Source organism: Pseudochaenichthys georgianus, chromosome 14 (assembly GCF_902827115.2).
Source record: "Pseudochaenichthys georgianus chromosome 14, fPseGeo1.2, whole genome shotgun sequence".
NCBI lineage: Eukaryota > Metazoa > Chordata > Actinopteri > Perciformes > Channichthyidae > Pseudochaenichthys > Pseudochaenichthys georgianus.
The window spans coordinates 33,832,517-33,904,605 of record NC_047516.1 but is presented as its reverse complement, the minus strand read 5'-3'; the positions used below and the strand labels follow the sequence as shown (position 1 = coordinate 33,904,605).

General features: G+C 42.0%; 1 protein-coding gene across 4 annotated transcripts; it reads left to right on the top strand.

Moving 5' to 3' along the window:
• Window positions 1–14,002: 14,002 nt before the first annotated feature.
• Window positions 14,003–65,610, top strand: usp25 (ubiquitin specific peptidase 25). Of its 4 annotated transcripts, none has more exons than XM_034098487.2 (26): window positions 14,003–14,247; window positions 23,300–23,377; window positions 24,694–24,838; window positions 27,213–27,336; window positions 28,676–28,838; window positions 29,957–30,043; window positions 30,882–31,019; window positions 32,468–32,544; window positions 32,692–32,765; window positions 41,816–41,967; window positions 42,824–42,951; window positions 43,039–43,134; window positions 43,980–44,144; window positions 45,315–45,553; window positions 45,639–45,709; window positions 45,811–46,039; window positions 47,667–47,921; window positions 49,695–49,834; window positions 54,438–54,611; window positions 56,236–56,331; window positions 57,507–57,685; window positions 59,320–59,398; window positions 59,559–59,638; window positions 60,363–60,486; window positions 63,698–63,890; window positions 64,813–65,610. In XM_034098487.2, exons 1-26 carry the CDS (start codon window positions 14,206–14,208, stop codon window positions 64,983–64,985), a joined length of 3,501 nt encoding a protein of 1,166 aa, XP_033954378.1. In that variant the 5' UTR covers window positions 14,003–14,205; the 3' UTR covers window positions 64,986–65,610. The 4 variants fall into 4 exon arrangements, with proteins under 4 accessions (XP_033954378.1, XP_033954377.1, XP_033954380.1 ...); XM_034098486.2 differs by having other exon boundaries at window positions 47,667–47,954; XM_034098489.2 differs by lacking the exons at window positions 54,438–54,611; window positions 56,236–56,331 and having other exon boundaries at window positions 14,004–14,247.
• The last annotated feature ends 6,479 nt before the right edge of the window (window positions 65,611–72,089 follow it).

Sequence of the window (72,089 nt, the reverse complement as noted above, 5' to 3'; positions counted from 1 at the left end):
ACCACGCCCCACAAAAGGCTTGTTCACATTAATCACGTCAATTTGCGTACACGTAATATGTAAGATTTTTTCAACGCTGCTGTGTGGACGGGCCGTACAGCACCGCGCGTTCATGACAGCATGGTACTGGATTGTTATGATGGATTTGATATTAACGAGGCGGCCGCGGCAGTTAGCAGCTAGCGGCTAGCTAGTAATTAATGCTAAGTTACACATCAATCGTTAGGTACTTTTATATTATGCTGATAACAGGATCTAGTGATAGCCAAGCAACAGAGCTTAATTTAGCATGATACTTGTGTGGATTGTACATGAAACCACTTGGTAATATATAAAAATGTATGTATTTGAAGCCTGTTATGATCAATTGTGAGTTCAATCTTATCTAAAAAGTAAAGCTGATGATGGATTACTACTGTGGTGGAGTTAAAATAACAATAGCCTATTTCTCTTTTAAATGTGATGGAGTAAAAGGATAGTAACTGTGACTATTCATGTTAAGTACCCCACAAGTAACAAAAACGTATAATACTTGAAGGAAAGGTGTACATTGTTTCCATAAATACCAATATCACACACTACAACACAGACTATAACACCCCTTTTTGTTAAATACCAACCATGTGTATATAATATATATTTTATTTATATGTATATGCCGCTAAAACTATATATATATATTAGGGCTGTCAAACGATTAATAATTTTAATCAGATTAATCACAGTTTAAAAATTAATTAATCATGATTAATCACCATTCGAACTATGTCCAAAATATGCCATTTATATTGTTGTGGGAATGGAAAGATAAATGAAAGAAGGCGGATATATCCATTTAACATACAGTATCTATGTTTATTATAACATTTTTCTGCATGTCAAAATGAAAGACAACCCACACACCTATCAATCATCAAACCGTGGGGTCTTAATTCATCACGTGTTGATTTCTATCAACGGGGGAGTACTTCAGGAAAGTCGACAGAGGGGGGGGCGCGCTAGTGGAGTACTTCGTGACCACAGAGTGTGAACGTTGTGATCAGCTGTTTTAGCGCAGTTCTCCAGTGAAGGAGGGAGTCTCCCTCCGCAGCCAGTTGGCGTAGTTTTGGCACAGTTCCGTTGTACAGACCGACGTTAACAGCAGCCCTGTATGTGCACACGGAGACCGACTCTGTCGTCCGGTGATCTAATCGCCTTCTGGAAAAGCTTCACAAGTACGTCGGTACGCAAATGCGCTTTGTGACACAAGTGACGGTACGCATTTCAGATTACGCACATAACCTGCGTACCAGTTATGTGCACAGTGCACCCCTTTACCAGAGCCATATTATTACTATTATATGGCTCTGCCCTGTACTACAGCAAAAGTATTCTCCGTCGGGACTTCCTGCAACAACACCACGCCGTTATCAAAGATGTTCTATTGAGAAGACGATCACTACGTGACAAAAGCTTTCAAAACCGTGGCTACTGAAATCAATCTTACTAACTGTTGTCTGTGTAATTTACTCCGCGCGAGTTGGCAGACTTTATTTTGCTTACTTTAACATCCTTTTTCATGGTGGGGCTAAGCCATTTCTTGGTATGGGTGTAGCCTACCCCAGCCATACCCTGGCGCTGCCACTGGTGGCACGTATGGGGCGGACCATTCTGCACATGCGTTAAATGCGTTAAATATTTTAACGCAATTAATTAAAAAAATGAATTACCGCCGTTAACACGATAATTTTGACAGCACTAATATATATATATAAATATACCAGGCTGCTAAATCCTCCAAACTGTTACAGTCAGAACACGTAACATGAACGTGCCGGGCAGCGCGGTCCCGTGGGTTTGATGCGCGTTCATAATGCCGAGGAAAATAACTCTCAGAATAACGTTATTAGCACATTTTACAACTTGAGGACCTAATGTTTTTAATAAGGGCTATACAAACGTTCATACTGGGTAGTTTATTTAGTTTAAAAAAAAAAATCCAACGAGTTACCGACCACTCTTTCCCAATGTAAGTCAATGGGAAAAAGTGTTTCCGGGCCCAGCAACCTAACGGAAGTGTAGTAGCCTACCGCCGTTTGGCCATAACGAATATTCTCATCAGAGTCCGGCGCACTTCCTGGGGGCTTGGATACACAGCCACTGAACTGATTACCCAAGATCCTCAGCTATGGTTTAAGCTCGCTGATTGGATGTTTTAGCCGCAATGCATGTAGGGATATGGTGTTAATGCAATATGAAATCCGAAAAACATTTCTGAGTTTAGGATGGCCGAAGACACTACACTACCCATAATCCCCAGCTATCGTTTAGTACTACTGTCCCCGTGATTCATCTGCAAGCTCTGGGATTGGATGTTGGAGTGGCAGTGCGCCAAGGTTACGCCGAGAGTCAAACAGCTGTTTGAAATGGAACGAAACCACGCCAGACTATCCAAAACTGGAATCGAACGCCCCCCCAGAACTACACATGCTGGCTATTGTGTTTCACAAAATGTTCTATGGGACGTCTCTACTGAACGTTTTCGTTTTTCCCACAATTAGAAGTTGCCAGTATTAAACACATTGGTGTTATCAAATGTAAAACATATAATTAATAGATGGGTGAAAATCGCTTGTGTCCATAATGCGCAGCATTAATATATACCCACATGACAGCTCATTGTTACTTTGTAATTCTACTCCACTACAATTCAGAGGTTAACCTGGTATTTTTACTCCACTACATTTATTTGAGTTACTTTGCAGATTCTGATTAATGATGTGAAATATAAACAACCCTTAAATCAGACTTTAGTTACACCTGAGTAAAATTCAGGGAAGGTGATTGTCAAGTGCCAACAATCAGGAGAGATATTTGATAGTTGGTGCTTGAGAAGACTAAACATTTATCTGCAATTGACATGAATGGAAACGAGTAATAAAGTATATTCATTACTCGTTATTCTCTACTAATAGTTAATTAAAGACTGTATAATGGCTATTTTGCACATCCCTTTCAAGATTTCAAGATTTTCTAAGGTTTATTGACATATCATATACACAACTACGGTGTAGTTATGCAATGAATGAAAAACTTGGGTCGCAGCTGAGGTTCCTCAACAGTGCATTACAAGACATCTATCAATATGTCTATTAAACTGTCATATTCTTCACATTTCTTATACTATCTACATACATAAGAGTATAATTCATATGTATAATATCAGTTAAAATATGTGCTTCAACATTGTTAACATTGCAGGAAAGCAATATATTAGACGTTAAGTACTTTGTCAGGCTTAATATTTATCTTTTGATACCCCAAAGCTTTTTTCTTATTTAAAAGAAGACCTTAATCTAAAGTATTATTTAATGTTTAAATAAAGGTTCATTCGTTTTTCTGTTTTGCACCTCCTCATATTAATATCTTTGTACATCCTGCACTAAACTGTTTTATTGTAGAGATCACTTATAGTGTCTTCTTGATTTTTTATATTCTATATTTCTATCATTGACCTTCTACTTTCCCCCTATGAAAGTATTCCATCAAATATAACACATAAAAACAATAATTCAATAACATGCTTTAACCACTAGGCGGTGCACACAAGGTACACACAGCCATAATAGCGTTGTATTATTAGTGTAGGACACTTATGTATGTACAACATCTGAAGATGTGTAGTTTTATTCATGCTTTCACATACTTTTGCAGCATTATTGCTATATTATTTCAGACTCAGTATTTACATTCTTATATTCAAAGAAAATCAGTATTATCTTTAAAAACTACAAGTCCTTTTATATCAGCTGTGCACCGTTATGGTGTAAATATAACCTATCTATGAATTAGATGAAATGTAAAAGTCAGCCGAATTAGTGTTGATACTGCAAGTGTGAAGAGAAATTGAAGATGTTGTTTAATTGTTGATATATTTATGATCCACGTCAAGTATTCAGTTTCGGCGGCATTTCTTCCAGTTTTTCCAAAGGTCTTCTCATCAGGGCTCTATAAAGAACCACGGCAGATCTGTAATATGTAATGCAGCCGAACCGTGTATTACAATGCATTTATGTGATGACTTTCAAAGAGAAAAGCAAGAACACTCGGAATACATTTTTTTTTTAAGTTTTTCAGATTTCATATCGTATTAACACCATATCCCTACATGCATTGCCGCTAAAACATCCAATCAGCAAGCTTAAACCATAGCTGAGGATCTTGGGTAATCAGTTCAGTGGCTGTTTCCGGTTATTTTTATTTTGAAATTCAGTTCCTGACGGATGCCAAAAAAGCCCGAAATTATGGAATTAAACAAATAAATAAAAACAAGGATGATCGTGTGTTATTGGTGAGTAAATAACAGTGTGCTATTTAGAAAAGAATAACAAATTTAGAAGGAAAAAAATATTCAAAAAAATACAGATTTCAGTATTCTGAGGCTCTGAGCCCCATTTCTTTTCCTCACAGACGACAAAAAAAGTCCGACATTATACGATTTAAAATAAAAACAATAATTGTGGCTTGATATTGAGCAGTGGCGAGCCGTCAGGGCCCTCTAGCCCGTAACAATTTAAATATGATTTTTTATATGTTTTTGTTGTTACATTTTTCATTCATTTTACCAAAATAACTTGATTTAATTGTATTTAAAATAATATTTCCAAAGAAATAAATCCTTCGAATCTGCCTGTTCAGTTTCTGTTGGAATGTGAAGGGTTAAATGCCGTCTCTGGGAGTTACTGTGAAGACGGGAGAGCTTGGTCCCTCTCTACATTCACAGAGGGCCAGCTATAGTAACTCAACGAGAGAGTAATGTCAAATGACAGTACAATTGACCAATCATATCTTCCCTCTAAATGGGCGGGCTTTATTTTCGCGGACTTTATGACAAGTTCCGCCCGCTGTGAGGTCTATGCAAGTGGTGCAGTGACGCGTCCTAAAACCCGGAAGTAAGCTGCGCTCGGATTCCCTCGACAGAAAGCAACGGAATTTCTCCATAGGATTTTGGAAAATAGCTCGAAATAAGGTCTGTGGAAAACGAACCTGTTAGATAAATGCACGTTGTGTTCAGCCGGATAATATCCACATGTATATCCTACTTTTACTATTTTTGAATCATAAATCTAATCGATAGATTTATGATCGATAGATTTATGATTAGCATAAATTCGTTCATGATGGCTCACTTCAGTGATAGTGATGACATCGTTGCGAAATTATTAACCGAGTCATTTTCAAGATTGAGCTACAATGATAAACTGGAGTGGCAAAGGATCAGCTGAATGACCCGCAACTAAGTGCTTCATCCAAAAGGAGGATGGACTTTGTGTTTCAGTGATTTGATCATCAAAGGTAGGCCTAAGTCATTTTCAATGTGGGCCTCCGTGCCGACTTCATTCATTTGTAATTGCTACTTGAAACACAGCTGACAGCTGCGGTAAAACTCGAGCGACTAGAGCGATGCGATAGGAGCGTTTAGAGTGAAGCGAATATTCGCATCGCGTCCGGTCTGAACGCAGCATTAAAGCGAGCTCCGCGCTGCACTGGAAACGCGCCATTACATCACCAGAAGTCCTAATTTAAGGGGTCATTTCTCCCAAAAAAATTGTTTTACTCACTCTATCAATAGCCCCACCAAAAATATTTTCCACCAGCCGCCACTGCCCCGGACCACTGTTTTGATTCCGCTGAAGTCTACGCTGAGACGTAATATCTCTTCTTTTTTTCGAGGGAAGGGGGGGGGGGGTCAGAGGGCCTACGTATAAAAGTCACGGCTCGCCACTGATATTGAGTAAGGAGATGTTTCTATGAACCCCACAGCTTCCGGTGTTCCAAGACTCGAATGGACAAAAAGACGTGCTGCAGGCACAAAGCATACTACCAATAGAAATACATTGCTTTTAAAATTGTTCTGTGTGACATGAAGAAAAGGGGGAAATCGTGTTGGTAAACATGAATCAATAGATTAAATGTCGTGACTATAACACGAAATGCCGTGAGACTGGGTTGATATATTGCTGCCATGCCTGCTTCCAACAAAATACAATAAAAATACTCCGTTAAAGTACAAGTGTTACGTTCCCAATTGGCTAGGCGGAACAAAAGGGAAACGACACGACCAGAGCAGTTCCTCATAGGACGGCCAGACCAGAAACGACTCGAGGTCGAAAGATGCCATACCTGGACGTACCGCCCACCCGTTTTACAAAGCTTACAGCCACAAAAAACACCTATAACCCCAGGAATTAATTTAAAGATCCCGGACGAGCCCCCACGTGTTACGTTCCGAATTGGCTAGGGGGAACAAAAGGGAAACGACACGACCAGAGTATAATTGGTATGTGTTACCAGCGGTTTATTTGTAACTGCAAGTAAGTAAAATGATATGCACAAACCAGCTTGGCCCAACAACGGGTCAAGCGGTTACTATCTAACACAACGGGTCTCCAAAATAGAGTTGCCCAGTACTATACAAAAGGAAAGAAAATCTCACTTCTAAAGTGGAAACAAAACAATAAGCAAAACCGGGGCTGTGGGAGAACACAGCTGGTGCGGGTCTACAGGTGCTAATCACCTGGATCTAAGTACGACACACACAAATGCTGGTCTACAGGTGCTAGTCACCTGGATCGAAGCAATATACACAAGAATGCTAAACACAAAGCTACTACAATACACTGCTACTCAGTGTAACTTACACAGAGCCCTATTAAACACACTGCTAGGCAGTCTAACGAATCACACAGTATTGCGGTAGTATAGCGAGAGGCTTGAGGCGTCTGTCCCATAATACAGAGCCTCCAGAATGATGTCCGTGCCCGGCCTTTGTACTCCTCCCCCGGATGACGTGGCAGAAGCGGGCGGGGATTGGATGACGTCCGTCCAATCACCGCGGATGTTGCGAGGTCAGTACGGCCAATAACAGCTGATGGACTGCACACCTCATTCACATATACACACAAGACAGAGTTAACAGCACAATGTGTAACAGCGGCTGTAACAACAAGTAACTCAAATAATTTACTTTGGTGCAATACTTGAGTAAATATACTTCATTACATTCCGTTACCTATAGCCAGTAGCATGGCTATAGCCTTGATCTAAAAATAATATGTACATGCTAATTATTTTATATATTACTTTTATTACCTTTTTAATAATTTCAGGATCTACATTTGAACAGTTCCAAACTCATCTTTGACCAACACAGGTTAAACACTTAACACAAAAAGAGTAGACAATAGTTTAGCAGTCAGTGGGGATTTACTTCAATTCTGGTTTGGGACATTAACTTTAGAAAAGTATAATAGATATGAATTATAATGTATAACCGAAGAGGACCGACGAGTAGAGGTGGTGTATGCGTGATATAATAAAATATAGAAACCTGAAAAAATTGTGTAAATCTTCACAAACAAAGAGATCTTGCCCAGATGCCCTAAATGCTGCCATGACAGGGTTATCGATTCAAATCAATGCTCATGTTGCATCAGTGTTGTTCATAATTAAATGACTTATATTATTGCTGCCATGCCTGCTTCCAATAAAAAACATGTACATCTGTTCCCTGACTAAAATCCTCTCATACGCTGTGTTCATATTTCTGTATCGCATAACATATATGATAGACGTCCATGTCTGCATTTGATATTAAATATGAGGATCAGCATCTCAAATCTCTGTGTGGCGATGCAATTTCCTCTGACTGCAGAACACACGGGGGCTTATCGTGCTATGAAGACCCGGACCTCATATGTGGCTCCATGCTTCAGTCTGGAGAAAAAGTGCTTTCATATCACTTTTTATGGTTTCATGCTTCATGACAGATAAATATCCTGTCGGAAAACTGAATCAGCAGTGTTGAAAGTAACCTTGGGGTCTGCGGCAGGATGACAGGGGCTGTTTGATTGAAATATTGATTGACTGGATATTTCTCCAGGAAATCGCTTCTAAAGATGTGATGGTTATCGTCAATGTGAAACTACCTAATGTTTTATTTTCCTATATATAAAACAGAGGTATACTTTAAAAATGTAATCCTTTATAATTACTACACTGAAAAATCTGAAACATTGACTTTAATTAAATGTATTCTGTCAACAGATTTCACATAACTGTATTATGTGAGTTGAAAGCAATAATATTAAGTTTAAATACAAAATATTAGGTTTAATTTAAGATTATTGCTTTCAACTAACCAATACAGTTGTGTGAAATTTGTTGACATAATACATTTAATTAAAGTATTAAAGTGTAGTTACTTTGAGCATAGAGATAACAGTAAGATGTTTTTTACTGAAGTGTTTCATGTAAGACAACAGAACAATGTAACCTTAAACAAGAAACCAAGATATTTAGTATAACAAATGTGACAATTAAGGCTCCACTTACAGTAATCTAGACCTAAACAGTGTTTTAGTTTGATCAAATCAGGTGTCAACCTACTGCATTAAAAAATATATTTAAAAAAAGAACAAGGAAGCAGCCTAAATCAAAACTAACATGGAAAATGCTGGCAGTACGTCCAAATATTGATCTTTGTTGATACATTTTTAACCTGCTCGTAATCCAATTTTCTTTTATTCAACAGTAATCTGATTACATCTTTCCTCAATGTAACTGTATGGGAATACAGTTTTTTTCGTATCCTGGTTACGTAATCCCGTTACATGTAATTCCCCTGTACAGTATATAAAATACCCTTATCATAAGGATGTGTAATTGGATATTAAGATTTACCAATTAAGTAGTTGCACTCTGGGTACCTTTAAAATAATGAAAGCTAATTATTTCATTATGCTTTGGGGAAGATCCTAACTGGTATTCCATAGAGGCTGAGCCAACTCATCTGAACATGAAGCCATTATGACACTCGCAGAATGATCACAGCTCCATCCCTTCAAGTGGCAGGACAATGGTCCGCTGCAGAGGGGGCGGAGGTAATGGATGATGCTTTGTCAGCCAGATTCAGAGACATGTAATTGCCGCAAGCCCTTAGTTAATAAAAAAGAAAATGGCCTCAGTCACATTAAGTGTATAGTGTCCATCTGCAGCCTTGGAGCCTGTCTCTGAAACCTGGGAGGGAAACGTCAAATCTGGGCGGAGCACAGAGAGGACGCATTTAAGTAAGTCATATTATATTTCTCTTTTTATTCAGGCAGTGTAATCAAGTAGATTGAATCAAGTACTGTACATGAGTATTTTTATACTACTTTTATTTCTCCTCTTCCACATTTGAAAGCCAATATTTCTTACCACGGATTAGGATTCACACAGTGGTGGAAAGTAACTACATTTACTCCAGTACTGTACCTAAGTACACATTTGAGGTACTTGTACTTTATCTGAGTATTTTCATTTTATACTGCTATTCTACTTCTACTGTACTACATTTTGGAATCCAAACTGGTACTTTTTATTCCACGACATTTATTTTAACTGTTGCATTTACTAGTTACCTTATACATATATATTTTGACAAACAATTAATTTAATTGGAACAGAAAATTATTTGGTAGAAATATTGTTAGGAAGTTTTTTGTTAAAAAATATAACAGTTCCAGATTCTGAAGACTTGATGCTTGTGCTTTCAAATATTTAAAAATAGTTTTTAAATGAGTAATTTTACTTCTAATACTTTAAAAACATTTTACTTCTAATACTTCAAGAAAATGTTTCTAATCGTACTTAAATACCTTTTACTTTTGATTTTACTACCATTCTGGATGCAGTACTTTTACTTTAAATTGAGCATTTTTAGAGTGTATTATTATTAATTGTACTCAAGTAAAGAATCTGAATACACTTTCCGACACTGGATACAGATTATAAGATCAAACCCAAATATAAATACACTAATAAAGGAACTATGACATTGAGGTTAGGACGTCCTGCAGCAGTATACACAGTAGTTAAACGAGCAGCTGTGATGAACACTTTGATGCATCTGTCGTCATGCAAACATATTTCGTTGATTTAAGATATATGATTCTGAAATTGGCCACAACACGTAACAAGCACTTTTACTTTTGGTAGTTTGAGTCTAAAAGGATGGCAGCACTTTTGTATTTTACTTGGTTAAGAATTTGAATGCATGACTTTTAGTTGTAACAGAGTATTTTACAGTTGTAACCTTTTCTAGTAAAGAGTACTTCTTTCCCATCTGCATTTAGGCTAAAGGTGTGCTCTACCTCGGGGCACCCCATCATTAAAAAGCTACACATCCACTGCAAATATTTTAAAAACATAACTGCTGCATCTGAATATACTTTATATGACCAAACTAGTTTATTTTACAATTGTTATTATCGCCGATTTCCTGAATTTACATTTAAGAACATATTCAAGTCCTTTCTTCTGTGTTGGATCAGTGAGACAGAGGGGGCAGGCCCGGTTCCAGAACAAAATGACTCAGGGTGCATCTGAATTTAGAGAGGGTGCAGTGGTAAAGTGCTATTTTTACAAGTGGGGGGTGGACCTAACACCTCACCTCCTCTAGGGGGGTCCTCACCTCCTTTAGGGGGGTCCGGGGGCATGCTCCCCCGGGAAGATTATTTTAAAAATATTGAAGTTAAAAGCATCAATCTGGTGAACTTTGAGAGCAAAATGAAGAGATCTATGGATCTATGTGCTCTTTGCTTGATTCATGCCTTCCCAGTCCCTTATGACGTACAAGAGCATGGCGCCAGTTGTTGTAGCCAGTTGTGGTGAAGGCATCTGACTTACTTGAACCGAAATGTCTACATGCATAGCAGAAGATGGCATCTTTTTCACATGAATATTCCAGCCAATCTCTGTTTTGAAACCATGAGCTGCAAAATGAGCGCCTTACCCCACTGTACAGGCGAGTTGGGTACTTTTTTTTAATATACCTGGGCAGGCTCTGTTTTGCCGAGCTCCTCTGAGGGGTGTTTGGGGCAACGAAGAAGGCTGCTCCGCCTCCGTGGGCAAGGCGGGCAAAGCCGGCGAGGCGGGCAAAGCCGGCGAGGCGGGCAAAGCCGGCGAGTCGGGCGGGAGGACTGACCACGACAGTGGCCGCGGGTAACGTAATGTCCCCATGATCTGAACTGTTATTACCTGCAGTAGATGCAGTGTTACTGCTGGCGATAAGGGCTGGTTGTTAACCATTTTCTGATGTCCATCACTGACTGCTGTGTCAGCACCTTGCAGATGACGAACGCGCAGCGGCACAGGTCACGCGCACCTGACATAATAACGTTACTTACCGTTTAAATTGACCAAATAAATGCAGCAGACAATGTTATTTAACCACATTTACATATTTTATTTCAACTAAATTCTTCTTATTATTATTATTATTACTAATTTGCCAAATATAACCATTCGTAAATGTAATATTTTTCACTTTTTATTTTTTTTCACTTTTCATTTCTCAACTGAGGGTGCAATGCACCCTTATGCAGCCCCGTAGAACCGGGCCTGAGAGGGGGGCATCATAAATGCTGATTCTCATTCAGCCCTCAGGCTCACTTTCAGGATCCATTTTGATCTTCAGCAAACAAGTCTGAGCTCTTTAAATCACATGATTCAGACCGCAGCAATTGATTCATCAACTTATTTTCTGATTGGTTTTCCTGACAGCTTCCCAGATCCTCTGACTGATCGCTCCACTTCCTGCCTGGAGGTCTGACTGTGGAGTGTGTGCTCTGACAGCAGGGTGTGTGTGACCTTCACACACTCTGCTGGTCAGTCAATACACTGCAAAGAGCATCTTTAAACAAGAACAAAATATTTGAGTAGATACAGATTTCAAACAAGAGCCAGTGTCTTGAGATAAATGAATTTAGTAAGATTTATTGGAATAAGAAATATATTTGGATTCTATAGAAAAGCGACACATTTGTCTTGAAATAAGCAGGGGAAAAAACACATAAGATTAATTTGCCAAATATAACCATTTGTACATTTCTTAATTGAAGAAAAAATATAATCAGAACTTTTATTTGTAGAATTAGAAAAAACATCTGGATGCTAGAAAAGTGGCAAATGTCTTGAAATAAGCAGATTCCAAGCACAGTTATAATCCAAATATACTCTAAACTATTTGAATTGAATATCAACATGCAATGTGCTGACATGTTGCACATCTCATTGATTTGAAGATCATTTACAATGACAAAAATTAGTACACATTTGTAAATAAACAGTAATTAGAAAGATAAACAATTAGCCTCGTAGGGCTCTGAGTCTTCTACATGTATTAAATATCGGTGAATGTGCAGTGGTGGAAATTGGAAACAGAATTTGTGATTAATAATGCTTCTTGTTTTACCATGTGGAATTATTTTAATGATTCATTTCCTTTTGCACATTCCTGATTCCATTGGAGGGTCTGTCATTATGCAACTGGCGCTCCAAAGGAAATGATGCCACCTGCTGGGGAAAGACTGAACTGCAGTGCAACATGGAACAGCTAATGATGAACTGATAAAAGAGAATGTATTGATGTTTACTGTATGCTTGTACATGTAGAGTCATATGGCTTTCAGCATGATTTTTCATTTAGAATCAGAAATCCTTGTTTCATTCAATCAATCAATCAATCAATCAATCAATCAATGTTTATTTATATAGCCCAATATCACAAATGTTACATTTGTTTCAGTGGTCTTCACAGTGTGTACAGAAAGAAAAAAATTGGAAAAGGGTATTACATTGTTACAGCAAAGGGGGCAGTGCAGATAATGACCAAAAATAATAATAAATAGGTAAGGACATGCTAATAAAACGAAAATAAGATAAGAACACAACCGTGGTAGAAAAGCAAAGCATGCGCATCATAAAAGTAAGTAAATATATACAAGTAATGATGTAAAAGCCAGTAATAACTGTGTTATATACAATACTTATCCCACTTATATTGGTAGTGCAGCATGTTATTTTCCTTGAGTTAAAAATATAATATACGAAAATAAAATAAAAAGATTATAACAACAACATTATAAAAGTAAATTAACCTTAATGACGTAGCAGTAATAATAACATATTATATTAGATAAGATATACTTACTACACCATTCATTATATTATCAAAGCAGAATGTTAACAGGCATTACACATGAGTTAAAGAATACAATACAATTCATATAGAATAAAACATAAAATGCAAATTATAAATATGTATATTATAAAACAGTGTTATTCTACAAGTGTTGCTACAGTAATAACTTGTGCAAAGCAGCTAGTAAAAAAAGAATCATTGTAAAATCATGTTTATTGCACATAAGAAGTGTTATTGCACAACAATGTGTTCCAGTTTGTTCTGTGGGAGCGTGAAACTCTGAACTTTATCTTGATGAAATCACTCTTCATATCATCCCTGCTGCTGTTGTTACTGAGTCACCCCCCCCCCCCATAACATCCCAAAGTTCTGACTTTAAGAGTAAATAAAAAAAATCCTTATAGATTTACTCCAGGTGTAACTACATTCTGATTTAAGAGTTGATTGTACTATGTCACATCATTAATCCAAATCCGTAAAGTCACTAAAGGTATTAAATAAATGAAGTGTAGTAAAAGTACACAATGTACCTCTGAATTGTAGTGGAGTAGAAGTACAAAGTAGCATGAAATTAAAAGACTCAAGTAAAATAAAATGTAGGTTTATTAATCCCAATTTGGGAACATGTTTTGTTGCAGCAGCATAAAACCAACAAGGCATTGCACATAATAACAAATTAAAATAGTAAGAAACGGACAACTCTAAAATATAAACATCTCAAAATAGAAATACAATAAACCATCATTTGAGAGTAAGACAAATATACAGATGACCGTGAAGATAGCAAATCTATAAACTGTCTGAGAAATAAAAACAATATTGAAGGGCCAATTTTCCACAATATAAGCAGGATATTATTTTTCATAAAGTGTGAATGGAATATTAGAAAAACGATTGAGCTGAATCTGAACTGGTTATTAAATAAATGCGGTCAACAATTGTATATCCATGAGCTCCACAAATCTGATCATGACGTAGTTGCCTAGAGCAGACGTGAGTAATCAATCCCAGAGCTCAGGCAGGGCAGAGCAATGTTTTCATTCCTCCTGACGACCTGCGCTATTCTCTATGGCGCCCGTGATGTCGCTGATTAAGGAGGGGACATCATAGCATCGTGTTTTTATTCGCTTCAGTCACAAGTATTCTCTGCGTTTTGCTACCCCTGGTTTGAATTTAATTATACATTTATTGCTGAATCCGCCATGACCGTGGAGCAGAATGTCCTTCAGCAGCATTCTCAGAAGGTAAGCTTCCAGAAGCTAACTTGGTAGCTAGCTTACTTTAGCCTAGCTGTGCAGCTATTTAGGTTTATGGCTCAGTTTTCCCACAGAGTTGGTCAGCAAACATCTCTGTTAGTTGAGTTAAAATATAATTGTTTTTTTAGTGGCCTAGGGCGGTTGTTGAGCAACTGTTTGTAAATTGCAACTGTTTATATTCAAGCTAGGCTTTCCGCTCCCTTAGCGTACGCCTTATCCAATGTTTTGCTGCCAGCCAACGTTAGCTAATGGTACCATTGAGCTAACGCTAACGTGAAGTTTAACATTAGCGCTGATGTGTAAATTGGGTAACTTTAACGATAACTTGCAGTTTATACATATTCATTCAGATGCTACTTCCCTTTTAACACTAGTATCATGGGCTAAGTGTTTCCTCAGGTGAAATAAACAAGGCCAACTGACAGGGACATATGTTATTATGTTAATGCCGTCAATTTAGCAGCATCCTTTCCACCAACGATGATGTTCAGTTTGGAGGAGTGGATACTCCGTGTTGTGTGCAGATATTTTTTAGGCTACAGTTCCTCTAATATCACAACTGATATCTTTGTTTACCAAGCACTGGCAGTGGAGCAGCAGTGTTTACGCTGGGCGGAGTGGCCAGATAGCAAGCTTGTGCGATGGTTCATAACTGAGGACTTATTAGGTTACATGTGATCATGCTCTCAGTTTACGAAAGGTCGAGGCCACTATGTTGCAAAGCTCTGGTGAGTCTGCCACTTGATGATGATGTTGCTCAAACGAACGTTAGGTTAGAACAACACATTTAACAATACAAATTCAATGCAAAATAGTTAGTCCGATATAAGCAGTCTGATTGGTTGGTGGCAGTCATGAGTTTAGGCAAAAAAGAAACCTAAAATAAGCAGTGTTACATAAATCTTAATATGCAGTCTGACCCTTTTGGGGCTGCAATGATAGGACATTAAATGTCATTTAGCTGACCCTTTTATCCAAAGCGACTTACTTAAATACCACTGACCATGTATACAGGACTCATTTAGGTATCTTGCCCAAAGACACCTAGCCATGTTGAATCTAAGGGACAAACAACTGACTGTGATTGGTAGATGCCCACTTAGTACCTGAGCCACAGCTGCTTGAAAATATATAAGCACAACTGTAAATGAGTTATATTTAATTCATAATTTACTGCAATTGTGCTATATAAGTAGGATAACATTAGGCCTATAGTCATTAAAGCTATGCCCCATTATTAGAGTGCTTCATGATAGCAGGGTGTGGTGCAGGTTTTCATGTAATGGCCTGCAGATGAATTTTCATTCCTTTCTGTACAATTTGTTTTATTTGCAACTCCTTCACATGCACGTACAAAGCAGCTGTGAAAACCTGATACATGGAGTTACGGGAATGCCCCTGCCTCTAACCTGCTGTAAAGACCCAAAGTAGTTCCTTGTACCATGCAGAGAAGTATGTGTTATTCAAGATGCCTCTTTATGGCCAATGTGACAAATAGCCATGCCAGACATGTCACATGGAGATGAGAAGTATGTGTTTGTGACTGTGTTGGTTTGTGTTTCTGTGTGTGTGCGTGTCTAAAGAACTGCCTTGTGACCTCACCACCCTCTGTGTCAACAAACCAGCATGCCGACAGTGATCAAAACACACTGTCATCTTAATATTTACCCATGCGTGAGTCATGTTATGTACAATTATGCACAGGGCTTGTTGACTTGTTGGCTTGAAGTTTTTTTTTTAAGAGCGTGGGAATATTTCATATCATAACCATATCATTTTATACCATGTTTTTCTGGTAATTCCACAAACAAGTAGCTCATATTACATAACCACAGGATAAAGCCTATTTTTGCCCTGTTTACTTTTTCCCTCTGACAACCAGCTTGAATTTTAGAGGTGGCATATCCAAATCTTCACACTATTATTGCTGGTGTTGAAAGCAACTAATGTGTTGAACCCAGTGTTTCCGCCAGACCAAGGCTGAGAGGGCGTCCACCCCGAGAGCGGGGGGGGGGATCATTTGGCTCGGCTCTCTTATGGCGCGTTTCCACTGCAGGCCTCGCTCGGTTTGGTTAGGCCTTATTAGGCCCGGCCAGGGCCGGACTGGGACAATAAGTCAGGCCGGGAATTATACACCCAGCCAGGCCACTACCAGTTTTTTGTGCCATTTTGCTGGATTTATTTGTCAATTTTTACAGCGTTGCTGCCCATAAATCTACTACCCAAAAATAAACATATGGACATGGGTTACTATTTTAAAAAATGTGCAAATCTATTTAGGAACCTATGTGAACATATTTTAAGTGGGGGTGGACCTCAAATCCTATAGGGGGGTCCGGGGGCATTCACCCCCGGTAAGACATTTTTTTAAATGTTGGACTTAAATGCATCAATCTGGTGCATTTTGAGGGGGAAATAAAGAGAGAGCCTACACCCACATGAAACAGAACTGTATACATTTAAATAATCATAAAATCATAAGAACATGGCCATAACCTATAACATCCCATATCCAATATGAAAAAACATTGAAACTTGTTTATTTATTTGTTTTTGGTTCATTTATAGTTGTGAGTGTGTCTGTGCTCCTGAACCAGCCTCACCTGTCTCCCTCCTCTCCCCCTGCTCCTCTTTGAGGCAGCAGCAAAGACTAGTTTTAGCTCTCAACAAGTTTTAATAGTTTATCTTACCTTTTTTCACCTAGTTAACGTTTTTTTTTTTATTATTCATGCATATTTTACTTATCACTCCCCCCTTAAATGGAAATATGTGTTTACATAAATGGTGACCAAACCGTTTGAGACCCACAGAGAACTTAGACTAAGTTAACTATCTAAACACTCAGAGAGTCCTTTACCTCACCTGAGTTGTAGTTATCAGTCTGACAGGAGAGGACTCTCCCCCCACCTTGTTGTTGAAACAGCTCCTTATATCCGTTAGCGCAGCTAGCTAGCACCAGATGCTAACAACAACAATACACGTAACCGGTGCGCGCGCTTTATCTCACTCGCTCGCGCCACACATAACACACACCCTCCCGAGCTTGAATGACACACAGAGACCAATTGAGTATGATCTGTATGAAAGTGGCCATGTCGGCAGGCCACATCGTGTAGACAGCCAGTCACCCTCTGTGAGGCAGAGTCAGACCCACATTTGCGCAGCGTTGCGTTCACAATACATATGTATAAAAAAATCCTCAGGCCAGCAGGCCACTTAACAGGCCAGGCAATCGGGAAACCTCCCGGTCCTCCCGATGGCCAGTCCGGGCCTGGGCCCAGCTCACTTTAATGCTGCGTTTCCATTACAGTTTAGGAACTGGGGCAGTTACTATAGTAACGCAGTGTAGGCGGAGCCGTGACGTCATCTTCAATGAGAGCCCCAGAAAAACAACACAGCCGTTAGCTCTTAGCACTCAGAGCTCACAGCTCCTCATATCTGTTCAGAAACTAGACAAAAGTTAAACAAGTACAAACCAAGTACAATACACACTACCGCCGCTTTCTGGTAAGGAGAGCTATTGCCACTCACGCATGCGCAGTGGGTACGTGCTACTTGACCGTTGACTGAAGTCTTTGTGGTGTGTTCCAGTGCGACTTTTTGGCCAAGATGCAAGAGACGTGAGGCGACACAACAATCGGACGTGTTCTTTGGTGTCAGTTTGGTGTGTCAGGGCCTTTACATGGATTTATGAACTGCCCCTAATTACTGCCCCTCTTCCAGAGACACACCGTCAAACACACTCATACCTGCATTGAAAAGTAACATTAAATAATAAATAAAAATAAATTACAATAAAATGACTGTTTTAATCTTCACATCTTCTAATCATGTCTATAATTTTGAGCACCAAATTATTGAAAAGTATCGATAAGAGTATCGAAAAATACCGGTATCGATAAAATCCTAACGATACCCATCCCTACTTGTCTGATGATGGTGTTGCTTTATGATATGTCATGTTCTTAAACTTGACTGGTTTCTATTGCCTTTATGTGGCGGCTGTAGCAACTTGGAGATGGATTGTTTAAGTCTTCCCCTACAGTTGAAGATGGAGATTGTTCTTACTGTGTCTTTTTTTAATTTACCTGGATGTTACTATATAGGAGTGTAAGTTAACCACTTGTCTCTATTGCCCCTTTCACACCAACGCGTTTTCAGCTCCGGCTCGGAGCTGGAGCCTGAAATGTGCCGGTTTTTCTTGTTCACACCGCAGCTCCGGAATCAGGTTCACTTCCAGCTCCAAAAAATTGTCGGTCTAGAGCAGGGGTCTCCAACACGTCGATCGCGAGCTACCGGTAGCTCGCGGGCAGCTTTTCAGTAGCTCGCCACTCGATTATCGATTATAGCGTAGTGACGGTGCTTCCTGATTTTTCGGCCGCGGCCGGACAATAAAGTGTTTTTATTTTAGAATTGTTTCTGTCACACAAATATAAAATTGGTCCGTGTTGCAGAGATCAAGGAGCAGATGTGACAGCGGCACAGCGACACCACACATGAAGCAGTCTGCTTTCTCCAGCAGCACCAGTCCAGAACCAACAGCAGAAGGACCAGCTCTGAATCAGGCCGCGTCGCTGCGGCTCAGAGACACGGGGAGGGATTTGTGCTTTTGAAAAACACTCGTTATCGTAATGTCAGGTTTTTGGTGGATTTAATCAAGTCTTGGATTGCAGAGTATGAATGTCCTCTTGCTATTTTCAGTTGATAAATACGTGTGTAAAGTTTGTGAAGGCAGGAGGAAAGCTTCCGCGATCACCGTCTCCTCTCCGTTCCTCCAAGCCCCGCCCCCTCCTGAAAAATAACTACTAATAAGAGTGACAGGCTGATAGTGACCCGATAGAAACTTTATTATTCACTTAATCACTGAGATATAATGAAGCTAACTTAGTCTCATACATTCATGGGATTCATGCAACAGTGAGACAGAGAATGTGAGTGTGCACCCACATGCAGTATTTTAGTTGTTATATGCTGTTGTAAATACTCCTGTTGTCTGCTGTGTTCAGACTCAAGTCCTGTGTGTGATGCCACATTCAGGACATTCAGTGTCCTTTCTTTAACAGAAGACCGTGGCTAGAAGCTGCAGCTTGACTGCAGAAGCATTAGCTTTTTGTTTTTGAGGATGGAAAAATGTCACACACAGATATAGGGAGGCTAGACCTATAGGCCTACAATTGATTAATTATGGTTTATAATTTAATGTCAAGACGAAGAAGAAGAAAATATGGATGCACTGTTCAGTGTCAATCCTGTGTAGATGGAGGTTATAATGTATAAATAATGTTCAGCTGAAGTCTCAGCAAAACTCACAACATTTCTGGAGCCTTGTAGACCCAGAAAACTATAAGAACATTCACCAAGCAGCACTGAACACGTCTGCTTTATTTGGCTCTACATGCCTTTGTGAAGCAGCTTTTTCTGACATGCATGTCATGAAATCTAAATACAGAACAAGACCGACTGATGAACATGAATGACTCTATTAGAGTGAACCTAAGTGGGTCCACTCCAGCAGACACCTGTATGGTGACTCCATGCAGCGCCAGTTCTCTCACTAACTGTAAAAAAGAGTGAATGCACTTATTTTACACACGTGCCATAAGATGCTTGCAAGGTGGTGATTAAGGCGATGTATTTACTATGTGGGCCATAATAACAAGTGAAAACATTGTATTTTGCTCTTGGACATTTATGTGAATCTTCAGTGAAGTACTTACTATGTTGTCCATATTAATATGTGAGAAATTGTCGTTTTCTTGGACCTTGATGTGAAGTTAAGATTTGTGATAAGCTTTAGGTTTTGCAATTTCACACTTTTGTGTATAGCTTAATTCAACTGATGAGTGCTATGTGAATAAATGTAAGCGATGCGATGCAAGTAGCTCTTGGCCACTTTCATTTTTTCGAAGTAGCTCTCAGGTGAAGAAAGGTTGGAGACCCCTGGTCTAGAGGCAACAGCTTCGGAGCTAAGAGGTGGAGTCACTTACGTCTCTCTTATGTCGAGGCGTGCAGGAAACTAAACCCACCTCCCCTGAACATGGGTCGACTGTCATGCCTGAAGCAGTAGTGCTTATAAACACACTTTATAAAGTCAGGCAACACTAACCAGGCTTCGTGTGATTCTGTTTATTTGTACCTTACTTTGACCATCCGTTCACTATTATTGATCATTGTGGAGAGAGGCAGACGTGTTGTTTTGTATTATAGCAACTATCGGGTGGAATCAATACATGGGCTGCACAGGTTGTCGTGTCCGACTATCACAAGTAGAATCATAATAAAAATACGCCGGTAAAATGTGCCTGTAGCAAACGGTTTATGCCACAATAGGATAGCAATAGCAAGTAGTCAGTTTAGCTTCGGTTGCTATGTTAACATCACCCAGTTTATACCAGAGAAACTTTCATAACAGCGTTGTGATGCCAAACAGCGTCAATTCAGACTGACACACATTCACTTAAAGAGCCTGTGACAGCATCCCAACAACTGTTGTGCAATGAAATATTGGGCTACTAGTAATCTCGAACCGTCAGTTTAAAAAAGAAAAAGCGATACCGTTCCGTTAAATATCAATAATTTCGAACATCGCGGGGAAATTCCTTCGACTCATTTTGAAGTTTTGGGGGAAGCCGGAAGTGACGTCAATGCGGGAACGCTTCGAGAGCCAAACACGGACAAAGTGTGTTGTCATGCGTAGAAATGGTGAATTACTGAGATTAGGCACGTTAATAACGTTTTAATGAAGTTGACTACAGTATATTCATATTTGTCAGTGCTTTCATGTCAATTCGGCAAACATAAATGATCGTGGTGAAGATGATGATTACATTAGGATTAAAAATCGGGAGTGAGAGCTGCTGAATTTCCTCCTGTCGGATGTGATATAAAAACAAATCGATTATTTTTGTGGTTGTAAACTCAAGTGGATGAAACTACATTTATTAGTGCTTTCATGTCAATTCGGCGAACATATGATACATTAAATGATCGTGAGGATGATGATTAAAAATCGTTTGTTTGAGCCGGTCTGCATTTCCTGATGAGAAAACAAACCGATGCTTTTTGTAGTTGTAGTACACCAACAACATGGATTAAACGTGTGTTTTTTTTTACCACAATGTTGGGGAAATTAATGGATAAAATGCACGGATTATTATTATTATTATTCCCACTCCGATCGGGACACTAGGTCCACCGTTTCCCCGCAGCGAGGCTCCTCCCGTTGACAGTTTACGTGGGCTGGGTGCAGTGGCGGACTGGCCATCGGGACGAATCCCGATGGGCCGGCACCGAAGTGGGCCGGTCGGATAAGTAACTAGCACATCCCCCATAGGCGGCGCGTGAGGCTCAGGTGTGAGAAGGCTAAATAACTTATTTTACCTGACGCTGCCCGCCTCCGGCGTCTATAGAAAAGAGATCAACTCAGTGTGCGGAGTTTAAATCTCTCAAGTCATATTACAGGATAAAGGAAATACAGTTTAAACTGCCGTATGCAGAGAAGACGCCGACGTGTCGCACTTATCATTCATATTACATCATCGATCATATAATATCATAATATATCATATATTTCCTTATCTGAGTCAGCTTCTCCAGCCTCATCTGGCCGTGCAACACTCACAGTGTCACAGACTGGATGCAGAAGTATTATTTAACACATTATGTTGACGAAACACTCGAGACAAATGTAATTAAAGTCAGATCCACTCGTGTCTTAGACGTGAACGCGCTCTCAGCTGGAGAGAGAAACCCTGGCTTGATTTACCGAGTTGATAACCAGCGTCGTAGGACCGCTTAGCGAGATCTCGTTTGTTAGTTTGTTGTTGTTAGTTTGTTTGTTACTCAAACATATCCAGGGTCTGTTGAACTGGCTTCGTAGTACAGGGCACAGGTGGCTAGCAGCGCTAATGTCAAAGACACAGACATTATACATTATGTTTGTATTTTACCAGGATGCAGTGACACAAATATGTACATATTTACATTTACTATCTACAGCACCCGCCGCCCCTGACATCCCCACTCCCCCCGTTGACAATTTACTAGCGGTACCGAAGTGGGCCGGTCGAGAGTCCCGGGATGATTTTTAGTCCCATTCCACCACTGGCTACATGACCATATGATCGCCCATATTGACGCACCTCATTCCTAAACTTCTAACAGATACAACATAAACCGATCCTTCAGCCTCATATGAGCTCTCAGACACGTTCAACATTAACCTGTCATCGCTGAGCTTGCTGCTGTGTGCGCCATCGTGCGTTTACATCTGACTGTATATATATAAAGGTTTACATGCAGATGCTGGGATCCTGAACGGTGCAGCTGGAGCTCTGTGCCCGCAATGACGTCACCCATCATTTGGCGGGACTTGAAGAATCCGCGAGAAGATCCAGAAAATTGTCAACATTGAAGGCAGATTAATGGTTATCAAAGTACAAATATCCAAAATCAGTTCAGTAACGGTTTTCAAGGGGACAATATGTACTCAAATTGATGGGTTTGGATGATGGGGGAAAACCGTGTCACAGGCTCTTTAAGGGGAACTGGGGATATGCATCAGCTGCTTGTGTGAGTCGGACAGTGAATACTTTAGAGCGGCCGCTGCAGTGTGAGCTAACGGGAGAATAAACTCCCGTGGAAGAGCAGCCAGCACTGCAGCGGTCGGTAAATGCCGCAGAAACACATTAATAAACAATGAACCACGGCACTGGAGAAAAGTATAAGGTTGGAGAAGTCGTTATTTAATTTAATCTGGCTTTGTGTGATTAAAAGCAACACGATCATCGACCCGACGCAGTCCCCCGTTGCGCCGTAACGCCTTTGAGGAGCAAATCAGCGATGTAAACGGTGGCAGCACCAGCAGCGGCAGCACCAGTCGGGCTCTGGTCGGTGTGAACAGAGCGGGAGCAGACAAGGGAAACCGGAGCTGAACCAGAAAAGCTCTAGCTCAGAGCTAGATAGGGAAAAGAGCTGGTGTGAAAGGGGCATCAGATGCTGTGCTCTAAACTGCCTCGTATCCTCTTTTTTTCTTCAATAGCACCAGCAGACGCTACTAAACCAGTTGAGGGAGGTCACGGGCACCACAGATGTTCAGCTGCTACAGCAGGCCCTTCAGGTAAAGCATGAACATGTACTCCTTCTTTTCTTGCTGAATTTGGATAACCATAAGATATTTGCCCATAATACAGAGACTGCCACAGGGAACAGTATGAGAGCATATAATGTGCCCTTTTAACACAAACTGCTGCAGTTAAATCGACTCACAAAAATCAACCACAATATGATTTCACCATTTCTAACTCGGCTATTTTAGACATTTGAAAAAAATCCAAATGATCTATTATTTGTATTAAAATAATAAACATACAGGTCCTGTCATTGGAGTGCTACTAACTGGTTAAATATGCTAAGTGGTCACTAAATGACAAATGCTGGTCCGCCTTAAAGGTGGGGTAGGTAAGTTTCAGAAACCGGCTCGAGATACACTTTTTGTTATATTCCATGGAATGCTCTTAACATCCCGATAGCAATGAATATCTTAAGTGCTTTGACAAAAAATCCATAAAAAAATGTAATCTGTAGAAGCCGTAATACTGTAAAAAGTACAACCAATCCGTAAACGGATTGGATGGCCTACCTGCCTGTCAGCCTTCCATCGGGGCACACATTTATCTCGTGCCCTCATTGGTCATGTGCGCGTTCGTGTGTTTTGGAGGAGGGGCTCTATAAGGAAGTGGCAGATTTTCTCCGGTTGTGTATTTTCAAATTCTAGCGATCTCGAGCCGGTTTCTCAAACTTACCTACCCCACCTTTAAAAAGCTGTCTAAAGTGAGCCTCGGCTGTTGATGTCGCTAACGTTGAAGCTAACCCTGTCCCTTTTAATCAGATGGTGGCAAGCAAGACAGGGGAGCTTGGCTTGACTTCTGAGGAGTTGTACAGACATGTGTTCTGCTCCGCTCACAGCTATAAGGTTGATGCTAGGTTTCACAAACACTCTCTTTCATATGGCAAAAAGAGATGCTAGCGCAGCTCGTTAATGAGGCTAGCACCGCTCTTAGCCCCGCACAATTGGATGAAACTGTTGAAAGAGATGTTCCATGGGAATTTCTAAATAAAGGCATACATTGATAATGATTTGTATCGATGTTTTCACTTTGCACCGATGCTATTGGACACCCTAATCGCTACTAAACAATACAGTTACACAGTTTTACATCGGATATGCATCATAAGAAGTATTTATGTTTCGGGTTTTTGTCCACACTTCAACTATTGTCAGTTATCTTAATCAGCAGCCAGTCTTCAAGTCTAACCAAAGAAACTAAAGCTACAAAATATATGGTTATTGGGCTGCTACAGATTTAGTGGACTTTTCCTGCTCATCATTGTCATCTCTTCGTAGCAAACTTGACACATCCACTGTTGCCGCAGGTAAGCAATGGAGACCTGGCTGAGGCTGTGGCCTTTCTGACGGAGAAGAACGCCAAGGTTCCTCAGCAGGATGAGACCACCTACTACCAGACGTCGCAGGTGGCCAGCGACAGATACATCAGCGTGGGCAGCCAGGCAGACACAAGTGAGCAGCTTACCTAAAGTTTAAGAGAGCCGTATACGATTCCTGTATTTTAAAGTGGACCTATCATGCTATATTTGAATAATATATTGTAGGGCCATACCTATATAAAACATGTCTGTGAAGTTTTTATTTCAAAATACCAAACAGATCCTGCATTTTAGCCATGCCTCATTTCGCTCTATTTGCTCTTTCCAGCGCTGTTTTTGCAAGGGCTGATTCTGTGACGTAGCTTTAATGCAAATGAGCTGCAGCTGACCACGCCCCCCTGCAGGAGAGGGGAGCGTGCTCAGAGATCAGCTGCTGGGCTCTCAGAAGATGGGGAGGAAAAGAGAGGCTCCGTCCTCCGTGTTTTATTCTTATATGATTATATAGAGTCGTTATTCATTTGTTTCAAAGCTCAATAAATAACAAAGAAGACCTTTGACCGGCACTTTTCTAATTTTGTCCGGAAGATTTAAACTTTAACGGACATGTTGACCGGCGAAAAAAAATCTAACTGAAACTCTGCCGCACGGTCCCCTCGTCCCTTGGAAGAGGCGGAGAGGTGGGTGTTTGTCATCTGCTGGTGGACTACCGAGAGAGAATTACAGTGAGGGAGGGATTGAATTAAAGCAGCAGGAGCAAACGCTTGCCTCGGGGAGGGAGAAAAAGAGCCACAGCGGAGAATAAACAGAAGGGCAACCATGCGCAGGAAGTCTTCTTCACTGCTTTTGTGGCAGACTACAGCGCCACTTACAGGCCTGGCATATGTACTACAGCGTCTCCAGCGCTTTCGAGCGGCAATGGCCGGCCGTGGCCCAACCTCTCATTCCCCTGATAGGTGAAGAGTTGGCCATATAGGCGGAGCTCCTCGTTCCTGACGTCAGAACAATTCAAGTCTGTATCAGCTCCGTTGCAGCCCCGTTTTTAGAGATTTGGATATGGAGGAAAGGAGGGAGGGTTGTGTTTTCTGGCGCCAGATAAGCCAACATCCCCCATTTTCATCACTTACAGCGCCCATCGTACAGGGCGAATGAAACGTGTTACCGGGGTGAAAAGGGTGTTACATTTACTTAATTATGAATGTTGTTACATCAAGGCCGAAAATTAGGATGAGCCCCAACGGTCAAAAATGTTTTTTTCCCTCCCAGAGCTGTCAGCGCAGCGCCTCCCAGATCTGGCGCCCTAGGCGAACATCTATTACGCCAGTGCTACGGGCCGGCCCTGAGTTCATATCATAGGTTCATATGCAACTCGCAAATATATTTATCTCTCTCTTCTCTCTTCTCTCTTTTCTATTCTCCCTTCTCTCTCTCCCTCTCTCTCTCTCAATTTTGGTACGCAAATGCGCCTTTTTTCAAATGACACGGTGCTCTTTTTTTGAAGGGAGGTGCGCACCAGTTATATGCAGCCCTGGTTATAAGTAAAAAAAAATGGACTGTACTTATATAGCGCTTTATCCAGTCTTTAAGACCCCTCAACGCGCTTTACATACTACATGTCATTCACCCATTCACACAGAGCAGTGTACCTTACTCTAGGACCTAACATTCACACACCGTTGGCCATCGGGAGCAACTCAGGGTTAAGTATCTTGCCCAAGGATACATCGACATGTTGACTGCATGGGCTGGGATCGAACCCACAACCTTCTGGTTGAAAGACGACCGCACTCCCTCGCAGCCACAGTCGCCCTAAGTGTAGCGCCCAACTAGTATTTACATTCTCTACACACTTTCCTTTCCTCCTTCCTCCCTCATGTTGCCCCTTCACCCCCTTCACACCTAATGGAAATGTGGGACCACTTTTTTACTCCGAGTTGAAGAGATTTCTAGTAGTATGGTATAAAATAAATAACACACACACACATATTTAATAAAATGTTTATTAATGAGAAGGAAAATATCTGGACTAACAATTTTACATATTAGCCACAAATGCAGCATTTATTAAAGCCCTGTTTACATTTACTGACACTGTAATTTTTGTATATTGCAAGACAGAAGTTTTTGGAAAATGAATAAACTTATCCATCGTCATCAGTAGCTGGTGGGTGGATCTGAAGACATTTTGTATCCATTTGTTTTTTTCCGTTAAAATAGTAACAGACACACAAACCCACAAATTACGAGGCCGAGATGCGGTCTGCCTGCTTTCTCCCTCACTGGAAGTCACAGTCAGTCTCCATACTTCTGAGCCGTGATCACAAAGACATCAACAGAAACCTAGTGTACACACGCCGCTGTGTCAGTTGAACCCAGAGGGTCAACGTAAATGTAAAAGAGGGTTAATTGGATACTCACCTAAACTGTTTGAGAATAAACTATGGAGGTATGATGCAAACCAAATCTCAGCTGGTGTGTCCGTTTCTGTGTGTGTCTTTTAAAATGTGCAGATGTGATTGACCTGACTGGGGATGATAAAGATGACCTGCAGAGGGCCATCGCCCTCAGCCTGGAGGAGTCCAGCCGGGCTTTCAGGGAGACGGGCATCACCGATGAGGAGCAGGCCATCAGCAGGTGAGTCATCAGCATCAATGACTCGTAACAATTTGCCAAGAAATTCTGATATTGCACTCTGAACATCTTTGGACAGATGTTGTGCTTTTATTTTGTATCATTGGATTGGTCTAAATTGTTAATAGAATCCTTGTCAAATCCTTCTTTATACCTGATGAGTTTGCTGTAAACACTATAATGGATCGTATCTGGTCAAAGAAGGCAGAAGAAATGTCTCCCTCACACAGCTAGTGGTGTAGTGCTGCTCTTTGTAATGCCAGCTGTGCTCTTCACTGCTATTTGCCTCATATGCGAGTGACTATTACACAAGTGTATGAATGAACTTTTTTGTTTTGTTTTCTCTATCGACTTCCTCTGTTATGTCACCGTTTAAAAAGACAAATGTCGCCCATGGCAGATCTTACCAGCTGTCACTAATTAACGTTAATTTTGCGAGTAACTTGTACGCAGGACAACATTACTTTTGGCTGTTGTCAGGTTCATGTGCTCTCTGCAGTCAGTATCTGCACTCGGCTAGATCTGAATGCAACATTGTTTGTGAGGTAAAAGAAGCATCACTCTAACACCATGTTCAACCATAAGTGTTTACTGTTCTATCGTCCCAACATACTGATGAATCGCATAAGAGGTCCCCCGAAAGGTTGACTATTCAACAATGCAGTCAAAGAAGACTGATTTGACTGCTATTCTCAAAATCCAATCGTCGCATTGGCCTATGAATGTGGTTATGAAACAATATGTCTGATTTTACATAGTATTGCTTGATTTCTCCAAGTTATTATGATATATAGCATTTTGTTTACAATTGTTAATTTGTCTCTGCCAAAATGATATTGTGTTTTGATTTTGTTTTCTTCTATTTCTTCTATTCCATGAAGCTTCAATTCAATGATTTGACAGTAGAAGATATAAAAAAAACTTGAGCAATCAGATTTGACTGTCAACTCCCATTTGAAGACAACTCACATCCCATAATATTTACATGTAAAAAAGTATTCGTAGACTCACTGTGTCTTTCCCTCTTGAAAGAAATGCAGTTTTGACATCAGGTCTTGCATATTTTGGACATTCCGAGACGAGGTTAGAGGTTTGAATAATCGTATAATGACTATTTGAAGTCACCACTTAAACCTCATATTTTTCCTTTCATTCACTGTTTAGGGTTTTTCTAATAGTGATGAAGAATGATCATATCACATAACTTAATAAGGGATAAAGTGCAGGAAACCACTCTACCACGATTGGGTTCAGCATGAGCTTTCAGAGTTGGGGAAGAAAGTTCTTGCAATGGTAGAAAAACAACATTCATTGCTTTTTTTAAATCTGTTAATCTTTTTAGAGTTTTGGAGGCCAGCATTGCGGAGAACAAGGCGAGTCTGAAGCGAACCCACACCGAAGTGTGGAGCGATTCCCCCAACCCGTACGACAGGAAGAGGGTGGACACCTGCTCCGTGGGGTTGAAGAATGTCGGCAATACCTGCTGGTTCAGTGCTGTCATTCAGGTGGGAACACACACGCGCACACACAGGCACACGCACACACTCACTGATGGTCCAAGTCAAAGGCATTGATTTAAAGAGCCCTCTAAATGATCCATAGTGCATGAGACAAATGCTTTATGGGGTGTCCAGTTCCACTTTTGCTAGTTAAACGGAGCCTTTACTGGGTGCAAGCAAGGGGCTGTATTAAGTTTATTATCACTCGAGCCGGTTTCTCCAAAAGTACCTACCCCACCTTTAATATGTCATGGGTGTAACATGGATCTAACCAACAAAATATCAATGCTTTGAAGCTTCCAACTGTTCTGTACAGCTGTCCTTATATGAATTAGTTTCATATTGTGTTCACTGATTAGTACGACATTCGGTTTTCTATATGTCGCTGTCTATTGTTTGGGGCTACTGATATAATGTTGTGGCATTAAAATGACAACTGTGTCAGTCTGAAACTGACAGTGTCTGCTGGGTTGAGATAGGGCCTAACAATAAATAAGTAACTCTTGTCTAAAGAGCAGCTCGATACCCTTTTTTCTGATTGTGCTATAAAATCCCTTTGTTTTCACCATCTCCTCTTGTACTTTGCTTACTCACACCATTTTCAAGACTGATCGGGGTATTACCTTTTATATATTTCATAGTAATGTATAAGGAAATGATCCAAATGGTAATGTGCTTGAAAATAATAGTCAATTTTAGCCCAGCTGTCACAACGTGTTTCTTGTATGCTGGATGAGTCAGTGGTAGAATGTGACCTGAGCTGGACTGTGCCAGATGAACACTGGATACACCATCACATGGTGCCTGGCTGCTGTGTGTAATAAAACCCTTTGAGAAGAAGGCAGTGCTGCAGTAAACAACATTTTATTTCCCCAACAAAATGTAGAGAAAAGGTACCTAAGAAGCAAAGTATTGCATATCTAGGGTCAAGAAAAAGTGAATAATTATAGAACCGTATAGCAGTTTTCTATCTTTTCTCACAGTAGAATACCTATCATGTTAACACATCTAAAATGTCCTAAAGGTATGTATGTTGGTGATCAAGGCCTCTTTTCGATTAGGGGCTTACACTTTCTTTATCATGTGATGTTACTAACATGTCCTCAACTCTTCCCAACCTCAAGTCTCTGTTCAACCTGCTGGAGTTCCAGAGGCTAGTGCTCAACTACTCTCCCCCAGCACAAGTCCACGATCTGCCCCGCACCCAAAAGGTAAGAACCCTCCCCAGGTCCTCAACAAAGGAAAGTGTGGTGCTTTGTTCAGATTATTATTTGAGTGTATTGGTTTTTGTGAGACGCCATTCGGGTGCTGCGTGATAATGACCTAGAATCCCAGCAGCTTGGCACGTTGTCTAGTAGTATCTAGTATGCAGGAATTCCAACCATTGGTTTGATGAAAACCTTGGTATTAATCCAACAGGACAGAAATGAACATGCAAAGAGAGAGTGTTCAGAAAATGCCTTGAGTTGAATGAATCAGATATAGTCCCCACCCCATTGGCAGAGTAGCTATGAGTAGGTACATGCAGGTATAGATAGCGATAGTTAATAAGGCCAGAGTGAGGACGAGTTGGTCCGTTTACCCCAGGAGAATAATCACAATGATGTCCCATCTTCTGCTGCTCACCTCATAACGATAGCTGGTTACATAGCTCCCAAACCACACCACTCAATTGTAGAGGAAATTATGAAAAGACATTTATCTTTTCATTCTGTAGATTTCAAAAGTGTGAAACATTTTGGAAAGAACAGAACTGTCCTTAATACTAATTGGTAAATCTTAATTCAAGCCCACTTGAATAGAACACTAAATGATGATGTATTAGTCGGTCTCTCCGTGCTTCCCAAATTCCTCAGCCTGTCTGGGGAACTCCCTTCCTGAGCAAACTGAAGATATGAGTCTGTACTTTCAACAATACATCTGTTTGATGCTGCTGAACACATCATGAGTGTGGTAACATTTGATCATATACATATGTTTTAGTTTGAAAAGGCTGACTGAATAGTGTATTTGGATTCACTTCATAGTTGATTGTTTTACTGTGAGCAGGAGCACAGGAACCTGCCCTTCATGCAGGAGCTGAGGAACCTCTTCTCCCTCATGGTGGGCTCCAAGAGGAAATATGTGGATCCGTCACGAGCTGTGGAAATCCTCAAAGACGCCTTCAAGTCCAGTGAGGCGCAGCAGGTATGTCTCGTTCTGCCATAATCTGCTTTGCTAAATAACATTCACACGGTCCCATGAACACAACGTCATCAAAGAGTATGTTCTTGTCCCGACATGAGTATCTCCTACTGATGAAAGCAAGCATTTCACCCAAGACTGCACATTGTATAACTTTTACAATACACAACTTGTCTTTACGAAAGTTAACCTCTCATGCTTTTCGAGTTTTCCCTTTTTTTTTTGTGTGTTCTAAAGGTTTTTGTGCGTGTAAATGTTGCAAAGGCAAAAATCCCTGTGTTCCCTCCAGAGGGAGTTTCTCTCCCACACATTACATAGTGACATCACTATGTTACACTTTTGCTTCTATTGGCCAGCGCTCCAACATATTGTAAGTGATAGGCTAAGGGGCGGGACATATCTAATCGGTTGACCAATCCCAACAGAGCCGGCCAGCTAACCAATCAGAGCAGACTGGGCTCTGGTTTCAGACAGAGGGTGAAAAGAGGTGCTGCAGCACAGGCAGTGTGAGAGAAATTAAGAGCTCTTTGAACATTAAAGCATGGAGACATGTAGAGGCACTACATACTGATATGAACCTGAAAATGAGCATTACAGCGCAACTCTTGGTATGGCTTTAAAGATAGATGTACAGCTAACTTGTGTCTCCTTAAATGTAAGTTGTGTATTGTAAAAGTATTATATATATATATATATATATATATATAATCACAAACCAAAATTGGTGTAAAAGGTTTTAATATTTACTGAAAATACAACATAGTAGAGTAAAATAATTCCACTTCAAGTATAATTACATTCAAAATCCTACTTAAATAAAAGTAAAGCAACAGACTGGTTATGTTATTTTTTCACACAGTTAACGTGTCTTGGAAATGACAACATTTCTTAACTTATACAAAACAAATGAGATCCTTTCAGTATTCATATTTCTAAGACAAATCACTCCCTACGGCGGCTCCATGTCATTGCTGTTCTTCTGACTCAGCTGACTCTTATCTCTTATCTATAACAAGTAATGCTCAGACCCACCCCTCTGAACTTTGCAATACATAATATTGACTAGGAGTTAGCTGTTTGTGCATAGCTCCTATAATGTGATGCACATATGTGTTCTCCTTACGTAAGCATACACACAACAGCAGTTTCTGAGCCGAGGTCGGCCTTCTGCCCTCGATACTCATCATTCATGTCACTGCACTGTGGATGAGTCAGATAGGCTTTGACCTGAATTATCGGCTGCCATTGATGTCTGAGATATGACCTCATGAAAGGCATGTTCCCCTTGACAAGTCAGTCCACGAGTCATCTCAAACCTAAAGCTCAGTGTATATCAAAAGATGACCGACGCTACATTGGACTTTCCCATAGTTTGAATCTCTGACATCCATGTCCCAAATGCATTCCTGTATTTACTCATTTTGTATGTATGTCTGTATTTCCCTCAACAGCAGGATGTGAGTGAGTTCACCCACAAGCTGCTGGACTGGCTGGAGGACGCCTTCCAGATGAAGGCAGAAGAAGACAGGTAACCATTCTCTCTCTATCCAGAGGTCATTGTTAAAAGATTGGACAAATGTTTGCTGGTGGCAGCACATTTAAATCTGTGTACATTTTGAACATGGAACTGTATCAAAGTTGCCTCAACATTTTTTCTTTTAATCTTTGCTTTCAGGGAGGGTGAGAAGCCCAAAAACCCGATGGTGGAGCTTTTCTACGGTCGCTTCCTTGCTGTGGGTGTCCTGGAAGGTGAGATGAGCTGTTAAATTAAAACCAATAACAGAGAAAGTGAGGGGTAAATGAAAACCACAGAGAGCGAGTGTGCGTAAGCAGGGCTTGATTGCCGCAGCCAGAAAGCATGCAAGTTCTTGCCCCCAGTAATGAAAGGTGACCTTGTCTTAATGAGATGTGGGCCATGTAAAAGAGGAGAGCGCTTGCATTGATCGTGGAAGTCCTTGATGGCTGATTGACATTGTGCTTATTATGCATGACAACACTGGCCCAGAGCCACCGAAAGCTGGGCCAGTGGACTGTTGCTCAGAAATGACCTTAATGCCTCAGCTGCATGTCCCCTAGCAACTCCTCCCTTCCTTTGTTTCGGGCTTCTCATCAGCAGTTGATGCAGGGAGGACTGTGCAGCCGTTTGATGATGAGTGACTGCCAAACAAGGGAAGTTAGCTTGGATGAAACGGGGGTAAACTGCTCATGTACTGGCATTTTCCATCCAACTAACCTTTGATCTGCATTAGAAATGTATGTGATGTAGGCCCTGTGTCCACATTGCGTCTTTTCTGGCAGAAAAAAAGCTCACCATGAGCGAATACGCTTGCTCTCAAACTTTGCTTGAATGGGTTAGGGCAGTGGTTCTCAAACTGGGGGGCGTGCCCCCCCTGGGGGGCGCAGAAGCATGCCAGAGGGAGGGAGAGAGAGAGAGAAAGGGAGAGAGATAGAGAGATAGAGGGAGGGAGAGAGAGAGAGGAGATCCAACACTGATCCATTTGAAATATATACTAAAGAATATGGAGGGTGGTTTGTTCAAGGTTTAAACAGTCAACGCAGTGGATTTACAGATGAGCACATGGAGGCAGGAGTTCCAGATCAGATCAGAGAGAGAATTGTTTTGATTTGAGGAGCTGCATCAGAAATGAGCTCCTGAACAAAAAATTGAAATTGGACTTGAAATATTTTATAGGAAAATCTGCTATTATTCTTCAGAATTAACTCCAAAGAAGAGTTAACGACATTGATCGACAGAAAACGGAGGAAGAAACGCAATTTGTGGATGTATTTTTTAGTTGAAACTACTAACTAGCTTTCAACTACCAACTGACAACTGTCAACCGTCTAGCTGTGGGCTGCTAGCTGTGGGCTGCCAGCTGTTACCTGCCACTGTTGGAAGGAGCTGCACCAAAGAAGGTAGCGGAACATTATAAACTGTGAATTATTTCATGAAGATAAGAAGAAAGGAAAAGAAAATTATTCGTAAGCTAGAAAAGCTAATTAATTAGCCGAGCATCTCTTTGGAACAAAACAAGTGGTCGCCATGGAAACTGTCCAGCATGCAAAAAAGAACTTCTCAGCTCTCAGAGCAGAGGGAAGAGAGATTGAATATCCTGCTAAATGCAAGAGTGTAAATGCAAAGGACAAACACAAGAAGGTCCTCTTCACTGACTATGCCCAAGAAAAAGAAGGAAGGAAGAAGAACAACCTCATATTCTTCACTACATCTGGAAAGATACTCTGTGCAGCAATTATGCATACGTATCCAGAGAGGGCATCGGCTCAGGAGGCAGATTACAAATCTGTAAAGATGAACACCTTGACAAAGATGACCCTCTGCTCACCATCACATACTACACCAAAGGAAAGGTCATGGTCCAAGGGAATGAAGCCAACCTGGAGTCATTCCAAGAGGCGGAAATTCCCCTGTTGAAAGCTGAGGTGGACACAAAGAGGATCAATGTCCCCTCTGGTGTCCCCTCTGATGTCCCCTCTGATGTCCCCTCTGACAGCGAAGGTGATGAGAGCCCAATAGAGAACCCCAACACCTTGTCCATCTCTGCCCCTCCCACACCGGCCAGCTCCAACAATCGGCTGAAGGAGAGTGTGGCCCTGCTGGAGTTTGCAGAATTCAAAGAGCGGACCCAGGCCAGGCAGTCTGGTCCCTCAGACAACACTCTGCAGCAGCTTAAAGAGGACCTCCAGCAGCTCAAGAGCGACAACGAGGCCTTGGCATCTGACCTCAGAGGAAGTGTAAAAGCACTCAAACAGGAGAACAGTGTGCTCTGTGTTCAGTTAGCCAAGGTGAGGGAGGATGCTGAGTCTAGAGAGAAGAGCTTCACCAGGCAGGTCCAGCACCTGACAGAGAAACACTCATCAGTCCTCACAATGACGAGTAGAGACACACAGACTCTCCTTGCCAGTCTCCCTGGCCCACCCTCTCTGCTCAGCACCCAGCCCAACAACACCCTGGCCCCTCCTGATACACCCACACAGCCAGCTCTGCCCACCCCAGCCTCCCTCTACTCAGCCTGAAGAACAAGACCCACAAGTGGTCCTGCTGGCTGACTCAAACGGGAAGTTCCTGGACCCAAGAAAGCTTTTTCCTGATAAAAAGGTGCTGTCTAAACACTGCAGCACCACAGGCCAGGCCATGAAGCTGTTGAAAAAGGAGCCCTCAGTACCTGGTGATCCACACGGGAACAAATTACCTGCACACCCTCCGTAGGGACACTGCTGAGGCAGTGAGGAAAATGGCGGAGCAGGCCAGTAAGGAATTCCCCGACACCCGCATTGTGGTCTCCACCCTGCTGCCTAGGACAGACACCCCTCCTCATGTCATCCATGACATTAATATGGAGATCAGGGGCCTCATTTATAAAGGGATATACGCTCAAAAAATGGCATATGCCAGTTTCTACGCAATGTTTGCGATTTATAAAATACTAACTTGATGGGAAAATGTGCGGTCCTCCACGCAAACTCTAACCCATGCGTACGCACTAAGCACAGAAACGGGACAGACGAGAAACTGCGAAACCGTTGGAAGACTGGAGAGAAATATGTGGATATAATACCATAAACAAAGTGTTACCTCTCATTTATCAGATATGAAGAATTCATTTTCAAACATTGATTAAAGCCAATCTTAAAATGATTAAACAAACGCCTGCTTGAGACTCCTCAGTGCACACAAAAACATAACTTGGAGAAATAAATACGGATATAATATCTAATATGTTATTTAAAACCACCTCGAATATGTTGTGTTAATGTTATGAAATGTTTTCTCATAAATTATGCGGTTTTGCATTTCTATAGGTTGTACGAGCATGGTTTTATACCATCATGTTTAATCATGTGTTATGCCGTTTGCCAATAGCCTACTTGATAAGTCGCTCATAAAACACAGGAAGTATGGAAGCTAAGAACACCATATGTGGTCAATTGTACAGCTGATATAACACAACACATTAGTTGTATTTCCTCTAACTGGTGGATATCGAGTTGCTGCGGGGGGGAGGGGGGGGGGGGGGGTTGAGACGCACAGGCTGCAGTGGAGACGCTGCGCACAGCTGATCGACAGCTGGAACACAAACCACCAAATACAAAAACATAATTCAGATCCAGTCGTCATGACTCCACTCCGGAGGGATTCCCCGATCATTTCTTACAGTCTCTCATCAAGGGGGGGTGTCCTGTCCCCGGTACAAACACACTGCCTGAGGAAGGCTATGTGTATTTCTTTTGTCTTTAACCTTTTTCGGACCACTTATTTATTTATTTTGGTGACGATCCGACCTCCATGCTGCTACTGGTTCAAACTGCATCCACCAAACAATATGATTTATCTCAACCTCCCCAAAATAACCAGAATCTGACACGTGTGAGATGTCTTTTTTAGCTGTTCTGTCGTCATTTCCTGCTATCATCTTCATGCAGTCAGTCAGAATGAATGAATGAATGGGCGTTTCTTTGACTATTTATAGGCAAATATGGGCGTTACGTGAAGCCCGCAAAAGCTGCACCGCATTTCGAGTCGATTGTGATTTATAAAGGGAAACGCAATGTTTGGTATGTCGGAAAATTTCTGTACTATTTTTTGGATTTTAACTACGTAAGCAACCTTCCCACGTGAATCCTACGCACGGCGTTATAAATGAGGCCCCAGAAAAGGATGTGCCACCTTACCAAATGTCCACCTGGCCATTGGCCCCTGGGACTTCTATGATGGACTCCACCTACACAGAGAAAGGGTGGGGATATTTGCAAAGACCCTCAAAGATGCAGCCCTGGGACGCAGCTCTCCCACCCCCTCCTCTAGAGGCCTTATAGACCCTCCCAGACCGCTTCCTCCCCATCACCACCCCTGCTGTGAGGAGACACAACAGCTCAGCCTGGCCCTCCCACTCCCCACGCCCCCAACACACCCAGAGGAGGCTACTTTCACCCAGCTCACCCCCTGCACAACATCAGCAGCAGAGATATGCAGCTCCTCATCTCCCTCCCCGCCTACAGCAGCGGAGCTATGCTGCAGTTGTAGCCCAGCCTGCTGCCACCCTCCCTCCCCCTGCTACCTCTGAACTGGGAGACATCAGGGTGATGCTGCACACCCTGTGCACCCGACTTCTGTCCAGCTAAGACATTACATTTATATGTTATCGTAGTAATCAGTACAATAGTAATATTAGTGAAAATAGTTTTTGTTTTTTTTGTATATATATATTTGTCTCACTATACAGGTTCATTTTGATTGTTTGTTTTTGAAAAAAAGATGCGTTCTTTTCATATAAGCTGTTGGAATATTCAGGGACTCCACTCCTCAACCTTTGAGGTCAAGAGTGAGAATCCAGAGTTCTTAGAATCTATCAAGATGTTGATCTAATTATATTAACAGAAACATGGTGTAAAAATGATCTGCTCACTCACTGTCCTCCAGGTTATAATGAAGTCATGGTGCCCTCTATAAAATCAAAAAACATACGCAAGGGCAGAACATCGGGGGGGATCTTGGTGTGGTATAAAGGAGATCTTTGCCGTCAGATCTCAGTAGTAAAACAAGGTAAATCACACATTTGGCTAAGGTTAGATCCAACCCTGGGCATAACTGACAGGAATCTATACGTGTGTGCTATTTATATTCCCCCAGTAGATTCTCCTTATTTTGAAGAAGACATTTTTGAAACTCTCCATTCAGAAATCGCCTATTTTCAGGCCCAGGGAAATGTGCTTCAAACTGGAGATCTGAACGGACGAACAGGAATTGAACCTGATGTCATAGACCCACAGGGCAGCCACCATGTATTTGGTGAGCCCCCCCTGTTTACCACACCAACCGTCAGCCATCGGAACAGCCTTGACTCTGAAATCAATCAGAATGGCAAAGAGATGGTGCATCTCGAGTGTTTTTTTATTGGTTAAGTGGTCCTTGGTATGAAAAAGTTTGAGAAACACTGTAGTAGACTATGCAATCACTGACATGGACCCCTCCACTATCAGTGCATTCACTGTCAGACAGCAATCCCCCTTTTCAGACCACAACCAAATCAATGTGTTCTTTACACTCTCAGGTCCAATGAGTGACACAACAAGGGAACCCAGTAAGCTGTACACATTACATCCTACTTACAGATGGGCCCCAGACAGTGGAGACAAATTCACCATGGCCTTGAACTCACCTGATCTGATGAATGACATGTCACTATTTGACCAAAATCAATATGTTCCTACCAAAGACGGTGTAAACATGGCCATTGATTATATCAATATGATATTTCACAAGGCAGCTATTAAAGCTGACCTTATAAAACAAAAGCAGAAGCCTGTTAAAAGGCAAAACGCTGACAAAAGGTTTGACCAGGAATGCAAGACCATCAGAAAAGACCTGAGAAAAATAGCAAATGAAAAACATCGGTAACTAAACAACCCAGCCTTACGCATTAGATACAATGTTTTAAACAAATATAAATGTACAATAAGGAATAAAAAACAAAATTATACCCACATGAAACTTGAGGATATTGAGAAAGCCATTGATCAAAATCAATTCTGGGATCTGTGGAACAACTTCAACACAAAACAACCACAAGCCTTACCCATCCAAAATGGTGACATCTGGAGAGAACATTTTGAAAGTTTGTACAAAGACATACCAATAAATCTAATAAATTCAAATCAGTGTATTACAAAAGAGAAACTCCAAACATTAGAATAAACTATTAAAGACAACCAAAACCCCCTTGATTTCCCAATGACTTGGGAAGAATTGACCACACAGACACAATCTCTCCGGCCAAGGAAAGCTTGTGGCCCAGACAACATTAAAAACGAAATGCTCAGATGCAGCACCCCAGAGATGCAGGGGACAGTGTTAAAGCTGTTCAATATCGTATTGCAGTCAGGATGTTTTCCTGACATCTGGTGCAAAGGGCTCATTTCCCCCATTCATAAGAGTGGAGACAAATCAGACCCTAATAACTACCGTGGCATCTGTGTCAGAAGTTGTCTGGGGAAATTATTCTGTAGCATTCTAAATAAAAGAATACAAGATTTCCTTAACCAACGATCCATATTGAGTAAAAATCAAATTGGCTTCCTTCCAAAACACCGCACCGACCATCACACTTTAGTTAACAAACATGTACACCAAACACAAAATGGTAAGATATTCACTTGTTTCATTGATTTCAAGAAAGCTTTGGACTCTATTTGGCACAAAGGGCTCTATTATAGACTTCTACATTGTGGTAAAGGGGGCAAAATGTACGATCTGGTTAAATCAATGTATTTAGGGAATAAGTGTGCTGTTAAAATTGGAGACAAACAAACAAAAAGAGGTGTTAGTCAGGGTTGCAATTTAAGTCCCACTTTATTTAAAAATGTACTTGCTGTTCAGTTGGATCAATGTGCTGCTCCTGGCCTCTCCCTCCTAGATAGAGAGGTGACCTTGTTCTGCTGTCTCCTACTGAACAAGGACTACAACAGCAGCTGGACATAGTAGACCGGTACTGTAAGAACTGGGCCCTGGCAGTCAATATGAAGAAAACTAATGTCATGGTTTTCCAAAAACGCCCCAGATGTCAGGAGAACAAATAACGTTTTACCATAAATAATCATATCATCGAACATAGTATGAGTTATACCAACCTCGGTTTAACCATAACAGCATCGGGAAGTTTCAACATGGCAGTGAATGCACTCAAAGAAAAAGCCAGAAGAGCTCTAAATGCAATTAAGAGAACATTTTATAATGTCCAAATTCCAATTAAAATCTGGCTCAAAATCTTTGATAGTGTGATCCAGCCCATTGCGCTGTACGGTAGTGAAGTGTGGGGTCCACTCAGTCACCAGAGCTATACCCGCTGGGACAAACATCCAGCAGAGTCTTTACATGCAGAATTCTGCAGATAGATTTTACGTGTTCAGAGAAAAACACCAACAAATGCATGTAGAGCAGAATTAGGCAGATACCCACTGATCATTAACACTCAAAAGAGAGCACTGACATTCTTTAACCACCTTAGATCCAGCCCCCGAGACACCCTCCACTCCAAAGCCCTCCAAAGCCAAGAGCTAACCCCAGAGAAGAGTCCCCTATGTCAGCTGGTGCTGAGATTAGCTGCCCCCTCTCAGAGCCACTCTGACCAGTCTCTCAACAACACTGCTCTCCAAACACCAATCACAGTCAAATGCATTATAACACAATGTAAAGACAACTATTTACAACATTGGGAAGAAGAGACTAAAAGCCAAAGCAGATTAGAATGTTACCTGGCTCTAAACAGAGAGTACGAGCTTGCAGAATATCTCTCTACTGCCAGAGACAGAAAGCAGAGACAGACCCTAACCAAGTACAAGCTCAGTGACCACAGACTGGCAATCGAAACAGGAAGACTCAAAAGATCCTGGAAACCAAAAGAGAACAGAATATGTGGTCACTGTACGACAGGTGAGACTGAGACAGAGATGCACTTCCTCCTGAAGTGCCACACATTCAACGAAGTAAGAAGCGTTTACTGGCACATCTTGCTGCCCAATATGTATACACATGCCACAACCTGAGGGACAGTGAATGACACACACACACACACACACACACACACACACACACACACACACACACACACACACACACACACACACACACACACACACACACACACACACACACACATGTTGAAATGTAATTATATCACTATATATATAAATCATCAATAATATGTAAACATTTGAAATGTATGTTAATGGTGTTAATTATTTTGTATTGTGATGCTTTGGCAACATTGTTTAATATAACTTTCATGCCAATAAAGCCCCATTGAATTGAATTGAGAGAGAGAGAGAGAGAGCTCCTGTCAGACTCCTGTCAGACTGAGAGGCTCAGTGAGCTAAAGGACTCTCAGTGGGTCTCAAACGTTTTGGTCACCATTAATGTAAACAATTATTTCCGAGGCACACGTTTATAATGATCATTATAGTTATAAAAAAATAAGAGCATAAATCAAAAACAGGTATGAAATACTATATGACAGTAAAACAAGAATAAAGTTTAAAACGGTGATTTGTAAAATATCCAAAAAGTAAATCTGTTTACAGTTCTGTTTCATATGGGTGTTGAGAGAGGTATCCATAGATCTCTTCATGTTGCTCTCAAAGTGCAGCATATTGATGCATTTAACTTCAATATTTAAAAATAAATCTTCCTGGGGGAGCATGCCCCCGGACCCCCCTATGTGAGGTCCACACACCACCTATAAAAATAGCACTTTACCCCTGCTTACACCTATATGCCTCGAGCCTTCATTGTAACTGTCACACTGTGTATTTGCGTGGGGAGTGTTGCAGTAGAAATTTCCACTGCGGCGCCCGGTACATTGATGGGAAACCCTAAATGTTTGAGCACCCTCTATGAAACGTCAAGCTACCCCACAGCACCCCAAAATAAATATCTGGCGCCGCCACTGAGCCTGACTTGTGTTGGGGGGGCCCAACTTTTTTTTTCTCCAAAGGGGGGGCCTGACAGAAAAAGTTTGAGAACCACTGGGTTAGGGGGAGCTTGTCCCTGCACAAGGGCCTGCCTAGTTGATCAGCGCAAGCAATCATCTTCTCTGTATTTGTTATGATGGTTTATGTGCTGGCACTCTATAGGAGCTATGTGGACACCGGCACTACTTGCTCTTTCTCTCTCGCAGGGTGATCACACATTTACCTTTTATGGATAACCCTTACACTTTGTAACACATCAGCTGCACTATGAATGCTCATCTGTTAACTACTATTGTACGTGTGTAATTCCACAGGAAAAAAGTTTGAAAACACAGAGATGTTTGGGCAGTACCCGCTGCAGGTGAACGGCTTCAAGGATCTGCACGAGTGTCTGGAGGCCGCGATGATCGAGGGTGAGATCGAGTCCCTGCACTCTGCAGAGAACTCAGCCAGATCTGGACAAGAGGTCAGTGCCACCAGTTGTTTCCACAACAGTTTGTGCCCCATGGAAATGATTCCTTAATTCCATGGGGCATAACACCAGGTCAAAGACTTAGGTTTCAGTAGCCAAGGGCAACCAATCCGGTCTTTTTCTTTTGGGATTATGCAGTGGATCCTCTTCAAAGGGCACACCTCCTTGGCCTTTTGTCACACCTTTGCTATTCTGGATCTGATCTCTGTTTAGTTGTAGTCTTACCAACACTGTCCCAGAGTAGCTGGAAGCAGCTTGTAACCAGGCCAGTACACAGATCAGTAAAGCACCCACTGCAGCCATGACAATGAAGAAAGGGAGCATTAGAGACACTCAAACCAATCCAGGGCTTTCCAAAGGAACGTGCTAGCACACAATTAATTATTGTTTGTTGTGTTATTATACTCACAAGTTGTTCATTTCATTTGCTTTTAAAATGGAAAATAGAGTGAGCTCATGTCAATTAAATGGTTTGAACTGGTTCTGAATGTGTAGAACCCTGAGCACTTTATTGGTATTTGAAGGAACCAGTGACCGAGTTTTAGTGGAATAGGGAATATGTTGGTTTATTTTAGGATTCAATTTAAGCCTACTGTATGTCAATTGTTTTTAAAAAGATTATTAATGTTGTTTTCTTTATATTTTCTTCAGCTATTGGCACCAGTGCCCCTTATAATAAATGTTCGCATAGACCCCTAATACAGAGTTTAGGGACGTCACTAAACCACAAGGTACCACTGGATGTGTGACAAGTGAATGTTTAAGGAATTCTTCTCTAAAGGGAAAAGGTCTGACCAAACTCTATGTTTACACAACATTATTAAAACTCAATATCCACATTTTCTTTCAGCACTGGTTCACAGAGCTCCCTCCCGTGTTGACCTTTGAACTGTCAAGGTTTGAGTTCAACCAAGCTCTGGGACGACCTGAGAAGATCCACAACAAGCTGGAGTTCCCCTCCATGCTCTACATGGACAGGTACGAGCAGTTTGTCTCTGCAGTAAATAACAATTAATCCCATGTAAGTAAATGATGAACACCTCTGATGTGTTTTTGTTTTGTCAGGTACATGGACAGGAACAGGGAGACAACCAGGATCAAGAGGGAGGAGATCAGGAGGCTGAAAGAGCATCTGACTCTTCTGCAACAGCGGCTGGAGAGGTACTTTTCTCCAGTGTTCAACAATAACTGTTTTAGCAAAGGTCAACAAAGACGTAATGGAGAGTCATGTTGTGCTCTGAGCCTGCCTTCTCTTCGCCTGCCTTTAATTCCTTTAAGGCATAATATGAGGCGGTCCCCCCGCCTGGATCCTGATGGGGTTATTACGCTGCTATTTTCTAAATAAATCAATAATTTGACACAACACATTGATTTAAACATGATTCTAATGATTTAGAAATGATTGTATTCCTATCACTAAGGAAACATAGGCATTCTACTGTGTAGAAAGGGTTAAACTGCAGCTGCAGAAATGCATCTTAAAATGACGGCAGCCTGTATCAAGGTGTCTGTAACTGTGAAGTCTGTTCACATTTTCTTTTATATTAACCAGTCTTTAAACACTGCCACAGCCCACACCTGTTACTAGTGCCACTTACTGTCTTCTACTCCTACCGTTAGTGTTTACTTCCTGTCGTCTTCTGCTGATTTCTCTGTCGTCCAGCACTCTGTCTTTTAAACTCTCTCCTTCTCTTGCTCTGTTTTCTCGTTCTTCTTCTCTTTTGTAGTCACCATGAATCCAAACAACCTGCTGGCCACAAATATAAAAATGCTTATCCAAAATTGTATTTATGGTGTTTTTGGAGAGAGAAATACGTATGTGTTCTTTTGGCCAAAACTGATGTACATTTTCCCTTGAATAGAGTGTCCTTTGCAACGTTTTGATTACAAGAAAGATCAGACCAGTTGATGTCCAAATTGACAACGTGTAGGAGGTCATTATTTCTCCCTCTCTGGGCTCACCTACATCTCTTTGACACTCACCCTGACTCTCTGTTCCCTCTCAGGTATCTGAGTTATGGCTCAGGCCCCAAGAGGTTTCCTCTGGCAGATGTCCTCCAGTATGCCATGGAGTTTGCCTCCAGTAAGCCTGTGTGCACCTCCCCAGTGGAAGACATTGACACATCAGCTCCCCCTGGTGGTACAACAGGACAACAGCTGCCCTCACAAAGGCAGGTTCCATAAAAGATATCCTGCTGTATGTTATCAGTGCTTTCCCTCCTTCCACCACTCGCTGTGTTTCAGGAGCAGGAAGCATGGGAGTGCAAAGTCAAGCAATGGGAAGAATCAGTGGAAATGAATTCCACAAGCATCTCATATTCTCTTTTACTAGTAATCATCAGAATGAGAATCAAAATTGGAATTTTATTTAGTGTATAATTGTCTGTATATAAACACAGTTGGAGGAATTAGATTGTAAAGAAGAAGCAAACTATTAAAACTACTTTAAATAAAAAAGTAAGTATACAGATAATATGAAAAATGTATATGAAAAATGACATATGTGCATTATATTACAATTGATAGAGCTGTGTAATTTAAAAAAAGATCATAAGGAACAGAAATGAGCAAAATATAAAGTAGACTTCTCCAAGTCTACAAAACACATGTAGACCGGATAAGCGTACTCCCAGGCCCCCTCCAGGATCCTTGCGAGAGTAAAAAGCTGATCCGCCACCGGAGTACTTTTCCCAGAAATAGTTCCGATAGTTCCTGGAATGTTGCGTTCACACCAAAAATATCTTTTTTTTCTGGAACCTTTTCACCCCTTTTTAGTCCCTGCTAGAGAGCAGGGACTTTCATGAGAGAAAAAAGGTTCCAATTTCTATTGGCTGGGCGAATTGCAAACCACGCCCCGTAAAACGCCATTTTATTTCCTCGCGTTAGCATTATTAGCATTAGCCCAGCGCACCAACGGAGAGAGACTAACTTATGGCAACACAAAATAAAACGTGGGATCGGTGGAGTGATGAGGAGGTGTCTGTGCTTCTGGCGATTTACCCGGGGCTTCGGGTGGCGATTTACTGCCACCCAAAGTCCCGGACTCTGGGGGGCTCCGGGACTTCGGGTGGCAGTATACGCTGTGAAGTAAACCCAAAGCAGAAGAAGAAGAAGTGACGTCAGCGGCTTCATTTGCGTAATCCTCCCTCAGGGACTTATTCCGGTGTGAACGCGATTTACTAGATAGTTTCGGGGGAAATAAAAGTTCCGGGAACTATTCCTGGGAAAAGTACTTGGTGTGAAAGCGCCTATTGGGGCCGAAAGTTTTGGTATATTGGCAGACCCTTTTATAATGATGCTTTTAAAATTGTTTCTGACATACCCTTACCTTCTCCCTGCAGCACAACAGAGCAGGACTCCCTGCCGGCTGCAGAGAGCTCAGGCCCTGCCTCTGCTCCCACCACAGCTCCCACTGCAGCCCAGCAGCACAGGATACCCATCCATAAGCCCTTTACCCAGTCCCGGTTACCCCCCGACCTCCCCATGCACCCCGCTCCGAGGCACATCTCTGATGAAGAGCTGAGGGTGCTCGAGGGCTGCTTGCACCGTTGGAGGAGTGAAGTGGAGAATGACACTCGTGGTAGGTCCTTCATCATGAATGACGTGTTCCTCTGTTAAAGCAGAACGCATCTTACTAAGATATGTTGTTCATTTCTTCCTCCCAGATCTGCAGGGCAGCATAAACAGAATCCACAGAACTGTTGAGTTAATGTACTCTGACAAATCAATGATGCAGGTGAGCAGCACTTTTCTATAATCAGCCATATTTGCAATATACAGTATATCCCCATCAACTGCTTGTTATCAGCTTTTTTAATGTCCTGTCTCTTGTTCCAGGTTCCATACCGGCTCCATGCAGTGCTTGTCCATGAAGGCCAGGCCAATGCAGGCCACTACTGGGCTTACATCTACGACCCCCATCAGCGCTGCTGGATGAAGTACAACGACATCTCCGTCACCAAGTCTTCCTGGGAGGAGCTGGTCAGGGACTCCTTTGGAGGCTACCGCAACGCCAGTGCCTACTGTCTGATGTACATCAACGACAAGAAGCCCTTCCTCATAGAAGGTACACAGGGACCACGCTTTAGCCAGCAGTGGGGATCATTTGGAGGCTATCGTTGTTTGCCTCTGTTCATAATTCAGATATTATTGTGACATAAACAGATATTAGCTTTCTATTAGACCCCGGTAATTATACAGCCTTACCCCTGAGCTTTTTGTTCATTTAACACTTATCTAATATATCACTTTAAAAAAAGTTTTGAAGCTGAAGCCGTATCTCCTCTTGGACAGATTGTAGTGATTTGGCCACTTAAGACCTGCTGTTGAAGTGAAAATGACAAAATAGAACAAGAACAATTGAGTTCTTTTTTTCTATCATTGTCTTTCAACGTTGTAAGACACACTGGAGACAACAACAAGAAACATACATGTCATCAATGTCAAAAATAATAATACAATTCAAAAGATATCAACTGACACGTAAGCACTTTGAATAGTTACCTTTGTAACATTATTAACACAAATACAGCAATACATTTAAATATATACAACAAATGATATAATGTATGAATAAATAAAGAGCATAGGTTTGAGTTTTAAGTCGCTCGATAACAAAAGCGCTTTTATTTCTAGTATTCTAAGTGTAGCACTGAAAATAAGTAGACATTTCTGTTCAAATTATTTCTACAAAGATTATTTGGCATTATTATTATTATTATTATTACATTATGGCGCATTTCCACTACACCGCGGTATAAGCGTGCCGTGCCCGTTTTTGGTTGCGTTTCCACTAGGCGTAGTTCTGGCTAGCGGGTACTTTTTCACAGTTTTTCTGGCTCTCCAAAATCGAGGTTCTTTCCGGGCCAACAACCGGGCTGAGTATGCTAAACTAGTGAGAGAATCGCTGGCAACTACAACAAGATGAACATATTTGACCGTGATTTAATTGTAATACACGTTTCAAAATGATGCCGAAGTAACAACATACTGATACCGGTTAGTAAAAACCATGAATTAATGCTTTGACAAGTCTGCAGACAGACGGCAGGCGAAAAACCTTTTAAAACGCGTGTTTTCTGAATAGAGATCGGCTAAGCTAACGTTGTAAATGCTCCGACCGTCCACACTCACAACAACGGCCTATACATACATAAATAAAGCAGAGACTGTATTCTCCATGACACAGGCAGTCTGTGGTTTGTACTTGTTTAACTTTTGTCTAGTTTCTGAACAGATATGAGGAGCTGTGAGCTCTGAGTGCTAACAGCTAACGGCTGATGTTGGTTTTGTGGTTCTCATTGAAGATGACGTCACGGCTCGGCCTACACTGCGTTACCATAGATACTACCCCAGTTCCTAAACTGTAATGGAAACGCAGCATAAAGTGAGCCTGGCCTAATGAGGCCTAGCCATACCGTACTAAGCCGAGCGAGGCCCTGCAGTGGGAAATTAGAGTATCAGCATTACAACTGAGGCGTGTGGCGTAGTGGATAGAGCCTAGGTGTTGGGATCAGGGGGTCACAGGTTCAAACCCCACTGCACTCAGCATGTCGTTGTGTCCCTGAGACACTTCACCCCAAAGTGCTCCTGTGGGGATTGTCCATAGTATTGAGTATGTAAGTCGCTTTGGATAAAAGCGTCGAACATGTAATGTAATGTACAACCATTGTCTCTTTGTGTTGTTTGTGCAGAGGAGTTTGATAAAGAAACGGGACAGATCCTCAGCGGCATGGACAAGCTGCCTCCTGACCTGAAGCAGTATGTGAAGGGGGACAACGAGATGTTTGAGAAGGAGATTCTGGAGTGGGACACCCTGCAGGCCCGCAAGGCCCAGCAGGAGAAGCAGGCCCTGGCCGCAGCCTTAGCAGCAGCAGCAGCAGCAGCAGCTTCCAGCACCTCCTCCCCTCAGCCCATGAGTATCGAGTCCAGCCCTCCAGACAACTCAGGTCAGGGTCATGAGTCTCAACAGACACAGCAGAGTAAGTCATTGAGAATCAATACTTGGTAGGAGAATAAACACAGCCAAAAGAATGTGTCCCCTGTAGTTATTAAAGGATATGCCATCAATCTTACTCTCCAGCTCTACTGCTCTTGCTCTTTGCTAGTTTATCAGTTTTTAGGCAATGTGGTGTCATTTTAGCGCTCCCCGTCAGGTATGTCGCCAAGTGCGTTTACATATACAAGGAATCTGCTTTGGTGTAAACGGGTTCATACATAAACCTAGTAAGAGGAATTGCATTTATTTATTTTTTATCAGAAATATAACTATTATACAATTATTACAAAAATAAGAGGAAATGTTTGCAACAAATATAATAGAAATACAAAAAAGGTAAGTACAATAAACATATGACAAATTATGCTGAAAAACTAAATAAAAGATGTACAGGATATCATCATTTGAATGAGTGTGAGAACTGCTTTCAAGAGGTATCATTGTGCCCAAAAAGAGTAAGGTTAGCAGTATTATGTATGAGGAGTATATCCGAAAATAGATGTTTGTGGAAAATATTGTTCCATGTCTCTTATGAATGCAAATCTGTGACTCAGCGAAGTATCAGAGAAAGAGAACATGGGTACTGCAATTTATTAATGTTTAGTGTCGCAAATGAAAAACGAATTGTTGCCTATTAGAGATAACGTACCAGCAATCTTTTAGGATTAGAGGACACAGAGTCCAACCCTAGACTCTGTGTCCAACACATGTCCTGCAATACATCTGCTACTGCTGCCCAGCTGCTTCACTGTTTGTAAAAGGAAATAAATCATCATTTCATTTTAAAAAGTAACTTCCTATTCCCTGCTTCACAAACAATACTGACATCCCTGTGCCAGAGTCCTGCATCGGGTCGGGTACCCGCGGGTACCCGACGGGTGACCCGCAAAAAAGGTGATTCGCGGAACGCTTTTTTCCGGGTTCGGTTCTGGGTAAAACAAAGATGATGCGGGTCGGGTCGCGGGTGTTGCATAATAAATATATTGAAATAATGATAATTTAGTTTAAATCCTCAGACTTCTCCCCCGTGGGACCGTGCATAATCATAACCTCTGCAGCGCATCAATCTGCTGCTGTGCGCGCCACATTCGAAATGGCTGAGGTGAAGCTCTCTAGCGGAGAATACAGCATTTTCAATAACACTTCCTCAAGAGCGAAACCCAACGTCTGGGAGGCTTTTGGTTCCTAGATGGAGAAAATAACCAACATCCCACGCTTTTTGAGACAAATATGCAACTGCATGTGTTAATAATTGCACGTTTTCACTGCTCATATATAGGCTATGCGGGTTCGGGTCGGGTCGCGGATCTTGTGCCGACGGGTCGGGTCGGGTTGCGGAACTAATTGGCAATATGTGCGGGTAGCGGGGCGGGTTCGGTATTGCACGTCGTGGGTGTGGGGCGGGAGCGGGTCTTGAAAATCAGACCCGTGCAGGACTCTGCCCTGTGCTCCTCCGAGTCTGTCTCACAGTCCGGGGATGTGAGGACAGCGAGGACACATACAGGGAGGCTTCATAGAGGAAATGGCGGTCAATATGAACAACATTGGAGCTAAAACACTTAATAACCTTCATTATGTGTTAGAGAAAGAACATAAGATAGGTTGATACAAATAAAGCTGTTAAAAGCCACTGTGTTGAAAGAGTAAAGAAACGTTTACAAATAAAACTTTGAAAGGCCCAAGAACCATGCGTTTCTCTTATTGTGTGGTTTTCCTCTATCAGCGCCCCAGCAGGACCCAGAGTACATGGAGCAGCCGTCCCCCACCAACGACTCCAAGCAGCTGCAGGAGGACACTGAGAGGGCCATCTCCAGGGCCGCGTCCGAGCAGGAGGCCAGGAGCCCCGAAGCTTTGTTAAACGCTGTATGTAACACATGGAGTGCAACACTCTCACTCACTCTTTAATGTCACTTTGTTCATTTTGGTTACCAAAACTGCATGGAGTCATCTTTGTCATTATTTAGTCATTATTTACCCAGGGTCCGATTTCATTTATCAAATCAAGTGATATTTTTGTCTCCTGGCTGTCATATTCAAGAAAAAAAAACAGTTGAGAAATTAACTGTGTATCCCTAATCACATTGTAACCCCACTAACGTTGCCTACTTCTTTATTTGCATTTGAGCTTATAGTTTAGGTCAGGGGTGGGCAATTATTTTTTCCATGGGGCCACATGAGAAACAAAAAATATTGTGGAGGGCCGGGCCAAAAGGCTGAACTCAATTCTGCATAATATTAATTTTATTTCTTTATAAAAAGCAGTAAATAGCATTGTTTTGACAAGCTGGTAAGAGTATATGTTATAGTTGAGCAATGAAAAAGTGAGGTTGCCGTACAAAAATGTAATTTATTCAATCAAATTTCCCAAAACAATGGTAAACAAAATGTGAACGTTTTTCACCATTTCTGACTCATGAACATTTTCAGTCGCATTCACTACAAAACACATTTTGAGTTTCATATACTTTTGGAAAGTTGTGTAAAGGTTCTTAGCATTCTTAAGACATCACAACATTGTGTTTGTGCTCCAAACATTCAGCAAGGTACATCATATTGAACTGTCACTGAACATCACTGAACTGTGATTTTGAGAAAAAGGCTTCCAAAGAAAGTGTCCCAGTTCACTGCTAGTTGGTGCCTTTACATGCCTACATTTGTAGTCTAACCACCTCATTTGGTGTTTTTAAGTTCTTTTTTCTTGTTCAGTGAGAGAAATCTAGTCTCTGCTGGGCTTTAACGAGTGCATCGAAGTCAGGTTGAATGTCTGAGGTGGAGATGCGAAGCACAGCTGACAGATGATCATCAGTGAGGGAGGATCTATACCTGGATTTCATAAACTTCATCTTTGAAAATGTTTGTTCACATATGTAGGTAGAGCCAAAGAGAACCAACATCTTCTGAGCATGTCTCCTCATGTTTGGAAAGTTCTCCTCCTTGAGAGAAGAGTATAAATCCAGCAGAGATCCTGACTTAAAGCGCTCTACCAGCATCAGACTGCAGGTCGATGAGTTCCAGCTGAACATCACTGGGTGCATTATCCACACTGCAGGTAAAGGGAGAGGAAATCACGAGCATTTCATCCTCGATTGTTCGGAGATCTTCAAATCGCCTTGAAAACTCACCATGCAATGCTCCCAACATGGATGAGTACCTTCGGAGGTGATCAGCTGATGGTGTGACTTCTTTCAGGGTTTGCTTGTGAGTGAGAGTGTTGCTCTCCAGTTGGCTTGAAAGAAACTGCATCTTTGTCATGAAAGCCTTCACCAGGCTGTGCCTTTCATGAACAAAAAGGCCCTTGCCTTGCAGTTTGGTGTTCAGTTCATTCATCAGTACAGGCACATGTTCTCATCTGAGAGCTCTGGGATGTCTTTGCCTTTCTTCTCACAAAACTCTCGAATCTCTGCTTTCAGGTCCCAAAGTCTTTTTAGCACTTTGCCCAGGCTGAGCCATCTGACAGCTGTGTGGTAGCCGATGTCACGATGCTCAGTCTCATGCTCCTCCAAAAGTGCAATAAACTGTCTGTGATTCAATGCCTGTGCTCTGATGAAGTTTACTATTTTAGTAACAACATCAATAACATGGTGAATTGTTAGCACTGACTTGCACAGCACATGTTGGTGTATAATACAATGCAAAAATACCAGTTTCTGATCTGCGTCGATTTCAGTCACTTTATCTTGCATACATTTCAAAAGTCCAACATTTTTACCTGTAAGATTTGGACAACCGTCCGTTGTGACACCTGCCAGTCTGTCCCATTTCAGTCCCAGCGTGTCCATGCACGCATTTACCTCCGTGAACAGATCGCTCCCTGTCGTCGTCCCTTTCATCGGCCGCATTGCTGCCAGCTCCTCCGTAATCTTGAAGTCTGGCGTTATCCCACGGACAAATACGAGTAACTGCGCTGTGTCGCGGACATCACAGCTCTCGTCCAAAGCCAAGGAGATAAAGTCAAAACTTGCCACTTCATGTTGCAGCTGAAGCTCCAGATTCCCCGCAATGTCCTCGATCCTTCTCGTCACGGTTCGCCTGGACAGCGGGACTTGCTCAAAGGCTTCTTTTTTTTCAGGGCATATTAGTGCTGCAGAGTCCACTAAGCACTCTTTGACAAACTCCCCCTCTGAGAATGGCTTACTGTGTTTAGCTATTTTGTGGGATATCACAAAGCTGGTCTTGGTTGCTGCATCCTTGCATGTGTGAAGCTTGGTAAAAAAGCCTTGCTGCTTTTGCAGCTTAGCTAGCAAAGCGTTCGATGTGCGCGCCCTTTCAGCATCAGTCAAGTTTTTGTATTTCTCCGCGTGTTTTGTCTCGTAATGCCGACTCAAATTGTAGTCCTTGAACACGGCGATCTGCTCCCCGCAAACTAAACACACGGCTTTACCTCCGACTTCAGTAAATAAATACTTAGCAGTCCAATTTTTGTTGAAAACCCTACATTCGGCATCTACCTTTCTTTTTTTAGCATGAGCTGACATTTTTGAGCGCTAAAGTCATCTTGTGACAATGATCCAATAACGCACACGTCTTGATTTGACGTATTGCGTCATTATGTACGTGAATAAAAAACAACTTCAAAGTCCATGCATGAGGTAAAATTAGAAAATGTTTATTTTGTAATTTCCAATTAACCTTACACGGGCCGGTCAGAGTCAACCAAAGGGCCGTATGTGGCACGGGGGCCGTACAATGCCCAGGTCTGGTTTAGGTGTTCTGACCTCACTGTTTTTGGTTTGGCCTCACAGCTCTCATAATGACGAAGAGGGTTCAGCCTCACAGGTCTCATAATGACGAAGAGGGTTCAGCCTCACAGGTCTCATAATGACGAAGAGGGTTCAGCCTCACAGCTCTCATAATGACGAAGAGGGTTCAGCCTCACAGGTCTCATAATGACGAAGAGGGTTCAGCCTCACAGGTCTCATAATGACGAAGAGGGTTCAGCCTCACAGCTCTCATAATGACGAAGAGGGTTCAGCCTCATAATGACGAAGAGGGTTCAGCCTCACAGCTCTCATAATGACGAAGAGGGTTCAGCCTCACAGGTCTCATAATGACGAAGAGGGTTCAGCCTCATAATGACGAAGAGGGTTCAGCCTCACAGCTCTCATAATGACGAAGAGGGTTCAGCCTCATAATGACGAAGAGGGTTCAGCCTCACAGCTCTCATAATGACGAAGAGGGTTCAGCCTCACAGCTCTCATAATGACGAAGAGGGTTCAGCCTCATAATGACGAAGAGGGTTCAGCCTCATAATGACGAAGAGGGTTCAGCCTCATAATGACGAAGAGGGTTCAGCCTCACAGCTCTCATAATGACGAAGAGGGTTCAGCCTCATAATGACGAAGAGGGTTCAGCCTCACAGGTCTCATAATGACGAAGAGGGTTCAGCCTCATAATGACGAAGAGGGTTCAGCCTCACAGCTCTCATAATGACGAAGAGGGTTCAGCCTCACAGCTCTCATAATGACGAAGAGGGTTCAGCCTCATAATGACGAAGAGGGTTCAGCCTCATAATGACGAAGAGGGTTCAGCCTCATAATGACGAAGAGGGTTCAGCCTCACAGGTCTCATAATGACGAAGAGGGTTCAGCCTCATAATGACGAAGAGGGTTCAGCCTCATAATGACGAAGAGGGTTCAGCCTCACAGGTCTCATAATGACGAAGAGGGCAGCTGTTTTTCCAGAAAAGAAACTACAACAGACAAACAGACTCGGTGACGAGCCAACAAACCACACCAAACCAAAGCTTAAAAATAATGAGTACTGTGCACAGAGACTCACAGGTTGGTCAGAACAAGACATCGGCCCTCACTGGCCAACGAATAATAGGTTCCAAATCTTTCACTCTCTGCTGAGCTGCTGTGAGAGATAGTATCACAAAGAGGACATTTCTTATTCTAATATAAGAACTTTAGGAATTGTAATGCATTTTAGAACAGAATGACAACTAAGGAGTTTTCCACCATTGCGCCCATTGAGGCTGAGTATTGAAAGTGATTTCATCTATCAGGCAGTATGTTCGATGGGTGCTGCTCTTCCTATATTCCACTGTGGTTTCTCCTCGAATCTTATCGAGCTAAAATTAGAATAAAGACACACGTGAGAGCTTTATATGCCAATTCTTAAAAGGGACATTTGTATGGTTAAGCTAAAGTGTGTAGTTATTTTTGTTCTTTTGGTGAAAGTAATAATACAATACCATAAATGTAAAATAAAATAAATGTCTTACAAATACAGATGAGTATTACAATTTACTAAACCATATATTTGTAATGTTAACCAAAAACTGAACATCTGTTTTTTATTTTAGAAATAAATATTATTGGTAAACTGAACTAATGAAAGTCAATATTATAATTGGCGAGTACATACATTTAATCTGCTATCAAAATAGGAGGACATTTTTATTTTTAAATGTTCATCTCCTTTCCATCAGTCTTCTGTTTCATGTGTTCCATTCTCTCTACAGTCTCCCCCCCCTCCCTCCTCTCCTCAGCCTGATGTCCATATGAGCCTCCCCTCCTCCCCCCCTTCTGACCTGGTCACGGAGGAGGAATCCCCCTGCCAGCGCACGGTAGAGGTGGCCATTCCTAATGTGGGGACCTTTGTCATTGAGACAGTGGAGGGGGGGTACGATGACGAGGTAGTGCTCGCCCAGACAAACCTTCTCTCCCTTATTGTGCTGGGGTTTCTGTGCCTGTTTGATATGTGGAGTGAGAGCGGCTGAAAGGGTTTGCACTCCTGCTTCTGAAACCAGGTCGGGCTTAAGGCTTGGAGATGCTACGCACTAAGACTGACTTCTTTCACCCCTTTTCCACACAGCCCCAACATTGGTTCAACTGTAGCAACAACAATCTGCTCAGCCGACACTGCATCATCGGATGCTGGGGGGGGCATGTACAGTTCATGGCGAGAGTAGAACGTTGTTGCAGTAGCAGTAGCACAGACATTGAGTGGCTAGAACGCAACCACACATTATTTATAGAAACGTCCAGAACCAGGCATATGTGTGATATACATTTTTGTCCATCATTTAAACAACTAACAGTTTGTGATCATTGTCGTAGCTAAGTACCTACTCATTCAAAGCATTTATGGTGAATAATGAATATGCCATACATCTGATTGGTTAATGTTCCGTGACTTGGGAGTTTTATCTAATGTTTGATCGCATTACTCCAGAACACCCCAAAAATAATACAAGTACTGTTGGCTCTAAATTCATTAATTCAGTCATTGATTAGTCAGACTGGCTTTGGTGGCTAGGCTAACGCCACCCATGTAATATGAGAGAAATGTATACAATCCTTTATTGTATGTTTTTTCACATGACAGAGCAATCTTGCCAAACATTGTCAATTAAGACTGAAAAAATATAAATTTACGGGGAAATATGCATCTACTACGACCACACATTGGGACACAATGGGCTGGTGAAACACGCTGGAAACAATATATCACTCCAGCAGTTGGATAATGCTGCTAAATCATAGTGGAGTAGCATTAGCTACATCACTCTGAAGAATAGAATAAACTTGGAGGAGTCTAGCTCTGCAAGTTTAATAATAACATGAGCGTAGTCCGCTGTTGTTGTTATTTTGAGGGATATTTACCCTGGCGTCATCGTGAGGTAAACAGTGACGCCAGGTGTGACGTGGCTCTAACGAAAAGCAAACTGGTTCTTAAGTGAATTGCAAGTTGGACCAACCACAATCCAAACGAGCCCTCGAATATCATTCAGTTCAGTGGAAGAGGGGTATTTGTTGGCCTTCCTGCTTTTTCTGTAGTTTGAAAAGTCTCTTCTTGAGCTAGTCTGCATCTTGGCACAGAGGCAGTTTGACCTTTAGCATAAGGCTTCGCTCTGTGAAAAAATATGAGAGCACAGCCTGGTGTTTTGATCTGAACATGCTGTTATATGTTACCTACCTTTCACCTGCAGATAAAGTGGAATGCCCCCACAGTTTGCAAAGCTTCCTTCAGGGGTGGATGGTGGTGGGTCAGCTGCTGCTCAGTATTCCCGCACTGTTCCCTCTCTGTCACACACAGCTGCCTTATGGCTGCCACACATTATCCTCGTGAGGATTGTGCATCGTGCCATTGAACTGTCTGGCTCAGCCCCTCACAGATGTGTCACTCTAACCAATGCATGGTCTGCTGACTGATGCCTGGCATGCACTCACTCTGGTGTGCTTCATGGTGGTTGATTTTACTCCGTGCGTCAGAAGGACTCATTGTGTTGTTTGACATGCTTCCTGCTTCTCGGCCAGGCGATGATGACCCCCAAGATGCAGGGTATAATTATGGCCATTGGCAAATCCAGCAGCGTGTTTGAAGAGAGTGGCCCTGAGGCGGCCTTTTTTAAGGTACACACCATCTTTCCTTCACTAAATCACTCCATCTACATCCTTTATGTGTCTCTTGTTCTTGGTCTGACCCTTTGTACGTTCTTCTGGTCGATAAAAAGTTGGAGTTAAAATTGCAAATACAGTATTTATCAGTGAAATAGTTATTTCACCTCAAAATCACATGAGGATGTCGTTTTAGGGGAAAGCTGCACAAACTCTCTTTGCAGCACATAACATTATTAAAATCAGATGCATCCAAAACATCTTATTAACTTTCTGATCATTAAGACCTCATTTACACGCATACGAAAAGCAAATGAACCGAACACGATGTCAAAAAAAGTCTTCCGTTCACACGACCGCTCGAAAGCGCTGTAGTACATATGCCGGGCCTGTAAGTGGCGCCACAAAATACACCAAAAGCAGCGAAGAAGACCCCCAAGCATGGTTGCCATGGTTGCCCTTCTGTTTATGCCCCGCGGTGGATTTAGCAACATGTAGTTCATGTAGTTCTTTATGTCCACTTGTTGCTGTTGGTTGTGGTAGAGGAGCGATATGGGAAGAGATATATCTCTAGGGGCGAAAAGTCAATATGCAAAAATATGCTTCTGATAATGATTCTTTAACACAATTACTCATTAACTTTAGGAACATCATGCATAGGGTTAAGGTTTTGTACCTTTTGAAGTAAAATTCATCAATCTTGTGCATTTGTAGCAAAACTAAGATCAATAAAGAACTCCATGCTCTCGAAAACATTTGAATCATGAATGCATTGTTTAAATGAATGATGGTTAAGTAGGATACCAACCACGCTGAAGAGCCCTGGAATAATGTCCACGCTCTAAATACCCAGGGAACCTATCACTTTTCCACAGAGGGAGTAATGCCATTATGATTGCACATGGTGTTGACAATGACTTGATTGTGCATTTGTAGAATCTATTTGACTGCAATCTCTTAAAACACTAATGTTTTGCTGAGAAATTAGCCGGAAAGCTGTGTTTTAACTTCAAAAAATCAACTCCGTGTTATCTGTCCGACAGTTTTATAATCTGGCATAAACATTACATTTTAAATTCAACAAAAAACTCTTTGCAAGTTACTTCTAAGTACCCGACTCAAGAGGACCTGAGTAAGTAGATGTCCTTAAGTCTGTAGGCTGTGACTCGTCCCCTCTTGTTTCCGGGCAGGCCATAAAGCTGGAGTATGCTCGTCTCCTGAGATTCGCCCAGGAGGACACCCCCCTTGAGAATGACTACCGCATACAGCACATCATCGTCTACTTCATCCAGAACCAGGCGCCAAAGAAGATTCTGGAGAGGACTCTGCTCACACAGTTTGCTGACAGGAACCTGGCCTTCGATGAGAGGTACACTACACTGTGCAGCTCAGCATTCATATGTTAATAACACTAAAACTCCACATGATATATTCTAATAAACATGTTACATAATGTAGCAAAATGTGAATGTTTTACTTTAACATCTTATGTTTTATATAAATATTTTATATTCTTTTTTATATTCTTTTTTTACTGCACACTATTACTTTAAATGCCTATGTAAAAATACATGTTATTTGTATTTAACTATTCGATATTAAAGGTGGGGTAGGTAAGTTTGAGAAACCGGCTCGAGATACACTTGTTATATTCCATGGAATGCTCTTAACATCCCGATAGCAATGAATATCTGAAGTGCTTTGACATCTATGGAAGCCGTAGTACTGTAAAAAGCACGAGCAATAATTTTAGCCGGCCCGGCTAAAGTAACTGGATGGCCTACCTGCCTGTCAGCCTTCCATCTGTGCACAAACTTATCTCGTGCCCTCATTGGTCATGTGCGCGTTCCTGTGTGTTGGAGGAGGGGTTCTGTGAGGAAGTGGCAGATTTTTTCCGGCTGTGTATTTTCAAAGAAAATATTCTGATACACTCAATGAAAACTGGCTGTTCAAACAAATATGGAACACAGGAAACCAGGAACAGTGCTATATAAATAACATGTATTGTTATTTGTATTATTATTATTATTCTCTTTTTTAAGCCCCTTGATAAATCATGAGCATTAAAATCAAATGAACCTCTCAGAATGGCCTGCAGAGGGCAGCAGAGAGCTTCCCTCTCAGAATGGCCTGCAGAGGGCAGCAGAGAGCTTCCCTCTCAGAATGGCCTGCAGAGGGCAGCAGAGAGCTTTCCTCTCAGAATGGCCTGCAGAGAGCTTTCCTCACAGAATGGCCTGCAGAGGGCAGCAGAGAGCTTCCCTCACAGAATGGCCTGCAGAGGGCAGCAGAGAGCTTCCCTCTCAGAATGGCCTGCAGAGGGCAGCAGAGAGCTTCCCTCTCAGAATGGCCTGCAGAGGGCAGCAGAGAGCTTCTCTCTCAGAATGGCCTGCAGAGGGCAGCAGAGAGCTTTCCTCTCAGAATGGCCTGCAGAGAGCAGCAGAGAGCTTTCCTCTCAGAATGGCCTGCAGAGAGCTTTCCTCACAGAATGGCCTGCAGAGGGCAGCAGAGAGCTTCCCTCTCAGAATGGCCTGCAGAGAGCTTCCCTCTCAGAATGGCCTGCAGAGGGCAGCAGAGAGCTTCCCTCTGACACATTTACTGTCAGCACAAACTGAGCAAGTCCTCTCGGCTCATATGCCCTCTTCTTATATTCAAAAACAAATCGTAGGAGACATTCCCAACAATGAGAAATATTAGGATTCCCTCCCGATTAACATTGTGAGCTTCATGTCATTATGGTTTGCAATACTTTCTCTTAAAACTTTTAAACTACGCTTGTTGGCCTCGATCCATATTCATGAGTAGAACATTGATTTCTCCCTCCTCCGCTATTTTGAGCCAGATAATTAGATTTATGTGTGCATGTGGCCTCAATAGGAGCCTCGGGAGGAGTGTTTCACTCCTCCTCTCAGCAGTAAAGAGTGATTCATTAGGCCTCGGGCAGGGAGGACTGTTTCCTCATGGAGTACCTCACAATGACACATCATCCCCCCCCCCCCCCCACAGATGTAAGAGCATAATGAATGTGGCACGTGCAAAACTGGACCTCATTAAGCCTGAGGAGGTCAACATGGATGAATATGAGGTGAGCAGCATTGTCTTCTTTAATAATTCTTACACTACCTTTAATTATGCAGTATTGTATATTACCTTTACTTAGACGTAGTTAATCATTACAATCCACTTAATGCATGGGTGCTTCACCTTGTATTTGAATTTAAGTGACGTCTGTTTATCTTTAACAGATGTGGCATCAGGCCTACCGGAATTTCCGTGAGACAACCATCTCCATGATGACTGGCTTGGAGCTCTTTCAGAAGACAAAGTATGACGACACCTTTCCAGTGCTTCTAATATTAGAAACCATGAACTCAATCTGCAACTATTTTGAGAGAGCTTTAAGTCAAATGACTTCAGTGTTACACATCAAAAGTGCAACCCTTTTTAATGATACTCTTCTCAGTTCACTTCCCATCTGGAGCAGCCAATACATGTTAAATGTCCCCTGCAGAGGGCAGCAGCTCACAGTCTGTGCGCTTTAGAGTTGTGCAGTGAGTTCATCGAGTTCATTCTAGAGGTAAAACAAGTACGTACTTAGATCCTGTGCTTAAGTCAAAGTAGAAATACCAGAGTGTAGAAGTGTAGAAAAACTCATGCAAAAATAGTTCTTAAGTAAAAGCATCAACATATACTGTACTTAAACCTCAAAAAGTACTTGTTATGCAGAATGGCTTATTTGAAAAGAGAAGGGTGGTCATAGTGTGAGAAGAAATACCCATGGTATTATTTAAGTCTTCATTAATGTGTTTATTATATTTTATATCATTAATGCAAAGTACCTAAAGAGCGGAGTACAAGTACAATTTTAAGAGTAGAAGTATTAAGTAGCAATACATTTAAACACTCAAGTAAAGTAAATATACCTCACGAATGTACTTTGGCACAGTCCACTGCTGTTAACTCCTTCTGTGAAATGGGTTCCCATCAAAAGTTCTCACTGCAGCTTTGATAGTATTTCATCTGAATATATGATCTCTCTTTCTTTCCAGTTACATAGACGCTCTGATGTATCTGATTTACGCGTACCAGTACAACAAGGAGCTTCTGTCTAAAGGGCTTTACAGAGGGCACGACGAGGAGCTGCTGGGTCACTACCGTCGCCAGTGTTTGCTGGTGAGGCAATGAACCAGTCACACTTGACTTCATACCACGTCTCAACAGAGTGGCGCCGGAATGAGTCGTTACAAACCTGGAACTGAGTTAGCATTTTGGTTCCCTCATCTCTTAGTCAGTAGTTTTCTAATGTGTTTCTGGTTAAATGCCTGAAATAAGGACTGTGGTTATAACAAGCTTATGTGATGTTAACGTTTTGTTCTACGACATAATATATGTCAATAAATACCCCACTGGTGAATGTATGAAGCTTTTACGTTTCTTAAAACAGCGGAACATTACCCGCCTTTAGCTTAGCGGTGGTGACGTGAAGTCATGTGACTATGCTGTTAGCAGTTAGCTTTTTACGTCTGGAGATTCCATTTATACTTAAAACATCCTTAAGTGGTGTTAATATGTGGAGATGATCCTACTGAGCAAAATGTGTAAGTATCATATACATGTGTTCGCCACATATCTTGTTTCCTGCGATATTCCAAAATCCAATGTGAAAACCCCACAGCGTTTGTGTCGAGGCGATGCTCACTTCCGGAGCAGCCCATAAAAACAAGTCGTCCCTGCATCACTATGCGACTTTGAAACAAGTGGATATTTATCATGTGACCTTAACGGTGATCGCAAAGTGGGCATTACCTCTGTTGTGTCTTCGCTGTGATCTCCTCTTCCTCTCTTTCAAACTTCCTCAGTTAAAGTGACTCAGCAAAACACAGGCAGACTTTTCCCTTCGATACTGAGCTGCTGCACTTTAATCAAATTGCTTTCCTGAGATATTGCTTTGGCTCGCTCGCAGGCCACTTTTTCATCGGATACTGGCAGATGAAAATCCTTTCTGTTGTGATGGGAGCCTCTTTTCATTTCACCCCCAGCTCCAGGCTGTGGTGTGATTGGTTAGGGCTGTGGGTATGTTGTTCTGATCAGCCACACACTTGAGCAGCATTCTCCCGACTGCACTCGCTAACCTTACTCGCATTGTGCTCGTAATGTAATCATTGGAGTGGGGGGGGGGGGGGCATTGAGTGTAAACACATTAGTATGAGACACAAGCACGTCCTCGGCTAACCTCGGCTCCTCTCAGATCTCAGGCCAGATCCGTGGCGCGGTTCTCTCGGCTGTTTACCTCCAGCTCTTGTTTTAACTGAACACATGGCTAACATTGACACAGTTAATGTTCTTGGATGATTCTCAAATCCAGCCTTGCAGTCCCCCGGTTCAGAACTCCAGAGGAGGTCAGGGGGTTTGTCTGACGGCGAGTCGGTACCCACCAAGTCATGTCTGTGGGAGAACATGAGCTCTCTGCTATTCAACAGTGGGACAAATTGCAAACTTCACTAGAAAGTAACAATTGGGAAATGCATGTAATGAAAATAGTAAAAGTGAAAACATAAGAATGTTGTTTGTAATAAAAACAGTACGACACATTAGATAAAAAAAATAAAATAATTAATCCATATATTGGAGAAATATGAAGTCAGTAAAGCCATATATTGTCTTTTGGTGGCAGGGTGCTGGACAGAGCCTCCTCCGAAGGTCTCTTTTTTTATTGTTTCTATCAGAACACTATCTTGACGTAAATATTACAGCTTTTAAAGCAAGACTATTGCCCCCTTGCTTTTAACTATCGATTTGATAGACATTATATTTGTGTGGAGTGAACAGGACAATCTGTGTACGCCAGTAAATGTCACGCACTCCCCAGCATCAGCAGCATCCAGGGTCAACTCAGCTGATCTTCACAAAGGTCTTTGTTTTGTTAGTTTGCACTGAGAACACAGCCAACACAAGCTTCTCCTCCAACTTCTTCAGTGTTGTCACCAGTGTTGTGCTAGTTACTGAAAACCAGTAACTAGTTACCATTACTAGTTACTTCATTTCAAAAGTAACTCAGTTACTTTACTGATTACTTACACCAAAAAGTAATGCGTTACTGTGAAAAGTAACGTTTTAGTTACTTAAAAAAGGGCTCCCATTATATTAATGCCCTTATAGCCTTCATGTCAGTACTGTTATTGCATTGGAGAATAATACAATCTGTTGATCAACTTGACATGCATTATATGCAATCTGGATAGCATCGATATTAGCTGGCTTTACATGTTTGTATATTCTTTCTCCAGGTAGTTGGAAAAAGTGTTCCGTCCCATATGCCGTGTGCCGCCCGGACATGCTATCATGCTAACTAGCTCCCTGAAAGCGGGTGACTCCACTGTAGCAATAGCCTGCATGTGTTCTACAACATACCGTGCAATGGCTTTATCGACTTTTCCCTGGCGAGCAGTCCCTTGGTTAAAATCCAGCCGCTGCTGCTTCGGTGCAGGTGGAGTGGCGTCGGCTGAGTCTCTGTGGTCTTAGCTACTAGCTTCGTCCCAGCATGTTGTTTTTGCAGATGTTTTAAGAGATTTGAACGACTGGTTTGGGCAGTAGATAGGCTCTTTGACCCGCCAGGACACAACTTACATTTAACAGAAACTTTCTTTTCTTTGTGCTCGACAAAAGTGAAATAGTGAGAATATCTCCAGGTGGAGAAACTAGACTTGAGCTCCGCCGCCGCCATGACAGTCTTGTTAGTAAACAACACAAACACGCCCACAGCCCGTCTCCGCATGTGACACAGGAAGTATCTAAGTACATTTACTCAAGTACTTAAGTACAGTTCTCATCTCTGTTCACCTGGCTGTTGACTATATAAAAAAAACTAACGGAGTAACGCACCATGTAGTAACGGTAACTGAGTTACTGAATTTAAAAAGTAATGCGTTAGAGTACTAGTTACTGCGTAACGCGTTACTGCGTAACGCGTTACTTTGTAACGCGTTAGTCCCAGCACTGGTTGTCACCAGCGCTTTTCTGAAAAGTTGAAATATTTTCAACTCAAATCGCTCGACTGCACAAAGACGGTTACGTGCTCAGAAAAAAGCGGTGCAGCGCTTTGTTTCCAGGAGGCCACATGTGCTCACCCCTCATCGAAAACAATAAAAAAAGAGGCTGGGGCTCAGAAAAAGGCGCTTTGTGAACACAGGGCCTAAAGACTTCAACGATACTTCATGTTAGGGTCTAGATCTGAGCTCTTCAAACCACTATGGGAAGAACTGCAGATCCAAAATATGGAGCATGATCCAAGTGAGACATGACTGCACTGTAGCTGTGATTATGAACAATAAAGCCTTTGAATGTACTCGACAATTGTATCATTTTCTGTATATTTCTTGTGCAGAAACTGAACGAGCAGGCGGCGGCCATGTTTGAGTCTGGAGAAGAGGCGGAGGTGAACACGGGTCTGGGCATCATGAACGAGCTGGTGGTGCCCTGCATCCCTCTGCTGCTCATCCACGACACGGAGAGGGACCTGCTGGCCGTGGAGGACATGAGGAACCGCTGGTGCTCCTACCTGGGCCAGGAGATGGAGTGTGAGTCCCTGGAGGAGCAGGAAGGCTTGGGTCACTAGAACATTCCACCTGCCAAAGGTCATCATAATCAGGCCACTGCTCAGTTCCTTTATGAGGAAAGGCTTTTCCATTGGGGACATCTCAATGTTTTATCTAGAGGAACACATGCAGACGAGTTTAACAATGAGGTGATTCCAGAGCTCCCGAGCCATGAGTAAATGCTCGTCAGAGAGAGAGCCCCACAACTCTAACCTTTAAGAGATCACATGACATGCTGGCTGTAATGAAACAGGTAGTCAGCTCTTAACTTAATTTAAGTAAAAATGGCACTACTAAAGCATAACGACACAATGTTACAAGTAAAAGTCTTGCATTCAAAAAATGTAACAAGTTAAAGTACATGGTACAGAAGTATGAGCATCAAAAAGTACATTTAAGAATAATATTTGTAATATTTGTTGATAATAAGCTGGGACGCATTAATGTGTTCATCACTTGGAGCTGTTAAAAGTGGAGCTCATAATATTTTATTTTCCCGCTGCAATGTAGATGAACCTATAACCATCTGTAAATAAAGCCATCTTAAAACTAGTGCAGTAAACATTACAATATTACAAAGCAACCTAAAATGGAAATACACAAGGAAAGTAGAAGTACCTCACATTTGTAATCAATGTACTTAAATAAATGTAAAAGAAACATTTGAGTGTGTTTATTAGTTAAATCATTTCTCGGTGGAGAAACGGGATTGTCGAGGACTCATCGTTTTGTCAGCCTGCTGCCGTGTCGGCCCTCAGAGGGCTCCTGGCTTTCCGTTCAGGAAAGGTTTTATCATCCAGACCCTTTTGCTAGTTCTACAATCTGTGTTTATTGATCAGCACTTTGTTATGTCAGACTGTTGTCATTGACTTCCTCTCTGTGTGTTTCCTCTTCCTGCTGGTAGCCAACCTCCAGGAACGCTTGACCGACTTCCTCCCCAAGTTACTGGACTGCTCCACGGAGATCAAAAGCTTCCACGACCCCCCCAAGCTGCCCACCTTCTCCATCCTGGAGCTGAGTGAGCGCTTCAGGCTCGTCATGGCCGCCATGGGCCGAGTGCCCACCGAGGGGAGATGAGCACGGGGGGGCCGGACACCTCCCTCGTCACAAGCACACATCCATGGACCTCTCTTAACCCATGCCTTCCTTCAAAAGCCAGGGGTCTCTCGCTTCTAGCTCTTATTCCTCTGTTACTCTTTGGCTGCTATAGGTTTTATCATTATACATATGATTTCCTCTTTATTTGAAGCAACACACAGGAAGGAGGATGGACTGTTGGAGAAAGGAGATGGAGGAACTGTGGCAGTGCAGTGGTTGAAAGCCAAGCAAATTGTGCTTCAGCTTTGAGAAAAACAAACGTAAACAAGGGTTTTTCATAGTTATTATTGTTGTTGTTGCAGTTTGATTCCAGCTTCCCCACCGCCCTTTCTAAAGCCCCCTCCTCTCCCCGCTGCTCTGCCTCCAGTTTGGTACAGTATTAACACGTTTTGTTTTACTTTTCTAAGGAAGTAAGGAAGAGAGCCTTCAGATGTATCAGCGGCTCAGGGGACCCCCCAGGGGTCTCATGTGTGTGGACTGAGCCAGAATGAGGTGTGTTCAGTGCTGTGGTAGACAGCCATGGACATCCTGTGGCTTGTAAATCGAGAGAATAAAGTTTTATTTATGGCCCTTTTAGGCCGAATAAACTAATGTTTTTGCCTGATGTTGATTTGCCTTTTGTTTGCACAACAATAACTTACACTCTCGTTATTTGCATTATTATTATTGACAATGCACATAATTTTTAGAAATGAATCCTCACTTTTCATTGGTGACACTAAGGTGATGGAGTTGCTGGCAGTTGAAGCTAAATTCAGGTTTATCAGCTGCTATTTGCAGCTAATTAGAAGCCAACTGTCATTAATGTGGAGATACAGAGTCAAAGCCTGCAACATGTGGCCAAAGTAATAGGAATACTGATTTTAGCTGCTTTGAAGTTTGTTTGTTTTTTAAATTGTGCATTTCTGAACTCATTTATTGGAACAAGTAACCCAAGGGATAACAGAAGGAAGCCCCTTGTTATAACCGTTCAAATGTTTAAATTGCTGTATATTTAACTCCAAGCTTAAAATAGGAACTTTGACAACAAATCACTATGGAAGAATTCTATGCAGCATTTTTTCCAGTACGTGGCACAGCTTTGATCACAAGCTGGTCAGAGCTCTCATTTTGGATCTACAAGTACACTAAATGCCTAGAAATCAATGCTTTGTATGTGTGAAACCATCTTTTAGTTTGTATTCAGAGGGTTTCAAGTAGACCTGGTTGCTTTGCAAATGTTTATTGGGCAACAATTATTATTGGCAGCAGCATCACCTTATTTTACACATTCTATCTATTGAAGTGAGTCAGTAATGATTATTGAGTAGAAACAGTGGCAGTATTGGCATCATACTGATGGAGGACAACATGTAAACCTAATGAGCCCATTTTATCATCCGCAGTTGCTAAAACAGGCACTAATATACATCTAATCTAAATATATATTCAATGCCATTTTAAATATTGCAAAATTATATTACATTACAAAGTGAGTTTTTTTTTTTCAGAAGGCTCGGTTTGCGTTCACACAGGCAAACGTCAAGAGTGCACGGAAATGCTGTTGAACAATTGGTCAGACATTAAGCGGTTAAAAACGCAAATCCCGGGCATTTCTACCGTAGCCTCCACCATGGAGAATTGGCCGGTTATTTTCATGCTGCTGTTAATCTGGAAACCATTTCAACAGACTCTAGCGGACAGCGAAAATTATTATATAATCAGAAAACGTGCATTAAAGGTCTCCTATGCCATTTTTTAGGCATATATAAAAAAACATGTCTGAATTGCTCAAAATACCAAACAGATCATGCATTTTAGACATCCCTCGTATCTCTCTGTTTAAGCCCTTTTGGAAAACTGCTGATTCGGGGTCCTTAGCTTGAAAAAAAAACAAAAAGGAGGGGGAATTCTACCGCAGATAGAGCTAAATGCTTCCGTGATTAAATGCCATCTCATGTTCCAAACCACATCAAGGATTATTTCTGAAACAGTATGGAGCTCAAATGCTTTTTCTCTTGCGGGTTTACCACAAGGTGAGTACCTTTTTTAATTTCCTACTTTTTTACACACACTCTCTCCAGTACAGGTTAGCTCTGATAGTGTTGTTGTTGTGGCGATTTAGCACTCACAACAGGAAAGAACGAAACAGAGGAATCAATAAAACGCAGATATAGTTGATCAATTATTTCGTTGTACAACAATCAATAATAACGAGGAAAACATTACCTCTGCTCTCAAGCAGTCCTACAGCAATGCTCTCACCCAGTAGAATTTTACATACATAGACATATATATGACTTCTACAAGAACGGGAGGGGGAACACTTTTCAAAATAAAAACACATGTACAATATACAAGGCCTGAAGCCGTCAGTCCATAGTGACAAAGTTATCTTTGTCACAATGACCATTGTCTCTAACTCTGTATGACCTAACTCAGTAACACACATGATATAGCTTACCATGTGACCTTGATGAATAAGCCAGAAATACGCTGTAATAAGGATTCTGCCATAACATTGTCACAATACCAACATTTTTGTTTAGATGCCGATACCAAGTCAAGAATTGCGATTTTGATTTTACGATACTTGTCTTAAAAAAGGAGAAACTTGTCTTAAAGGGGACCTATCATGCAAAATGCACTTTGTGATGTCTTTTAGACATACAGTGGGGCAAAAAAGTATTTAGTCAGCCACCAATTGTGCAAGTTCTCCCACTTAAAAAGATGAGAGGCCTGTAATTTTCATCCTAGGTACACTTCAACTATGAGAGACAGAATGGGAGGAAAGAATCCAGGAAATCACATTGTAGGATTTTTAATGAATTAAAGGTGGGGTAGGTAAGTTTCAGAAACCGGCTCGAGATACACTTTGTTATATTCCATGGAATGCTCTTAACATCCCGATAGCAATGAATATCTTAAGTGCTTTGACAAAAAATCCATGAAAAAATGTCATCTGTAGAAGCCGTAATACTGTAAAAAGTACAACTAATCCGTTTAGCCAGCCCGGCTAAACGGATTGGATGGCCTACCTGCCTGTCAGCCTTCCATCGGGGCACAAACTTACCTCGTGCCCTCATTGGTCATGTGCGCGTTTGTGTGTGTTGGAGGAGGGGCTCAATAAGGAAGTGGCAGATTTTCTCCGGTTGTGTATTTTCAAATTCTAGCGATCTCGAGCCGGTTTCTCAAACTTACCTACCCCACCTTTAATTGGTAGATTCCTCGGTAAAATAAGTATTTGGTCACCTCCAAACTCCACTATGGCCAAGACCAAAGAGCTGTCAAAGGACACCAGAAACAAAATGGTAGACCTGCACCAGCCTGGGAAGACTGAATCTGCAATAGGTAAGCAGCTTGGTGTGAAGAAATCAACTGTGGGAGCAATTATTAGAAAATGGAAGACATACAAGACCACTGATAATCTCCCTCGATCTGGGGCTCCACGCAAGATCTCACCCCGTGGGGTCAAAATGATCACAAGAACGGTGAGCAAAAATCCCAGAACCACACGGGGGGACCTGTCAATGACCTGCAGAGAGCTGGGACCAAAGTAACAAAGGCTACCATCAGTAACACACTACGCCGCCAGGGACTCAAATCCTGCAGTGCCAGACGTGTCCCCCTGCTTAAGCCAGTACATTTCCAGGCCTGTCTGAAGTTTACTAGAGAGCATTTAGATGATCGAGAAGAGGATTGGGAGAATGTCATATGGTCAGATGAAACCAAAATAGAACTTTTTGGTAAAAACTCAACTTGACGTGTTTGGAGGAGAAAGAATGCTGAGTTGCATCCAAAGAACACCATACCTACTGTGAAACATGGGGGTGGAAACATCATGCTTTGGGGCTGTGTTTCTGCAAAGGGACCAGGACGACTGATCCGTGTAAAGGAAAGAATGAATGGGGCCATGTATCGTGAGATTTTGAGTGACAACCTCCTTCCAACAGCAAGGGCATTGAAGATGAAACGTGGCTGGGTCTTTCAGCATGACAATGATCGCAAACACACCGCCCGGGCAACGAAGGAGTGGCTCCGTAAGAAGCATTTCAAGGTCCTGGAGTGGCCTAGCCAGTCTCCAGATCTCAACCCCATAGAAAATCTTTGGAGGGAGTTGAAAGTCCGTGTTGCCCAGCGACAGCCCCAAAACATCACTGCTCTATAGGAGATCTGCATGGAGGAATGGACTAAAATACCAGCAACAGTGTGTGAAAACCTTGTGAAGACTTACAGAAAATGTTTGACCTCTGTCATTGCCAACAAAGGGTATATAACAAAGTATTGAGATGAACCTTTGTTATTGACCAAATACTTATTTTCCACCATCATTTGCAAATAAATAATTTAAAAATAACAGTGATTTTCTGTATCTTTTTTTCTTCTCATTTTGTCTCTCATAGTTGAGGTATACCTAGGATGAAAGTTACAGGCCTCATCTTTTTAAGTGGGAGAACTTGCACAATTGGTGGCTGACTAAATACATTTTTGCCCCACTGTAAATATGTGTAAATGTGTGTCGGGGAACTCACGCAGCGTCAGAAAATAAAACCCTCTCTCTTTTCCTCCGTACCCCAAATCTTTTAAAAACGGGTGTACAACTAGCGGATACAGATTCCATCCGAGCTGACGTCACCCCGGAACAATTGGCGCCGGACCCACAGAAAGTTGCCATCAGAAACCATGCCTGACGTGTTTTGGACGTAATCTCGTCTTTGTTTACATTAGCAAGCCTCACTAACACTCAGAGCTAACCTGTACTGGAGAGCACGTGTTTTTAAAAAGCAGGAAATAAAAAAACAACTCACCTTGTGATAAACCTGCAAGAGAAAAAGCATTTGAGCTCTATACTGTTTCAGAAATAATCCTTGACGTGGTTTAAACAGGATGGCGTTTTATCACAACCAAATGTAACTTTATCTCCGGTAGAATTCTGATCAGGCATTAGCAACGCCTGCTCTTTTTTTTTTTTTCTCTAACAGGGCTTCAAAACAGGGGTTTGAGCAGTATGAGGGATGGCTACAATGGGTGATCTGTTTGGTATTTTGAAAAAAAAACTTCACAGACATGTTTTGTATAGGTATGGCCATACAAGACTGCCCTCATTAAAATAACCAACGACCTCCTCATAGCTGCCGATTCAGGCCTCGTCAGCATCCTCATCCTCCTGGACATCTCTGCGGCATTTGACACAGTCTCTCACACCATCCTACTCAACCGCCTATCCCTCTACCTTGGCCTCTCTGGTACAGCCCTCTCCTGGTTCCATTCCTACCTCTCCAACAGGCAACAGTTTGTAACCATCAGAAAATCCAGCCCCTGTCAACCAAGGTGTGCCGCAAGGTTCGGTGCTCGGCCCCCTTCTATTTAACATCTACATGCTCCCCCTCTGTGAAATCATCCGCCAACATGGTCTCAACTTTCACTCCTATGTCGACGACACCCAACTCTACATCAGCACCAATCCATCATCCCAGCTACCCCCACCGTCAGTAGTCAACTGCCTCCACGACATCAAAACCTGGATGACTCAATAAAAAGAAAACGGAGCTCATGGTTGTGGCCCCAAAAACACTGCTCCGGAAGGTCACCATCGATGGCTGCTCCATCCACCCTTCCCCTGAGGTTCACAGCCTGGGCGTCACTCTGGACTCTAGCCTCACCTTCAACTCCCACATCAGGTCGACTGTCAAAACTGCGTTCTTCCACCTTCGAAACATCTCCAGACTCCGGCCCTCTCTCCCCGACCCCGTTGCAGAAACATTCATTCATACATTCATCTCCTCACGCCTGGACTACTGCAATGGAGTCCTGTTCGGGGTCACCAGCAAAGCCCTGGACAGGCTCCAGTATGTCCAGAACTCTGCAGCCAGGCTCCTCACCCACACTAAGCCCTGGCAACACATTACCCCCACCCTCATCCACCTTCACTGGCTCCCGGTCAAGTCACGCATCCAGTACAAACTCCTCCTGCTAACTTACAAATCTCTCCACTCCCTAGCCACTGCTTACATCTCTGACCTCCTTCAGCCCTACACCCCCTCTCGTCAACTGCGGTCCTTGGCCAAAATGCAGTACCCAGCAACCGGTCATTTATTTTTTCTATCCTGTGTATCCTTGTGACTATTATTATTTTTGTTTTGTTTCCCATTGTAAAGCGTCCTTGGGTCTCTTGAAAGGCGCTATAAAAATAAAAATTATTATTAATATATTTGTCAAATACAGCATGATAGGTCCACTTTAAATGACATTACTGTGCTTTATTTCAACCCTGGAAAAATGTTTCAGTCATATGAATGACATAATGAGAACAATACATTAAAGGAATGGCATTCAAGGTAAAATTACAAGTGTTATGATATTGCAACCCAGTCTCACAGCATTTCGTGTTATAGTCACGAAATTAATCTATTGATTTGTGTTCAACAAAACGATTTCCCCATTTTTTTCGTGTCACACAGAACGATTTTAAATAATAACAAATTAGATGCCTTCCCCCAATATGTGGGTTGACTCTCTGTAAACTAGTTAAAGGGTCTACCAAGATGCGAGGCTGATCAGAATTGACATGGCAACCCACCCGTGCAGTCAGAACCTTTTGCCCAAAATTGATTTCCTTCGGATATGGGTTGTTCTACATAAACCTAAAATCATCACACTCTCTGAAACTTGGCTTAATAGTAACATTTCCGATAGTGAACTACAAATCACAAATTATTTGCTTTACAGATCTGATAGATGCAGCAGGGGTGGAGGTGTGGCTATTTATGTCTCCTCTGACCTTGTGACTGAGCTAATTGCTACTTCTATAGAGCCTCTACATTTTGAATGCATTTTTCTTAAAATTATTTTTCATGAAAATAAATGCTTAACTATTGGTAGCATCTATAAGCCACCTTCTTCACCTGCAGAGTCTTTTAACCATATAATTGACACTATCAACTCCATTTCCTGCGGAAATGAAATAATCTTGCTTGGTGATTTCAACAAAAATTGGTTGGATAAATCATCTGATAAGAGAGAAAAAACTTTTCAGTAGTCTAAATGTTAAACAGCTAATTAATGAGCCAACTCGTATCACTCTTAGAACCCAATCTCTGCTTG

Excerpts from the sequence above, each read along its gene's own strand:
- usp25 (XM_034098486.2), top strand. The coding sequence starts at position 14,206 with ATGACCGTGGAGCAGAATGTCCTTCAGCAGCATTCTCAGAAG. Across the intron at positions 45,710-45,810 it reads CTGACAAATCAATGATGCAG|GTTCCATACCGGCTCCATGC; the intron begins GTGAGCAGCACT and ends CTCTTGTTCCAG. Across the intron at positions 59,399-59,558 it reads TCAACATGGATGAATATGAG|ATGTGGCATCAGGCCTACCG; the intron begins GTGAGCAGCATT and ends TATCTTTAACAG.